Source organism: Oncorhynchus mykiss, chromosome 30 (assembly GCF_013265735.2).
Source record: "Oncorhynchus mykiss isolate Arlee chromosome 30, USDA_OmykA_1.1, whole genome shotgun sequence".
Classification (NCBI taxonomy): Eukaryota; Metazoa; Chordata; class Actinopteri; order Salmoniformes; family Salmonidae; genus Oncorhynchus; species Oncorhynchus mykiss.
This window is the reverse complement of record NC_050570.1, coordinates 32,309,361-32,381,449: the sequence shown is the minus strand read 5'-3', so window position 1 is coordinate 32,381,449 and position 72,089 is coordinate 32,309,361.

Here is a 72,089-nt window from a genome sequence, read left to right as displayed (position 1 = left end):
TTTGAGCCAGTGTCTATTTCTAACAGTGGTGTGCCATCATACTGAAAAGCCATTGCGCTCGAGGATTTTGTCACGCCAGCCTGCGCCAGCTGAAAAATCAGAGGCCCCACTGTCACTCACGGTGGAGTAGATCTCCTTCGCTTTCAGCCTGATCATCTTGCAGGACACCCAGACACATCAAAGATACAGTCATCCTTCTGAACGGAGCTGCGGGACCGGAATGAAACTGCTCAAGGATGTCACCATAAGGCCATTGGTGATGTTAAATTCAAGGGCTGTGATGGGAGAAAACTGAGGATGGATAAACACAACTGTGGTGATTCCACAATAAATGACATAGAAAAAAAAAGAATACAAATATACAGAATAACATTTTGCCAAAACATGCATCTGTATGCAACAAGACACTATAGTAATACTGCAAAAAAAGACAGCAAAGAAATACACTTATACACAGCCTCATGTTTGGGGCAAATCCAACACTACACTGTGTTGTAACTGCCTCCTTATTTTAAAGCATGGTGGTGGCTGCATCATGTTATGGGTATGATTGACATTGGCAAAGACTGGGAAGTTTTTATGATAAAAATAAATGGGATGGAGCTAAGCACAGCCAAAATCCTAGAGGAAAACCTGCTTCAGTCTGCTTTACATCAGAAACTGGGAGAGGAATTCACCTTTCAGAGGGACAATAACCTACAAAGCCTGACAGGCGGGAGGCTCCGGCAGCGCTGGACTGAGGGGCTCTGTAGGGATGAGACGGAGAGACAGCCTGGTGCGGGGGGCTGCCACTGGAGGGCTGGTGCGTGGAGGTGGTACTGGATAGGCCGGACTGTGCAGGCGCACTGGAGCTCTTGAGCACCGAGCCTGCCCAACCTTATCTGGTTGAATGCTCCCAGTCGCCCAGCCAGTGCGGCGAGGTGGAATAGCCCGCACTGGGCTGTGCTGGCGAACCAGGGACACCATGCGTAAGGCTGGTGCCATGTACGCCGGCCCAAGGAGACGCACTGGAGACCAGATGCGTAGAGCCGGCTTCATGGCACCTGGCTCGATGCCCACTCTAGCCCGGCCGATGCGAGGAGCTGGTATGTACCGCACCGGGCTATGCACCCGCACTGGGGACACCGTGCGCTCCACAGCATAACACGGTGCCTGCCTGGTCTCTCTCGCCCTCCGGTAAGCACAGTAAGTTGGCGCAGGTCTCCTACCTGGCTTCGCCACGCTTCCTGTGTGCCACCCCCCAATACATTTTTGGGGCTGCCTCTCGGGCTTCCTTGCCAGCCGTGTTCCCTCGTATCGCCAGTTCCTCTCTCCGGCTGCCTCTGCTCTCATAGCTGCCTCCACCTGTTCCCATGGGAGGCGATCTCTTCCCGCCAGGAGCTCCTCCCAAAACGTCCTCCCATGTCCAGTCCTCCTTGCGCTGCTCCTGCTGCCGCTGCCTGTCACCACACCGCTTGGTCCTGTTGTGGTGGGTGATTCTGTCACGATCGTCGTAAGGAGCGGACCAAAATGCAGCGTGGTATGTGTTCATGATGATTTATTAATTAAAGAAAGCACTGAACGACCATGACGCTATAATGAGAACTGTGCTGACACAAACAACTAACATAGACAATCACCCACAAACAAACAGTGAAACCCAGGCTACCTAAGTATGATTATCAATCAGAGACAACTAATGACACCTGCCTCTGATTGAGAACCATACTAGGCCGAAACATAGAAATCCCCAAATCATAGAAAAACAAACATAGACTGCCCACCCCAACTTACGCCCTGACCATACTAAATAACGACAAAACAAATGAAATAAAGGTCAGAGCGTGACAAAATTTGTATAATTTTATTTTCACTCTGACATTATGGAGTATTTTGTGTAGATCAATGACAAAAAAACATAACCTTTAAATCTATTTCAATCCCACTTTTTAATGCAACAACAGGTAAAAACAAATCAGATTGTGGTGAATACTTATGATACTGACTGTACATACAGGTCACCCAGAGATACAGAGAGATTGTGTTGAGAGGCCCCCTGCACTCTCCTCCTGTCTGTGTTATTGACAAGGAGAGGCCTCTGAGTGAAATACTGCTGCTACCTCGATTGTGCCCCAAATGGCACCCTATTCCATATGTAGCGCACTACTTTTGACCAAGCTCTCTGGTCAAAAGTAGTGCGCTATATAGGGAATAGGGTGCCATTTGGGACTCAACTCCTTGTTTCAGCAGATAACCAATTAACCAATCTGAGCATTATAGGATAGCTACAGTGGCAAGGCCTGCTCTATCCCCATCTCCTCCATTTAGATAATTGAAGGATTGGAAAAGCTATCCCACTTTAAACCTTAGGAATGGAGAGGAGCAAGCAATCCCATCACGCATGTCTTCGCCATGACCATCCCCAACTTTCTCTGAGTCTTCGTCCTAAATGTCACACTATTCCCTATAAAGTCCACTACTTTTGACCTAAAGTAGTGCACTACATAGGGAATAGAATGCCGTTCGGGATGCAGACTTTCTCTTTCTCCTGTCACATGATATTTGATTGACAGCTATTTATTTTTAACTATCCTCCCACGTCCCCACTGGGTTATATTTATGTTATTGTGATTTGAGTGGCTAGTTGGAGTGGAGGGGGCATGAGGGGGTTGAGAGGTACAAACTACCTGAGCCATGGGGGGCGGGGGGTAGAGAACAAGTGATGCGGAAGAGGGGCAATGAGAGATATTGAAGACAGGGAGGACAAGCAGAGGATGGAGAGAAAAAGAGAGCGAGAGAATGAAAGACAGAGATGATAGAGAGAAAGACAGTAAGAGAGGGCGAGAGAGAGGATGGATGGATGGAGAGAAACAGAGAGGAAGAGAGACAGCAGGACAGAGAGACAGAGAGGATGGAGAGAAAGACAGAGAGGGTGAGAAAGGAGAGCCTGTCACTTGGAATCAGCGTCATAGAGCAGGTGGAGAGAGATAAATGTCAAAGGACTCTCGGCAAAATAAAATACAACTCGTCCTGCTCTCTGCTCATCCAGCCCTTTACAGCGAGGCACCACGCAACCACAGCCTCTGAGTCCCCTGCCCTTTGGTTAAAATGGAGACACAGTCACAGTAACATGAAAACCCTTGACATGTTACACAATATATGATATTCAATCACAGTGTAAACAAGGATCAAGAGGAAACAGTCAATTGAAATGGGCCTGTAGTATCCAGTTAGGGAGAATGGGGAGACATGAGAACATGTGTGCACACTCTTAGGTGTTATATTGTGGAGTTGGCATGTCTCTGTGATTTTTTTCTAATATTCTTTTTTTAAATCTCAAGAAAGAACAGAGGTTTCGCGTGTCATATTTTCCTCAATACGCAAACAACACTAGCCTACCTGGAAAGGACTAGTAAAAGTGAAGTAAGAGATCCAGAAGTTTGTCCTGATGTCCATTTCTGTGTTTGAGTGTCACAGCTGCAGAGTGTTTGACTGTCACAGCTCTAGGCCCTTACATACCCAGAGCCACTCTCCATACCCACCCAAAATAACAGAGACGGATCCAGGAGGGTGCAGCCAAGTAGCTGTTGCAGGAGCTGGAGTAGCCAGCATTTTTCTGGTCTCATTTGCATTAATGAAGAGGCTGTTCCTTGTCGGAATGTGTTTTATCCGGCTCGCACAATCCCTGGGCGATCCCTCTCCTCGGACCGCCGGGAGAATCCGACTGTCAGAGCCGACAAGACAAATGAATCCCGGTGTCAGTGCCGAGTGGCTCCACGATGACAGATTGAGAAGAACTGTCCCTCCGTCGACAGGCATGCTTTATTTTCAAATTAATAAATCTGAATAAAATATTTTCTCCTTCGTTATAAGCGCTGCCTGTCTGACAGCTCTGCTGACTGGGGGAGGGGGAGGGAGTGGAGGAGGAGGAGGAGGGAGGGGAGGAGGAGGGGAAGGATGCTGGTGTAAACAGCTTGTTCCCCAATCCACCTGGGCTTCAGCTGTGTGTTTGTGATGTGCTGTAGAGGCCCGTGCGTTTGTGTGTGTGTGTGTGTGTGTGTGTGTGTGTGTGTGTGTGTGTGTGTGTGTGTGTGTGTGTGTGTGTGTGCGTGCGTGGCCTACACATTTGAAAATGGGCTTGCATAAACAGAATCTGCAATTTAGTGCTATACTAAAATAAAAAATGGTTAATATTGTAATGACTGCAGTTATGATTCTACGACTACTAAGATTACCACAATAAAAATGTACAATACACAGTGGCAGATATAAGCTATATTACATATTTATATAATCAAATCAAATTGTATTAGTCACATGCGCCGAATACGCCTTACAGTGAAATGCTTACAGTACTTACGAGCCCCTAACCAAAAATGCAGTTGAAAAAAAAATATGAATAAGAAATAAAAGTAGCAAGTAATTAAAGAGCAGCAGCAAAATAACAACAGCGATACTATACAGGGGGGTACACAGGGGGGTACTCTGTACCGGTACAGGGGGGTAGGGTGGGGTACTCTGTACAGTCTGGGTAGCCATTTGATTAGATGTTCAGGAGTCTTATGGCTTCGGGGTAGAAGCTGTTTAGAAGTCTTTTGGACCTAGACTTGGCGCTCCGGTAATGAGAGCTTATAAGAAAATGAATATACATTAATACCTTGTCAAATGTGTTGCATCACATTGTCATATACCTCGACGTCAATATAATCACCACTCAGATCTCATATCAGATTCTAACATGATCTATTGTATCTAAAATGCTAAACGGCATTGTATGAAATAAAAATGGATTGATTAAAAGTCAAGTGTTTAGCAATGGATCGATAGACAGTCTCCAAACAAACTCTTACCCACCGCAGACAGCTAATAAAAAACATGTCAATACATGTACACTGTTTCATTAGAATGTGTTGAAGGACAGATTGAAAATAAATGTGCAAGTTGGAAGCAAATAAGGTTATTGAGAGCGATGCCATAGGGGAACCCTTTGTGGGATGGTTCTTCAGGACTGGAATTGTACAGCCCTGTTGTAGGGTTTTAAGCCTTATTTGCATATTTCCCAGGGTCCTTTTCAAGTAAATGTCTTAGTTACCAGTACGAGCCATTACTGTGTTTTCTAGTGACAGAGAACAGAGACATGCTTGTGAAAATGTTGTCATTATATTATGTTCTTTACAACAATACTTACTCAATAAATTCTTTTTTTTTAAAGTTTTGTTTTATCCCTATACAGTTTTAAACTCATGATTTAAATTGCACATTCTGCTTGCTTGCAAAATGATGTGTATTTCTCAACCTGCATTAAGAATGACTACCAGTGTAAGAAGTCTATGATACAGTATGAGACCCACCTTAAGATGGTTAACTGGAACAACTATTTCAGTAACGTGTGCAAAATGTCCAAGTAACAGATTGGAATAGTTTAGAAAAATTGTATGTTATTTATATTTGAGTAGCATAAGATTAATGAATCAATCAATGTACATGCAAAAACATAGATATTGAAACAAACAATTCTAAAAATCAACCAGCAATAGAGCATGCTGGGAAATATGATAATGATGGGCATCGTTTCGGTTCAAATCAGGTTATTAATACTAATAATGGGGTTATTTTATACCACTGAGTGTTAATTTAAAGGGCACTTCATTAAATATAACAGGCTTTTAAAATATCTACAAAAAATATCAGCACTCATTTCGTGGAACAACCCAAATATCAGTAGTCATTATAAAAGTTTCCCTTATACACTGCATTCGGAAAGTAAACAGACTTTTTCCATACTTTGTTACGTTAAAGCCTTAGTCTAAAATTGAATAAATTGTTTCCCCCCCCTCATCAATCTACACACAATACCCCAAAATGACAAAGCAAAAACAGGTTTTTAGAATATTTTGCAAATGTATAAAATACAAAAAACTGAAATAGGACATTTACATAAGTATTCAGAACCTTTACTCAGTACTTTCTTAAAGCACCTTTGGCAGCGATGATGCTACAAGCTAGCCACATAGGTATTTGGGGAGTGTCTCACATTCTCCTCTGCAGATCCTCTCAAGCTCTGTCAGGTTGGATGGGAGGGTCAATGCACAGTTATTTTGAGGTCTATACAGAGATGTTAGATAGGATTCAAGTCTGGGCTTTGGCTGGGCCGCTCAATAACATTCAGAGACTTGTCCCGAAGCCACTCCTGTGTTATCCTGGCTGTGTGCTTAGGGTCATTGTCCTGTTGGAAGGTGAACCTTCACCCCAGTCTGAGGTCCTGAGCACTGGAACAGGTTTTCATCAAAGATCTCTCTTTACTTTTTTCCGTTCATCCCTCGATCCTAACCAGTCTCCCAGTCCATGACTCTGAAAAAGATCCCCACAGCATGATGATTTCCTCCCGATTTCCTCCAGATGTGACACTTGGTATTCACGCCAAAGAGTTCAGTCTTCGTTTCATCAAACAAGAGAATCTTGTTTCTCATGGTCCGAGAGTCTTTTAGATGCCATTTGGCAAACTCCAAGCGGGCTGTCATGTGCCTTTTACTGAGGAGTGGCTTTCGTCTGGCCACTCTACCATAAAGGCCTGATTGGTGCAGAGATGGTTGTCCTTCTGGAAGGTTCTCCCATCTCCACAGAGGAACTCTGGAGCTCTGTCAGAGTGACCATTGGGTTCTTGGTCACCTCCATGACCAAGGCCCTTCTTCCCCGATTGCTCAGTTTGGTCGTGTGGCCAGCTCTAGGAAGAGTCTTGGTGGTTCCAATCTTCTTCCATTTAAGAATGATGGAGGCCACTGTGTTCTTGTGTACCTTCAATGCTGCAGAAATGTTTTGGTACCCTTCCCCAGATCTGTGCCTCGACAGAATCCTTTCTCGGAGCTCTATGGACAATTTCTTCGACCTCATGGCTTGGCTTTTGCTCTGACATGCACTGTCAACTGTGGGACCTTATATTGACAGGTGAATGCCTTTCCAAATTAAGTCTAATCAGTTGAATTTACCACATGTGGACTCTAATCAAGTTGTAGAAACATCTCAAGGATGATCAATGCAAACAGGATGCACCTGAGTTCAATTTCAAGTTTTTAATTTTTTTTATAAATGTGAAAAGAGTTCTAAAAACCTATTTTTGCTTTGTCATTTTGGGGAATGGTGTGTAGATTGATGATTTTTTATTTTATTTAATCAATTTTAGAATAAGGCTGTAACGTAACAAAATGTGGAAAAAGAGAAGGGGTCTCAGTACTTTCCTGAATGCACTGTAAAGAGCACAAAAAAAGGGGTAGAAAGAGACAAGGAAAGATGGGAACATAGAATATATATATATACAGTATATATATATATAGAAATATAGCAAGCAGGATTAGCCCTCTGTCGTTTACATGCTATCATGTAGAAATTATCAAGAAAATGAGATTTCTCAGGATTTAAAAGGATTCTATCTTATACATTTTGGCCCCTCATAATCACCCCTCTGAGGCAGGAGTAAAGGCATGATGAGGGGGAGGGTGAAGTGTGTCCAGTCTGAATCATTGTAGATGCTCATACACTTTATGAGCTTTACTTAGACATACCTTTGTTCGATAGTAGTGCGTAATAGTATCCGGTTTTTGTCTTGTCATTCGTCAATACAATGGCTGTGCAGGTGCCTTAGGGAGCTCCCAACTCACTTTGTTCATGGTGCCGGCCAGACTTGTTTTATTTGCAAGCTACTTGTTCGCCAATGACCGTGGCCTCTGAGGTGTAGGTTCAGGCTGAGGCTCAGAATCAGAAGAATAAACATCAGCGATGTCATGATTCATTTCTTCCCCAACATCTGAGCCATTTTCATTCAGATCTTGTAGCATCTAGTGTGCATCCATAAGTCTTGGTCTTCTTGCCATTGTAAATGATGCACACTCTCACTGTGTCCTCCAAGGACGCCAGAGTAGACTGATTTGGTGGACTGATATAGGGTACATACCATTTTGACGTTATAATTAGAATATATCAATACAATAGAATGGCCTGCCCTGTTCTTCATTCATAATCGATGATTACATAATAATGCATCGTGTGCTTCCCCTCACTCATCAACTCATCAACCCATTCTCCCCCTTTCTCTTTCATCAGACTTTACTTCATGTATGTAACCTGTGGTTACAATATACGCTACCGTTCAAAAGTTTGGAGTCACTTAGAAATGTCCTTGATTTTGAAAGAAAAGCAAAACATTTAACCATTACAATAACATCAAATTGATCAGAAATACAGTGTAGACATTGTTAATGTTGTAAATGACTACTGAGCTGGAAACGGATGATTTTTTATGGAATATTTACATAGGCGTACAGAGGCCCATTATCAGCAACCATCACTCCTGTGTTCCAATGGCACGTTGTGTCAGCTAATCCAAGTTCATCATTTTAAAAGGATAATTTATAATTAGAAATCACTTTTGCAATTATGTAAGCACAGCTGAAAACAGTTGTTCTGATTAAAGAAGCAATAAAACTTAACAATGTCTACACTGTATTTGTGATCGATTTGATGTTATTTTAATGGACAAAAAAAATCATTTTCTTTCAAAAACAAGGACAGTTCTAAGTGACCCCAAACTTTTGAACGATAGTGCATGTGTGAAATTAGTTTCTGTACTGTTTAGGTTCCGTTTCGAGGCAATTATCACAGTGATTATCAACTGGGCACTGCACCTTCCAATGTTGTGAGAATGAGCGGAGCAGGCCCTACTGTCAGGAGAAGGGTGGCAGGCAGCTGCTGTGTGTGAGCGTGCGTGTGTGTGTGTGTGTGTGTGTGGGTGTGTGCAACTTGAAGCTGTCCCATTTTCCCCGAAGCAAGCTTATTTTAATAAAGTACATTTTAATATCAGATAAGATATTAACATGCACAGTATGTATGTGGTGTTACATGGAATTAAATCATAAATCAACGATTGTACTCTAGTGAACATTCGCCTACAGTATATGCATGTGTTTCTGATATTTGAAAATCTTATATTATTGTCAGCAGCACAGCCCTTAGGGAAAACACATGATTTCACATGTGGAAAATCACATGACTTTACATGTGACATTTCAACATGTTTTGCACCACGTGTTTTTGGTTCACTTCACATGTGATCAAATTTCACGTGAAGTTTCACACGGATTTTCATGTGATCACATAACCTTCCACATGTGAAATCATGTGGTTCTTGAACACTTCACATGTGATGATATTTCACATTTGGATTTTCACATGCAATCACATAACCTTTCACATGTGGATTCAAATGATATTAGAATATTTTTCACAGGTTTTAACTTGCAAACTAGGTAAGTTGTTAGGATGTCTCTGGAATGTCACAAAATAGTCTCAGAGGTTTTAACTTACATGTTTTACACACTTTGACATACATGACTACATTGTGTATGTTTATTTATACAGTAATTATTATTCAACATGTCCTCATCTGGAATTTGAACTCACAACCTCCTGGTTCATGGCATTCTGATCTTCCTGAAATGCCGCCATGCCTGTGATAATAACTGATTTCTCATGTATTCCTACACTTTGGACTCCAAAGTAAATCTCAGCTTTGTTAAAAATAGACCCAAGATAAAATATTATACTTATCATAGTGATTCAGGAGTAACAATAAAACAGAATAATACAGTTCCTTCAGAAAGTGTTCACACCCCTTGACTGTTTCTACATTTTGTTGTGTTACAGCCTGAATTTAAAATTCATTCAATTGAGATTTTGTGTCACTGGCCTTAACACAATACCCCATAATGTAAAGCCTAAATAGGTTCAGAAGTCGAAATCTGCTTAACAACTCACATAATAAGTTGCATGAACTCACTCTGTATAAAATAATAGTGTTTAACATCATTTTTGAAGGACTAACTTATCTCTGTACCCCACACATACAAGGAGGCCAAAGGTGACTTTAAAACAGTTACGGGAGAGGATGGGAGAACACTAACCTGAATGACAGAGTGAAACGGAGGAAGCCTTTACAGAATTAAAAATATTCCAAAACATGCATCCTGTTTGCAATAAGGCACTAATGTGACAAAGAAATTAACTTAATGTCCTGAATACAAAGCGTTATATTTGGGGCAAATCCAACACAACACATTAATGAATACCACTTTACATATTTTCAAGCATCATGTTAAGGGTATGCTTGTCATCGGCAAGGACTAGGGAGATTTTTAGGAAAAAATAAATGGAATAGAACTAAGCACAGAACCTGTTTTTACATGTGCTCAAATGTTTTCACGTGTCGTTTCATGTTGCTTTTACATGTTGTCATATGTGGCTGACCGGTTCGATTCGGTCTCATGTAGCAAAATTTGAAATTGTGTTTTTTACATTGGATAATGGTAGAGACTCAGGGCTAGAAAATAGTATATCATACACTACAGTTGAAGAACAATGGGAAAGTAATTCTGCTTTGAAAGTTGATCAACTTGTTACCTCACTTTTGAGAAAAGGTCCCTTGAATATTTTGGTACACCTACTGGAGAGCTCTTCCGTGTCTACACCCATTCAGCATCGTTCACACCCTCTTAAGCCTTAGCCCCACCCATCTCTTTAAGGATTCACATGTGGGGCCATGTACTAAACAACCAAAGATTTCAAGACTAAAGTCTGGTTTATAATATTTATATCGACAGTTGTCGCAGTGACATCAGGAACATTCTATTGTGGGGTATTAACACCAATAAATGCATCCGTTTAAATGTTGTTGTTTTTTTTTCACCTTTATTTAACCAGGTAGGCCAGTTGAGAACAAGTTCTCTTTTACAACTGCGACCTGGCCAAGATAAAGCAAAGCAGTGCGACACAAACAACACAGAGTTACACATGGGATAAACAAACGTACAGTCAATAACACAATAGAAAAATCTATCTACAGTGTGTGCAAATGTAGTAAGATTAGGGAGATTAGGCCATAGTGGTGAAATAATTACCAGTTCAAATAATGACCATATCATGTAGCTGAGAACGGCTTCACTTTAGCTCATTTGTCTTCATTATTATAGGAAAATAAACTCCCAGCAAGATCATTATTTACAAGTTAATGGTGAGCCAATTACAGAAAATAACTTAGGGTTGTGAGAGTGACGAAATAAAAGCAGGGCATTCTACAGGATAATTTTCAAACTTGTACACTTTCTCGTTGGCTTAAAGTCAAATCCTAGTCTGACTTTACCGTCTCTGGTAAATACATACTATATCAAATAAAATACAATTTTATTTGTCACATGCACAGGACACAGAAGGTGTAGTGAAATGGTTACTTGCATAGTGGAGTCTTTTGTTTAGACATGTAGCTAGCTAAACAATGAACCATATGACAACTCATAACGTTACCACCCTACATGGATCTGCAGGTACCTAACCAACCAGGTTCAATGTTAGCTAGCTAGCTAACATTAGGATATAACTAGTAATGCAAATGGCTCTGAGATACAAATAATATTACTACACAGATCATACATGTAACCTAAACTTGCGAGCCAGCCAGCTAACATTAGCTAGCTAACAGTACGCTTTAACTTGAAATGAAAATGACTTTCTGACCAAATTTGAAACGTATAATATCTGAAAATGTAGCTAGTTAGACTATCTTACCCATATACATTGATGGACCTCCATCTATGTCATGAATGCCATAGTTGCCCTTAGTTTGAAGATGTAATCCAGAGACGTGTTACAGTGGGGCAAAAAAGTATTTAGTCAGCCACCAATTGTGCAAGTTCTCCCACTTAAAAAGGTGTGTGTGTGTGTGTGTGTGTGTGTATTGAAAAACAACAAGGACCACAACACTAATATGTCTCGTATCTATCGGGGACATGTTTAGTATCTTTTTATTTTTGTTTGTTTCACATGTTTATCTATCTGACAATTTTACAGTTGTCCATTTCTAACTGTGCAATAGTTATTTTGTAGTGCTAGGGGCTATGGTTGGCATTTTAGCTACACTGTTAAATGGACCGTATAGCCAATCTTTTATCACCCTCTAACCCTTCATTTACAGCTGACAATATAAAACAAGCATCTGTTTTGTCAGACTTATTCTTGTCAATCGCTCAACACACTATAGTGAACACACACACGCATGCATGCTCACACACACACACACACACACACACACACACACACACACACACACACACACACACACACACACACACACACACACACACACACACACACACACACACACACACACACACACACACACACACACACACACACACACTGAGATGTCCCGATTAATGATCTCACACTGCTTTCACCTCTCAATCACTTTTAAAGGTTTTATTATTCCAGGCTACATAACAGTTAGCATTATTATGAGTGAGTGAGATTGTCAGTGCTCCTGCCCACCCATGTTAGAATCACAACTGCATCCCAATTTGCACCCTATTCCCTTTATGGTGCACTACTTCTGACCAGGGCCCATATGGCTCTGGTCAAGAAGTAGTGCACTATATAGGGAATAGGGTGCCATTTCGGTCACAACCACAGCGCTGGTTGTTTGCTGTCTGCATCTTGATCACATAGGACAGTCAAGCTCTATTCATCTCTATGGTGTTGAAAAGGGCTCTTATTGGCCCTGACCCCACATGAAATATTGTCTTATCAGCTGAACATGATTTGCCATGAGGCATTAGGGATGGCACATTTCTCCTGCTCTCCTTTCCTTCTCAGTTATCCTCCCTCCCTCCCTCCCTCCCACCCACCCTCCCTCTGTAGAGATCACAAACAGCGTACTGTCACTCTCTGTCTCCTAAATGTCTCCTCATGGACCAGCCATGTCTAATCACTTCTCACAAGATATCTACAGTATCTATCTATGTACAGTGCCTTCAGAAAGTATTCATACCCCTTGACTAATTTCACATTTTGTTATTACAGGCAGAATTCAAAATTGATTAAAACATTTATTTTATCTGCCATCTACACACGATACTCCATAATGACAAAGTGAAAACGTGTTTTTTGACATTTTTGCAAATATATTGAAAATTAAATACAGAAATATGTTATTTACACAAGTATTCACAACACTGAATCAATATATGTCAGAATAACATTTGGCAGTGTTTACAGCTGTGAGTCTTTCTGGGTAAGTCGCAAAGAGCTTTCCACACCTGGATTGTACATTGTTTGCAAATTATTCTTTTTTAAATTCTTCAAGATCTGTCAAGTTGGTTGTTGATATTTGCAAGAGACATTTTTAAATCTTGCCATAGATTATCAAGCCGATTTAAGTCAAAACTTTAACTAAGGCACCTCAGGAACATTCAATGTCGTCTTGGTAAGCAACTCCAGTGTATATTTGCCCTCGTCTTTAAGGTTATTGACCTGCTGAAAGTTGAATTTGTTCCCCTGTTTCTGTTGGAAAGCAGACTGAACCAGATTTTCCTGAAGGATTTTGCCTGTGCTTAGCTCTATTCTGTTTCTTTATATATATATATATATATATATATTATACAATTTAAAAAACTCCCTAACCCTTGCTGATGACAAGCATACCCATACATGATGCAGCCAACACCATGCTTGAAAATATATAGAGTGGTGCACATTGAGGTGTTGTGCTAGATTTGCCCTAAATATAACGCTTTGTATTTAGGACATAACGTTAATTTCTTAGCCACATTTTGGTCAGTTTTACTTTAGTGCTGATGATTAAGGTTATTGACTCCTGAACTTATTTAGGCTTGCCATAACAAAGTGGTTGAATACGTATTGACTCAAGACATTTCAGCCTTTAATTTGTAATGAATTTGTACACATTTCTAAAAATGTAATTCCACTTTGATATGATTGGCATTGTGTGTAAGCCAGTCACACAAAATCTACATTTTAACTATTTTAAATTCAGGCTGTAACACATAAAAATACAGTACGTTCAGAAATAGCTGTGCAGCGACACTCCCCATCCAACCTGACAGAGCTTGAGAGGATCTGCAGAGAAGAATGGGAGAAGCTTACCAAATACAGGTGTGCCACGCTTGTAGTGTCATACCCAAGAAGACTCGAGTCTGTAATCACTGCCAAAGGTGCTTCAACAAAGTACTGAGTAAAGAGTCTGAATACTGATGTAAATGTGACATAACGTGATATTTCTTTTTATTTATTTTTTTATTTGCTAAAATGTCTAAAACCCTGTTTGTGCTTTGTAATTATGGGGTACTGTGAGTTGTTTGATGAGATAGTTTAAAAAAAATACATTTTAGAATAAGTCTGTAACGTAACAAGATTTGGAAAGGTGAAAGGGTCTGAATATTTTCCGAATGCACTGTATATCTGCTGTTCTGTCATTCAATCTATCTATCAGTCTATTGTTTTATTACTCTATCGTTCTATAGCGCATCTCGCTCTATCGTTCTATCAATTGCATTTGTCTCACTGTCCATAGTGTCAATCTTTCTGTCTATCTAATGCAGTGGATCTCTTTTTGCAGGGATTGATCCCAAGTAATGGAAATAAAGCTAGGCCTTGGTTTAAAAAGTTCACATTGTTTTCTCTCTACTTTTGACAGACACAATGATAGACACAAATTATATAGTTCTTAGGATGTAATACAAGGTTCCAAATTAGCGTGTGACAGTTTTCCCTTAGATGTTGACACACAAGGTACATATGTTCAACTTGCTTGTTCTATTATTTATTGGCTTAAGTTTGATAAAGTGCCGTCTTTCCTTTGGGATGTTGTTTGTTATGCTCACATAGACAGAGCAGATCTGTAGTCTTAGAAGTTTATCTGACATGCTTTGCAGCACCCTTGCCCAAACACATGTTCGCTCTTTAAATATTTAAGGCCTTACAAGCAAGGAGGAACACCTCGTGCTTTGTGCTGTCTGTCTATCTTGTGTTGTTTGAAGGTGTAAATAAATTGGTTGGATCACACATTGTCTTTTGTAACCTGATTCAAAGGGAGTGAAATTATAGTTCAAGATAATGTCCCTTAAGTTCTGCTATGTGCTTTATTGTCGAAGCATTAAGAAGTGTGGAAATATTTTTGATAAATCTCATAAATCATATACATTATTAGAAAAGTACAATACGTAAGTTTGAAATTCATGGAGCACACCAACTAGAATTTCCTTTGAAGCATGTATTTTGTTTGAGGAAGTTACAGAAAGGTCACAAAACTGATATGGCTCGACATTGCAAGTCATGTCCCCAGTAATGCCCTTTACTGTCATTTACTATTAATCTTTATGTCGTTTATTTTACTGGACATGTCTCTACATTTTATTTGTTGCAAGTTTATTTTGCCATGTGTAATGAATACATTGGAAATCTGACCTACCAGACAACACAATAAACAGCAGGGAATATACAACAATTCAAACAACAACAACCAGCAAATTTGTTGTGTTGAATTTATGATGGCATTTCACCATACATGTCCTCCCTTACAGAAAAAACATGTGAATTTCACATGTGATCCTCTGCTCTTATTTGAAGTTAATGTTATAACATATGTGACTAGTTTCAGGAAAGTACTGTAAAGTACTGTCGCACGTCACTACTTCACAGGAGAGCCATTTGAACGTAAACTTTTTTTATTTTTTTATCAAAATGCGTTTTTGGGAATAACTGCCTTCTGGAACACGTGACCTTTAATGGGCCTTAAAAACAAATTTGAATGGATATGTAAAAACAAATACAATTGTTAAATTACGAGCCTAGTTGGTTTAGCCATGGAAAAGACAGGAACCTTCCAGCTAGCCATGATTGGCTGAGATAATGAATGGGCTGGATATGCCCGAGAGAAGAGTGCGGATTGGTCTGCCATGTAGCATGCTTCTGTATATAACATGAGCTGGTCAGTATGTGTAGGTAATCCTTTCTAACGTGTTTTTTAAAAAAGATATCAGGTAGTAGAACCAAATATTTTTCAATTGCTGTTCCACACTCAGCAAAAAAAAGAAACGTCCTCTGACTGTCAACTGCATTTATTTTCAGTAAACTTAACATGTGTAAATATTTGTATGAACATAACAAGAATCAACAACTGAGACATAAACCGAAAAAGTTCCACAGACATGTGACAAACAGAAATGGTATAATGTGTCCCTGAACAAACGGGGGGGTCAAAATCAAAAGCAACAGTCAGTATCTGGTGTGGCCAGCAGCTGCATTAAGTACTGCAGTGCATCTCCTCCTCGTGGACTGCACCAGATTTGCCAATTCTTGCTGTGAGATGTTACCCACTCTTCAACCAAGGCACCTGCAAGTTCCCGGACATTTCTGGGGGGAATGGACCTAGCCCTCACCCTTAGATCCAACAGGTCCCAGACGTGCTCATTGGGATTGAGATCCGGGCTCATTGCTGGCCATGGCAGAACACTGACATTCCTGTCTTGCAGGAAATCACGCACAGAACGAGCAGTATGGCTGGTTGCATTGTCATGCTGGAGAGTCATGGCAGGATGAGCCTGCAGGAAGGGTACCACATGAGGGAGGAGGATGTCTTTCCTGTAACGCACAGCATTGAGATTGCCTGCAATGACAACAAGCTCAGTCTGATGATGCTGTGACACACTGCCCCAGACAATAACAGACCCTCCACCTCCAAATCGATCGTGCTCCAGAGTACCTCGGTGAGGCCTCGGTGTAACACTCATTCCTTCGATGATAAATGCAAATCCGACTATCACCCCTGGTGAGACAAAACCGCGACTCATCAGAGAAGAGCACTTTTTGCCAGTCCTGTCTCGTCCAGTGACAGTGGGTTTGTGCCCATAAGAAACGTTGTTGCCGGTGATGTCTGGTGAGGACCTGCCTTACAACAGGCCTACAAGCCCTCAGTCCAGCCTCTCTTAGCCTATTGCGGACAGTCTGAGCACTGATGGAGGGATTATGCGTTCCTGGTGTAACTCGGGCAGTTGTTGTTGTCATCCTGTACCTGTCCCCCAGGTGTGATGTTCGAATGTACCAATCCTGTGCAGGTGTTGTTACATGTGGTCTGCCACTGTGAGGACGATCAGCTGTTCGTCCTGTCTCCCTGTAGCGCTGTCTTAGGGGTCTCACAGTATGGACATTGCAATGTATTGCCCTGCCACATCTGCAGTCCTCATGCCTCCTTGCAGTATGCCTAAGGCACGTTCGCGCAGATGAGCAGGGACACTGAGCATCTTTCTTTTGGTGTTTTTCAGAGTCAGTAGAAAGGCCTCTTTAGTGTCCTAAGTTTTCATAACTGTGACCTTAATTACCTGCTGTCTGTAAGTTGTTAGTGTCTTAACTACAGTTCCAGTGCATGTTCATTAATTGTTTATGGTTCATTGAACAAGCATGGGAAACAGTGTTTAAACCCTTTACAATGAAGATATGTGAAGTTATTTGATCTTTGAATGACAGGGTCCTGTAAAAGGGACATTTCTTTTTTTTGCTGAGTTTAGATCCTATTAAATTACTAGACGGGGCATGTAATAAACCCTCAAAGTTCCAGAATAAAATAAAAATGGCAGCCATATTGGTCAGGGAGAAATACAAACTAGTCTAATTGGAATTAAAGACAGTAGAGGTATAGTCCTGATTGTACTTATGCAGGAAAATAGAAGTAAACCATACGATACATCAGAAATTGTGAGTGTTATTACATTATACAATATCAGTACTTGTTGCATTTAAGTCTTATCATCAACTGATTTCAGCCAGTGTATGGCTTTGGATTGACTGCATTGTTTAAATGGAATGGAATGGGGTGGCAGGTAGCTTCGTGGGTAGAGTGTTGGGACAATGCCTGCAAGGTTGCTGGATCGAATCCCCAAGCTGACAAGGTAAAAATCTGTTGTTCTGCTCCTAAACTGTTCCCTGGAAGGCTGTAATTGTAAATAATACTTTTTTCTTAACTGACTTGCCTAGTTAAATAAAGTCAACATTTAAAGACATGGGGCTGGAGCTGGGGCCAAGAAACCCATAAGGAGACATACCTCAGCCCTGACCCCCTGCTCTCCAAGGTATCTCCCCTGTGCAGCATTCTTATTCAACTCCAAACTGACAGTGTTTTTAATCTTTTCTTTGCTTCTCTCCTGGAGATTGGGGGAACAAAAATCAATAGTGTGTGTCAGACGATCTAGCAGGCTGTGAATTACAGGCCCTGGACTCTGCGGCTGCTAAGTCAAAAATGGCACCCTATTCCCTATATAGTGCACTATACACTATATACACATTGGGCTCTGGTCAAAAGTACTGCACTATATAGGGAATAAAGTGCCATTTGGGATGAAGCCTACCTCACAACGGCGCCCCGACTTCCTGGACAGCCTTGAGCACAGAACCATGGGAGGATCATCAGAGAGAAGTGAGGGGAGAGGGAGGTCACGCTAGGGTTCAAGCCAGGACCACAGACGCCCAGGCATGGTATTTACTGAGAGAGCCACTAAAATGAGAAATAACTTCCGTCTGGCTCTGCACGAAAGGCATCAGGGGAGCCTATTTTTCTTGTTTTACAAAAAACAACAGTGGCCTCTTGGTCGGTTTCTCTCCCCCACACTTCTCTCTCTACCTCTCTCACTCTCCTGCTCTCTCTTCCGCTCTCTCTCTCTCTCTCTCTCTCTCTCTCTCCCTTCCCTAGGCTGACTCCCTCCCTTTATAGTGAGTGATATATTTGGCGAACCTGCCCACACTACAAATCTGAGTGGAGAACATATCGACACCCAGGTCTGTCATTATCCGTTAATCACGCTGCTGACGTACATTTAAATCCTGCCTCTCACTGGCGGTCAACCAAGCTACATAAATGACCTCACATAAATCTACTGGGACGGAACCAAGGCATCTAGTATTATTTATTTATATTTAAATATTTTGCTAACTCACACAAAATGACACAAAATTTAGGCTACATAGATTACCACATGCCTTAACTTTTTGATGGAGACTGTGAATTTAAAAAATTTAACCGCTGCATAAACTAACTTAATAACACATAATACGTCATTCAGTTTATTATGAGCAAACATATTAGTGAGAAACACTCTAAATAAGCTCTTAATAGTACTATGCTATCATTAGAAGATCCAATCCAAGATGGCGTAGCAGTCAGAAGTCTTTGTCTTTGTCTTGTCTCGTCCCATGTATATATATATATTTTTATATATTTTTCTTCACATTCTTTTTAATATTTTTCCTAAGCCTCAACTTCAAAATACTCTCCTGCAACCCGCCTCACCCAATGAGGTGTGGACCTGTTTTTTTCTAAAGTATTTCCATTTACCTCCGAATTGGAATACCTCAACTGCAGCTAGCTAGCTAACTAGCTACCAGCTATCAGTCAGCTAACCACTGCTAGCGGTCATCTAGCCCTGCTCAATATGCATTAACCAACCATGTTGTTCCACCTCCCCCATATGCGATAACATCACCTGGTTTAAACGTCTCTAGAGACTATATCTCTCTCATCATTACTCAATGCCTAGGTTTACATCCAATGTACTCCCGTCCTACCATACCTTTGTCTGTACATTATTCCTTGAATCTATGCTATCGTGCCCAGAGCCCTGCTCCCTTTACTTTCTGTTCCGAACGTGCTAGACGGCCAGTTCTGATAGCCTTCAGCCGTACCCTTATCCTACTTCTCCTCTGTTCCTCTGGTGATGTAGAGATTAATCCAGGACCTGCAGTGCCTTGCTCCACTCCTACTCCCCAGGTGCTCTCATTTGTTGACTTCTGTAACCGTAAAAGCCTTGGTTTCATGCATGTTAACATTAGAAGCCTACTCCCTAAGTTTGCGTGATTCACTGCTGTAGCACATTCTGCCAACCTGGATGTCTTAGCCGTGTCTGAATCGTGGTTTAGGAAAACCACCAAAAATCCTAAAACTTCCATCCCTAACTATAACATTTTCCGCCAAGATAGAACTGCCAAAGGGGGCGGTGTTGCAATCTACTACAGAGATAGCCTGCAGAGTTCTATCTTACTATCCAGGTCTGTACCAAAACAATTCGAGCTTCTACTCCTAAAAATTCACCTTTCCAGAAACAAGTCTCTCACCGTTTCCGCTTGCTATAGACCACCCTCTGCCCCAGCTGTGCGCTGGACACCATATATTAATTGATTGCCCTCCATCTATCTTCTGAGCTCCTGCTGCTAGGTGACCTAAACGGGGACATGCTTAACACCCCGGCCATCCTACAATCTAAGCTTGATGCCCTCAATCTCACACAAATTATCAATGAACCTACCAGGTACAACCCCAAATCCGTAAACACGGGCACCCTCATAGAAATCATCCGAACTAACTCGCCCTCCAAATACACCTCTGCTGTTTTCAACCAAGATCTCAGCGATCACTGCCTCATTGCCTGCATCCGTAATGGGTCTGCGGTCAAACGACCACCCCTCATCACTGTCAAACGCTCCCTAAAACACAGCGAACAGTTCTTTCTAATCGACTTGGCCAGGGTATCCTGGAATGACACTGACCTCATCCCGTCAGTAGAGGATGCCTGGTTATTCTTTAAAAGAGCCTTCCTCACCATCTTAAAGAAGCATGCACCATTCAAGAAATGTAGAACCAGGAATAGATATAGCCCTTGGTTCACACCAGACCTGTCTGCCCTTGACCAGCACAAAAATATCCTGTGTCGTTCTGCATTAGCATCGAATAGCCCCCGTGATATGAAACTTTTCAGGGAAGTTAGGAACCAATATACACAGGCAGTTAGGAAAGCTAAGGCTAGCTTTATCAAACAGAAATTTGTATCCTGTAGCACAAACTCAAAAAAGTTCTGGGACACCGTAAATTCTATGGAGAATAAGAGCACCTCCTCCCAGCTGCCCACTGCACTGAGGCTAGGAAACACTGTCACTACCAATACATCCACAATAATTGAGAATTTCAGCGTTTTTCTACGTCTGGCAATGCTTTCCACCTGGCTACCCCTACCCCGGTCAACAGCCCTGCGCTTTCCACAGCAACCAAACCTCCCCCACTTATCCTTCACCCAAATCCAGATAGCTGATGTTCTGAAAGAGCTGCAAAATCTGGACCCCTACAAATCAGCCGGGCTAGACAATCTGGACCCTCTCTAAAATGATCTGCTGAAATTGTTGCAACCCCTATTACTAGCCTCTTCAACCTCTCTTTCGTATCGTCTGAGATTCCCATAGATTGGAAAGCTGCCGCATTCATCACCCTTTTCAAAGGGGAGACACTCTAGACCCAAACTCCTACAGACCTATATCTATCCTACCCTGCCTTTCTAAGGTCTTTCTAAAGCCAAGTTAACAACAGATTACAGACAATTTCGATTCTCACCGTACCTTCTCCGCTATGCAATCTGGTTTCAGAGCTGGTCATGGGTGCACCTCAGCCATGCTCAAGGTCCTAAACGACATCATAACCACCATCGATAAGAGACATTACTGTGAGGCCGTATTCATCGACCTGGCTATGGCTTTCGACTCTGTCAATCACCACATTCTTAATGGCAGACTCAACAGCCTTGGTTTCTCAAATGATTGCCTCGCCTGGTTCACCAACTAATTCTTCAATAGAGTTCAGTATGTCAAATCGGAGGGCCTGTTGTCCGGACCTCTGGCAGTCTCTATGGGGGTGCCACAGGGTTCAATTCTCGGGCCGACTCACTTCTCTGTATACATCAATGATGTCGCTCTTGCTGCTGGTGATTCTTTGATCCACCTCTACGCAGTAGAGCTTTTAGTAGTCAGTTTTTCCTTATATACAGTATCATAATTAATAAAAGGGGGGACCTGATTCTAGATCAACATTAGTCATTGTGAATACGGGCCAATACTCCTTTATTCAGGATAGAATAATTCCGCTCAGTCTAACGTTATTTCTTGGAGAGCGTTGGTCACTGTCATCTCTAGGAGCAGTGCCATGTGGAGATAGCATCTCATAAAAACCCTTCTCTGCCTATAACCAACCTGTCAGCCAAGGCAGAGACTGAGATTATCATCTATGATAGCTCCTCTGTAGGCAACACTGGATTCTAGCCTGATTCCAGAACAGTTGTTGATGTTTGGGTATGGCAATGACCATAAGAGTTGACAAGACAGTACTGTACAAACAGACCAGGGATCCAGGCTAAACACATCAACTCCAGGCTGAACCACTGAATATTTCCTGTTCTTTCTTTTTCAACACGCCATGTCATTTTGAACCTGATCTCACTCTAACATTTCAATTGCTTGTCAAAACAACCGTCAGGTGTGGGGCTGGGCTAGAGTAATACGATTTAATATGTTTCTTTGGCCGCCAAAAATAATGCCTGATTCATTTGTGCTTGAGATTCAGAGCCTAAGCACCGAGATCGATATGTGTGCGGTCACATGCCAATACCAGGCTGAGTGAGTAATTAGCCAATGTGGTCCAGCGATCATTGGCAGACCTGATGGGAGCTCTGTGTGTGTGTGTGTGTGTGTGTGTGTGTGTGTGTGTGTGTGTGTGTGTGTGTGTGTGTGTGTGTGTGTGTGTGTGTGCCAATGAAGTTGCTGGGGCTAAAAGCTGTCAGGAAAATATCACTACCTCCCTCCAATCCAAATAAATGGAGAGGGTTTCCCTTTAAAGGCCTTGTGGTCATTCCCAAATGGTACCCTATTCCTTTTAAAGTGCACTACTTTTAGGGAATAGGGTGCCATTTGGGATTTAACCCTTATGTGGAGCGATAAAGCAATAGATCAGTGGGGAATTGGGTAACATGCTCAAATAAGTTTACCAACCAACAGCAAAACAATCACAAAGTCAACACACAGCCTCTCCAGATGTATTGACGGAATTATAAAACAGAGCTCATTCATTTGCAAGTGGAATATTAATTGCTGTGAAGATTGAGGTAGCTAGCTATAAATATCCCCTGACTGGCTGATTGCTCTGTGAGGATCACACAGAAACACACACAGAGAGAGAGAGAGAGCGTAGTTATTCTCTAACAGTTTGTTGTGACAGAGTTATGACAGTGTTTACTGGCAGTCTATGGGACTAATGTTCTCTAATGAACAGTAGCATCACGGGGATCAGAGGAGAGTTTCACATTTGAAAGTAATTCGAAAAATGATTAATCTATCAATTATACGTCCAGTTCCTTATTACTGAATTGTTGATTCCCTGATAGAGAGTGTAATTTAACAGAACAGGCTTTTGTTTGTTTGAGTGAAATAACTAAATTGTAACTACTCCACAACATCTGTCTCAGGCAGAGAAATACCTGAGATGATGATGATGATGATGATGATTATAAGATCAATTTAGCTGAGAATGATTAAGTGCAACAGTAATCATTTTAGCAGCACTTTCTTTCATTACAGTCAGGCTCCAGAAATATACTGCACTTGTGACATTGCTCAATAACAACGTCAAGGTTAGGACAGAGCCGGGGCACAACGCTAGCTTCATTAGAAAAAAGGTGAAGGACCTAAAGTAATCAAATCACTGTGTAGGTGACTTGAGAGAAAAAATGAAGCAAGAACCGGAGTTGCATGCTGTAAGAGCAGTTACGGCAATGACTTTTATCTACATTATACTGTATCATGTCCACATTATATCACTGCATTCTTTGTGTGCTTTTAAATATGAACGGTAATATAATGAGGTGAAAAGTATCCAGCATGCTGCCATTCAAAACAACAGCAGGTTGGTTTTCTGTACAAACAGCTTCAGGGTTTATATTTTACAGCTGCTGTAACATGCAGCAGCACACTTCTCTCCTCCAACCTCCTGCCACCAGACCATTACCTCTGCCCTTGCCAGAACAAACAGGCTGCCGTACCAAATGACACCCTATTCCTTATATGGGTGATTGTACAGAAGTGTTGTAAATTGCTGTCCCACCCCAAAACATGTATATAAATAAACAGTTGTTTCCAAATTTAGGAGATTAATTTACATTACGATATGTTCTTACTCAATCCAAGGCTATAACAAACATGTTATTAAATTAATATAGTACAAAGTTATTGTTTATACACCTACACTACACACCTACACTTCAAATGAGTGAATTTGGCTATTTCAGCCACACCCATTTCTGACAAGTTGTATAAAATTGAGCACACAGCCATGCAATCTCCATGGACACACATTGGCAGTAGAGCCCGTACTGACGAGCTTAGTTACTTTCAACGTGGCACCGTCATAGGATGCCACCTTTCCAACAAGTAAGTTCATCAAATTTCTGCCCTGCTAGTGCTACCCCAGTCAACTGTAAGTGCTGTTATTGTGAAGTGGAAAGTTCTAGGAGCAACAACGGCTCAGCCGTGAAGTGGTAGGCCACACAAGCTCACCGAATGGGAGCGCCGAGTGCTGAAGCGCATAGCGTGTAAGCGAGGTCCATACAGAAATGGTTTGTTGAGATTGGCATGGAAGAACTTGAATGGCCTGCACTGAGCCCTGACTTCAACCTCATAGAACACCTTTAGGATGAAATGCCGACTGCAAGCTAGGCTTAATCACCCAACATCAGTGTTCGACCTCATCAATGCTATTGTGGCTGAAAGGAAGCAAGTCCCCACAACAATGTTCCAACATCTGGTGGAAAGCCTTCCCAGAAGAGTGGAGGCTGTTATAGAATTATAGCAGCAAGGGGGGACCATCTCCATATTAATGCCTGTATGATTTTTGAATGAGATGTTTGACGAGCAGGTATCCACATAATTTTATTCATGTAGTGTATTTCTATTGAAAGGTGGCTGTCCAAACCCTGACCCCTAAACTTCATGTCTGAAAATAAAGCAATTAATTTTGATAGAAATCTTAACACTATTATTTCAAAATAATATTTTGTGTTGTTATATCATTACATTTTAAGATACTGATCTAATTACTTGTTTTGTTTATTTTTAAACAACTTACGCAGTGGTCTAAGACACTGCATCTCAGTGCAGTACCTGGTTCAAATCCAGGCTACATCACATCCGGCCATGATTGGGAGTCCCATAGGGCAGCGTCATCCGGATTTGGCCCGGGTAGGCCGTCATTGTAAATAGGAATTTGTTCTTACCTGACTTGCCTAGTTAAATTTTTAAAAATGCATTTAAAAATGCACAGTGTGGTAAGTGTTCATGTTATTTATTGGAACAGAAACACTGAAGAAAATAACAAAGAGAGTGAAATGAAAACGAAACAGTCCTGTAAGGTGCAGCAACACAAAACTACCCACAAACACAAGTGGGAACAGGCTACCTAAGTATGGTTCTCAATCAGAGACAACGATTGACAGCTACCTCTGATTGGGAACCATAACAGGCCAAACACATAGAAATACACCACACAGAACAAAACATAGAATGAACAACATAGAATGCCCAGCCCAACTCACGCCCTGACCAAACCAAAATAGAGACATAAAAAAGGAACTAAGGTCAGGACGTGACAGTACTCCCCCCCAAAGGTGCGGACTCCTGAACCTATAGGGGAGGGTCTGGGTGGGCATTTCACCACGGTGGTGGCTCTGGTGCGGAACATAGACCCCACTCCACCTTAGTTTTGGCCCACTTAGGTGGCACCTCTGGAGTGGCAACCCTCGCAGGCGGGAGACTCCGGCGGTGCCGGACAGGCGGGAGACTCCGGCGGCGCCGGACAGACGGGAGCGTGAAGGGCGACTCCGGCGGCACCGGAGTGAAGGGCGACTCCGGCGGCTCCGGAATGAAGGGCGGCTCCAGAAAGGAGGGCGGCTCTGGCGGCTCCGGACAGGAGGGCGGCTCTGGCGGATCCGGACTGGAGGGAGACTTGGTTCTGGGAGCAGGCACAGAACTCACCAGGCTGGGGAGACATATAGGCGGCCTCTTCCTTGGCCGAGGCACTGGATAAACAGGGCTGTGGAGGCGCACTGGTGGTCTCGACCGCATAGCTGCCCTCCCCGTTCTGGCTGGATGCCAGCTTCCACACGGCAAATGCGGGACGCTGGCACCGAGCACACCGGCCTGTAAATACTCGGCCGAGACACAGTGAGCATCACCCCATAGCACGGGGCCTGACCTGACCTGCTCGCCCTGGTAAGTATGGGGAGTGGGCTCAGGTCTCCAACCTGACTCCACCACACTCCCCGTGTAACCCCTCTCGGGCTTCCTTGCCAGTACCGCTGGTTCCCTTCTCCTGCTGCCTCCGCTCTCCTGGCTGCCTCCACCTGTTCCCATGGGAGGCGATCCCTTCCAGCCAGGATCTCCTTCCATGTGTAGGATCCCTTCCCCTCCAGAATGTCCTCCCATGTCCATTCCTCCTTTTTACCACGCTGCTTGGTCCGTTGGTGGTGGGTAGTTCTGTAACGGTTTTCTTCCTCTTCTGGCGAGGAGTATGAAGAATCGGACTAATGCGCAGCGTGGTAAGTGTTCATGTTATTTATTGGAACAGAAACACTAAACAAAATAACAAAGAGAGTGACACAAAAATGAAACAGTCCTGTAAGGTGCAGCAACACAAAACAGAAAACAACTACCCACAAACACAGGTGGGAACAGGCTACCTAAGTATGGTTCTCAATCAGAGACAACGATTGACAGCTGCCTCTGATTGTCAACCATACCAAGCCAAACACATAGAAATACACACACAGAACAAAACATAGAATGCCCGCACCAACTCACGCCCTGACCAAACCAAAATAGAGACATAAAAAAGGAACTAAGGTCAGGACGTGACAAAAGGGTAGGAAGCATGAGTTTTTACTCACCAATGTAAGAACACGGTGTCGTCAAAGACTTAATAACTTAGTTGTAGTCACTATCTAGTTACCTATAACAACAAACATAGTTACAGTGCCTTGTGAAAGTATTCGGCCCCCTTGAACTTTGCGACCTTTTGCCACATTTCAGGCTTCAAACATAAAGATTTAAAACTGTATTTTTTTGTGAAGAATCAACAACAAGTGGGACACAATCATGAAGTGGAACGACATTTATTGGATATTTCAAACTTTTTTAACAAATCAAAAACTGAAAAATTGGGCGTGCAAAATTATTCAGCCCCCTTAAGTTAATACTTTGTAGCGCCACCTTTTGCTGCGATTACAGCTGTAAGTCGCTTGGGGTATGTCTCTATCAGTTTTGCACATCGAGAGACTGACATTTTTTCCCATTCCTCCTTGCAAAACAGCTCGAGCTCAGTGAGGTTGGATGGAGAGCATTTGTGAACAGCAGTTTTCAGTTCTTTCCACAGATTCTTGATTGGATTCAGGTCTGGACTTTGACTTGGCCATTCTAACACCTGGATATGTTTATTTTTGAACCATTCCATTGTAGATTTTGCTTTATGTTTTGGATCATTGTCTTGTTGGAAGACAAATCTCCGTCCCAGTCTCAGGTCTTTTGCAGACTCCATCAGGTTTTCTTCCAGAATCGTCCTGTGTTTGGCTCCATCCATCTTCCCATCAATTTTAACCATCTTCCCTGTCCCTGCTGAAGAAAATCAGGCCCAAACCATGATGCTGCCACCACCATGTTTGACAGTGGGGATGGTGTGTTCAGCTGTGTTGCTTTTACGCCAAACATAACGTTTTGCATTGTTGCCAAAAAGTTCAATTTTGGTTTAATCTGACCTTCATCTGACCTTCTTCCACATGTTTGGTGTGTCTCCCAGGTGGCTTGTGGCAAACTTTAAACAACACTTTTTATGGATATCTTTAAGAAATGGCTTTCTTCTTGCCACTCTTCCATAAAGGCCAGATTTGTGCAATATACGACTGATTGTTGTCCTATGGACAGAGTCTCCCACCTCAGCTGTAGATCTCTGCAGTTCATCCAGAGTGATCATGGGCCTCTTGGCTGCATCTCTGATCAGTCTTCTCCTTGTATGAGCTGAAAGTTTAGAGGGACGGCCAGGTCTTGGTAGATTTGCAGTGGTCTGATACTCCTTCCATTTCAATATTATCGCTTGCACAGTGCTCCTTGTGATGTTTAAAGCTTGGGAAATCTTTTTGTATCCAAATCCGGCTTTAAACTTCTTCACAACAGTATCTCGGACCTGCCTGGTGTGTTCATTGTTCTTCATGATGCTCTCTGCGCTTTTAACGGACCTCTGAGACTATCACAGTGCAGGTGCATTTATACGGAGACTTGATTACACACAGGTGGATTGTATTTATCATCATTAGTCATTTAGGTCAACATTGGATCATTCAGAGATCCTCACTGAACTTCTGGAGAGAGTTTGCTGCACTGAAAGTAAAGGGGCTGAATAATTTTGCACGCCCAATTTTTCAGTTTTTGATTTGTTAAAAAAGTTTGAAATATCCAATAAATGTCGTTCCACTTCATGATTGTGTCCCACTTGTTGTTGATTCTTCACAAAAAAATACAGTTTTATATCTTTATGTTTGAAGCCTGAAATGTGGCAAAAGGTCGCAAAGTTCAAAGGGGCCGAATACTTTCGCAAGGCACTGTATATTTGAGCGTTTTTCCATATTTATTAACTTATTTCCAGATATTTTCGGAACCATTCACAATGTACTATTTCTCAACTTCATATGGAGAACTGCTGCTACCTAGCTAGTTCCAGCTGGCTAACATTAGCTACTGGCCATGCTAGCATGTAATTACATGCTAAGTGCTGTTACAGACCAAGTGCTGTTGCTGGTGAGCTGAGTGTTGTAATAAGTTTCCGTCGTTCGTAGCTAGTGCAGTAATAATGAATTTTTAATAAGTGTCACTACGGAACATCTAATATATCAAGAAATATGTAAAGTACTGTTTTGGGACTAAAATATTTGCTGGGATGTACTTCTGCCCAAATGTAAGATAAAAAAAACATATGTTAGCTGTGGGGATTCTTTAATGTCCAAAATACGTAAAAATTGTCCAACCGAAACTATTGACACCATAGAGATATATAGAGGTCTCATCTTTGCATCTGTGCCATTATGGAGTCTGTGATAGCACGGGCAGTGTCATTAAAGTTGCGCCATACACCAACTGAGCTACAGAGGACTACAATGTGGGTAGTGGCCAAGTGCACACTTCAGGAAAAAGTGTAGAGTATTAAGATGTATAGCCAGCTTCATATGGAGAACCCTCCAAGAACCCAAACATTGACATCTATTTGGCCAAAACTTAGTACTGTGCTCTACTGTACTTTACTGTGCACTACTCTACTGTGCTCGCCACAGGAGTCACTAAAGCGCAATGAGACAAGGATATCCCTACCGACCAAACCCGGACGACGCTAGGCCAATTGTGCGTTGACCCATCGACCTCTCAGTCGCGGCCGGCTGCGACAGAGCCTGGGCTCGAATACAGAGTCTCTAGCCGGGTCCTCCTCGGTGGCGCAGTGGTCTAGGGCACTGCATCGCAGCGCTAGCTGTGCCACCCGGGAGGACCCGGCTGGAGTCTTTGACCATTTTTAGGGCCTTCCTCTGACACCGCCTGGTATAGAGGTCCTGGATGGCAGGAAGCTTGGCCCCAGTGATGTACCGGGACGTACGCACCACCCTCTGTAGTGCCTTGCGGACGGAGGCCGAGCAGTTGCCATACCAGGCAGTGATGCAACCAATCAGGATGCTCTCAATTATGTAGCTCTAGAACCTTTTGAGGATCTGAGGACTCACGCCAAATCTTTTCAGTCTCCTTAGGGGAATAGGTTTTGTCGTGCCCTCTTCACAACTGTCTTGGTGTGCTTGAACCATGTTAGTTTGTTGGTGATGTGGACACCAAGGAACTTGAAGCTGTCAACCTGCTCCACTGCAGCCCCTTCGATGAGAACGAGGGAGTGCTCGGTCCTCTTTTTCCTGTGGTCCACAATCATCTCCTTTGTCTTGATCACATTGAGGGAGAGGTAGTTGTCCTGGCACCACATGGCCAGGTCTCTGACCTCCTCCCTATAGGCTGTCTCATCTTTATCGGTGTTGTGTCATCGGAAAACTTAATGACGGTGTTGGAGTCCTGCCTGGCCATGCAGTCATAAGTGAACAGCGAGTGAGACTGAGCACGCACCCCTGAGTGGCAGGCCCCTGTTTCGAGGGTTAGCGTGGCGGATGTGTTGTTACCTACCCTTACCACCTGGGGCCGGCCCGTCAGGAAGTCCAGGATCCAGTTGCAGAGGGAGGTGTTCAGTCCCAGGGTCTTTAGCTTATTGATGAGCTTTGAGGGCACTATGGTGTTGAACTCTGAGCTGTAGTCAATGAATAGCATTCTCACATAGGTGTTCCTTTTGTCCAGGTGGGAAAGGGCTGTGTGGTGTGCAATAGAGATTGCATCATCTGTGGATCTGTTGGGGCGTTTTGCAAATTGGAGTAGGTCTAGGGTTTCTGGGATAATGGTGTTGATGTGAGCCATGACCAGCCTTTTAAAATACTTCATGGCTACAGACGTGAGTGCTACAGGTCGGTAGTCATTTAGGCAGGTTACCTAAGTGTTCTTGGTGTTGCTATTACAGACTTGGACAGGGAGAGGTTGAAAATGTCAGTGACTATACTTGCCAGTTGCTCAGCACATGCTCGCAGTACACGTCTTGGTAATCCGTCTGGCCCTGCAGCCTTGTGAATGTTGATCTGTTTAACTCTTTTGGGATAGGGGGCAGCATTTTCACTTTTGAATAGCGTGCCCAGAGTGAACTACCTCCTACTCTGTCCCAGATGCTATTATATGCATATTGTTATTAGTATTGGATAGAAAACACTTTGAAATTTCTAAAACTGTTTGAATGATGTATGTGAGTATAACAGAACTCATTTGGCAGACGAATACCTGAGAAAAATCCAACCAGGAAGTGGGACATCTGAGGTTTGCAGTTTTTCAAAGCTTGGCCTACCGAATACACAATGGGATATGGATAAAGATGCACTTCCTACAGCTTCCACTAGATGTCAACCGTCTTTCGAAACTTGAATGAGGATTCTACTATAAAGGAGGGGCTCATGAGACCTCTTTGAGTCAGTGTTCTGGCAGAGTGCCTTGGTCTCATGACGCGAGCTCCCGACAGAGTTACGTCTCGTTCCACTGCTTTTCATCAGACAAAGGAATTCTTCGGTTGGAACATTATTGATGTTTTATGTTAAAAACATCCTAACGATTGATTCTATACATCGTTTGACATGTTTCTAAAGGACTGTAACAGAACTTTTCGAGTTTTATCTGGACGAAGTGTCTGTGCCTCATGAAGTTGGATTACTGGGCTGAACACGATAACAACAAGTGGCTATTTGGACATAAATGATGGACTTTATGGAACTTTATGGAACAAATCAGTCATTTATTGTCGAACTGGGATTCCTGGGAGTGCCTTCTGATGAAGATCATCAAAGGTAAGTGAATATTTATGGTGTTATTTTTAACTTCTGTTGACTCCAAAATGGCGGATAATCCTCTGGCTGTTTTGGGTTCTGAGCGCTGTTCTCAGATTATGATTTTTCCGTAAAGTTTTTTAAAAATCTGACACAGCGGTCGGATTAAGAAGAAGTCTATCTTTAATTCTGTGAATAACACTTGTATCTTTTGTCAATGTTTATTATGAGTATTTCTGAAAAATCACAGGATGTTTTGGAATCAAAACATGACTGCACGTAAGGCGCCAATGTAAACTGAGGTTTTTGGATATAAATATGCACATTATCGAACAAAACATACATGTATTGTGTAACATGATGTCCTATGAGTGTCATCTGATGAAGATCATCAAAGGTTAGTGATTCATTTTATCTATATTTCTGCTTTTTGTGACTCCTATCTTTGGCTGGAAAAATGGCTGTGTGTTTTTTAAACTTGGCAACGACCTAACATAATCATATGTTGTGCTTTCGCTGTAAAGCATTTTTGAAATCGGACACGAGGATAGGTTAACAAGATGTTTATCTTTCATTTGCTGTATTGGACTTGTTAATGTGTGAAAGTTACATATTTCCCATAAATATTTTTGAATTTTGCGCACTGCCTTTTCAAGCGGAATGTTGTCGAGGTGTTCCGCTAGCCTGCCCTAGAAAGGTTAAAGATCTTACTCACATTGGTTGGGAGAGCGTGATCACAGTCTTCCAGAACAGCTGGTGCTCTCAAGCATGTTTCAGTTTTATTTGCCTCGAAGCGAGCATAGAAGTAGTTTAGCTCGTCTGGTAGCTGCGTGTCACTGGGCAGCTCTCGGCTGTGCCTCCCTTTGTAGTCTGTAATTCTTTGCAAGCCCTGACCCATCCGACAAGCGTCAGAGCCGGTATAGTACTATTCGATCTTAATCCTGTATTGACGCTTTGCCCATTTGATGGTTCGTCAGAGGGAATAGCGGGATTTCTTATAAGCTTCTGGGTTAGAGCTCCTTGAAAGCGACAGCTCTATCCTTTAGATCAGTGCGGATGTTGCCTGTAATCCATGCCGTCTGGTTGGGATATGTACATATGGTCACTGTGGAGACAACATCATCCATGCACTTATTGATGAAGCCAATGACTGATGTGGTGTACTCCTCAATGCCATCAGAGGAATCCAGGAACAAATTCCAGTCTGTGCTAGCAAAATAGTCCTGTAGCTTAGCAACTGCTTAACCTGACCACTTTTTTATTGATCTAGTCACTGGTGCTTCCTGCTTTAATTTTTACTTGTAAGCAGGAATCAGGAGGATGGAATTATGGTCAGATTTGCCAAATGGAGGGCTTTGTATGCTTCTCTGTGTGTGGAGTAAAGGTGGCCCAGAGTTTTTTCCCCTTTGTTTGTACATTTAACATGCTGATAGAAATTTGGTGATTTAAGTTTCCCTGCATTAAAGTCCCCAACTACTAGGAGCACCGCCTCTGGGTGATTATTTTCTTGTTTGCTTGTTACAAAAAATACAGATGAAAACTCTCTAGGTAGATAGTGTGGTCTACAGTTTATCATGAGATACTCTACCTCAGGCGAGCAATAGCTCGAGACTAGATATCGCGCACCAGCTGTTGTTTACAAAATACGTAGTCCGCCACCCCTTGTCTTTCCAGATGCCACTGTTCTATCCTGCCGGTGCAGTATACAGTGGGGAGAACAAGTATTTGATAACCTGCAAAATAGGCAGTGTTTCCTACTTACAAAGCATGTAGAGGTCTGTAATGTTTATCATAGGTACACTTCAACTGTGAGAGACTGAATCTAAAACAAAAATCCAGAAAATCACATTGCATGATTTTTAAGTAATGACTTTGCATTTTATTGCATGACATAAGTATTTGATACATCAGAAAAGCAGAACTTAATATTTGGTACAGAAACCTTTGTTTGCAATTACAGAGATTGTAGTTCTTGACCAGGTTTGCACACACTGCGGCAGGGATTTTGGCCCACTCCTCCATACAGACCTTCTCCAGATCCTTCAGGTTTCGGGCTGTCGCTGGGCAATACGGACTTTCAGCTCCCTCCAAAGATGTTCTATTGGGTTCAGGTCTGGAGACTGGCTAGGCCACTCCAGGACCTGGAGATGCTTCTTACGGAGCCACTCCTTAGTTGCCCTGGCTGTGTGTTTCGGGTCGTTGTCATGCTGGAAGACCCAGCCACAACCCTTCTTCAATGCTCTTACTGAGTGAAGGAGGTTGTTGGCCAGGGTCTCGCGATACATGGCCCCATCCATCCTCCCCTCAATACGGTGCAGTCGTCCTGTCCCCTTTGCAGAAAAGCATCCCCAAAGAAGGATGTTTCCACATCCATGCTTCACGGTTGGGATGGTGTTCTTGGGGTTGTACTCACCCTTCTTCTTCCTCCAAAGACGGCGAGTGGAGTTTAGACCAAAAAGCTATATTTTTGTCTCATCAGACCTCATGACCTTCTCCCATTCCTCCTCTGGATCATCCAGATGGTCATTGGCAAATTTCAGACGGGCCTGGACATGCGCTGGCTTGAGCAGGGGGACCTTGCGTGAGCTGAAGGATTTTAATCCATGACGGCGTAGTGTGTTACTAATGGTTTTCTTTGAGACTGTGGTCCCAGCTCTCTTCAGGTCATTGACCAGGTCCTGCCGTGTAGTTCTGGGCTGATCTCTCACCTTTCTCATGATCATTGATGCCCCACGAGGTGAGATCTTGCATGGAGCCCCAGACCGAAGGTGATTGACCGTCATCTTGAACTTCTTCCATTTTCTAATAATTGCGCCAACAGTTGTTGCCTTCTCACCAAGCTGCTTGCATATTGTCCTGTAGCCCATCCCAGCCTTGTGGAGGTCTACAATTTTATCCCTGATGTCCTTACACAGCTTTCTGGTCTTGGCCATTGTGGAGAGGTTGGAGTCTGTTTGATTGAGTGTATGGACAGGTGTCTTTTATACAGGTAACGAGTTCAAACAGGTGCAGTTAATACAGGTAATGAGTGGAGAACAGGAGGGCTTCTTAAAGAAAAACTAACAGGTCTGTGAGAGCCGGAATTCTTACTGGTTGGTAGGTGATCAAAAACTTATGTCATGCAATAAAATGCAAATGAATTACTTAAAAATCATACAATGTGATTTTCTGGATTTAGTTTTAGATTCAGTCTCTCACAGTTGAAGTGTACCTATGATAAAAATTACAGACCACTACATGCTTTGTAAGTAGGAAAACCTGCAAAATCTGCAGTGTATCAAATACTTGTTCTCCCCACTGTATAACCAGCCAGCTGTATGTTGATAGTGTTGTCGTTCAGCCACGACTCTGTGAAGCATAAGATATTACAGTTTTGCATGTCCCGTTGGATGTTTAATCTTTCGCTTAAGTCATCTATTTTATTATCCAAAGATTAAACGTTTTCTAGCAGAATGGAAGAAAGTGGGGGTTTATTCAATCGCCTCCGAATTCTCAGAAGGCAGCCTGTCCTCTGGCCCCTTTTTCTCTGCCTCCTCTTCACGCAAATCAGAGGGATCTGGGACTGTTCCAGAGAAAATAGGCCTCGTCAGACTCGTTTGCGTAGGCCTCATCAGACTCAATTAAGGGAAAAAAGGATTCTGTCAGTCTGTGGTGAGTAATCGCAGTCCTGATGTCCAAAAGTTATTTTCTGTCATAAGAGACGGTAGCGGCAACATTATGTACATTACGCACAAAATAAGTAAAGAAATAAGTTCCAAACAACGCATATAAACAACAACAAAAACGCAATCGGTTGGGGGCACCACGAGGTCTGCCGTATTTTCCAGCGCCATCTTACCTATGTCTACCTGACATATGTTGGAAGATGTGTGCGGAAGGTTTGGGAGAAATAGGATACAAATGTGTGTTTTTTTCAGACCCCCAATTTACAGCACTTCTGTAGAATGTGGCCAGGGCCCATAGTAGTGCACTATATTGGAAATAGCGTACTATTTGGGACACATTCACAGAGAATAGAGAGAGAGGGGTGAATCCATTGTGGCCTTTAATTTCAGCCACAAAAGCGTAATTGAAACTTTCTCGCAGTGTTTTGCTGCTTGATTTGACACCGGACCTTCCCATTGTCACAAAATCGATAGAGGGAAGACAGGCGGGCAGGGACTAACTGGAAGAGGCTTTTGGTTTGTCGTGTGGAGGGAGCAGGGAGGGAGCAGAGGCGAGTGAATAGTGTTGAGGTTAAGTGATGTGTTTCTGACACTGAGTGGGCCTGGGATGCGCCACACACACTCTATCACACACACACAAAGCAGCCCTCTAGCTCTCTCAAGCCTAATGGCTGGGGAAATTGCCTAGGGAGGAAAAAGATGTGGGCTGTGTGTGTGTGCTTGTACATGAGCATGTGCGTGTATTCGTGAGTGTGTGCCTGCTTGAGTGCGTGTGTATTCTCTTGGACATTTGACTGTCCATAAAACACAGCACAGCATCTATACATCATAATGACCTTCCAAAACTTCCCAAAATGAAAGTCAAACAAACACAATGGACATACCCCTGTTGTTACTGTGATTTGAGCCTGGCAATCAACTCTCTCTCTCTCTCTCTCTCTCTCTCTCTCTCTCTCTCTCTCTCTCTCTCTCTCTCTCTCTCTCTCTCTCTCTCTCTCTCTCTCTCTCTCTCTCTCTCTCGTTACGGACACTGATCTACGTCTTACCAACAAATGATCCTCTTTTGTGATTTGATGTGGTTTTGGTGATTACTTGTTAATCATCTCTGAATATTACATTTAGTATGAAGACTCCCATGTAGAACGTGCAATAAAAAAGCACAGCATGTGATTTTATCATGTCATGGAGGTTTATCTAGAAACATGAATTCTGAAATCAACGCTTCCTCTCACTGACCTACCGAAAGCACGAGACACTACCAGAACTTAATGCACTTAGGCAAATAGAGGCAGACCAGAACCATTTGGATAAGTAGGGTGCAATTACACTTGAGGATGATTTAAGGGGACCCTGTCAGAATGCAGGGGAACTCAGACCTCTATTGAGGGAATGAAAATGGTCCCCGTAATGACAGAGGAAACTAGAGTGACCATTCAGGATTGACTGAGGCTCCGTCCCAAATGGCACCCTATTCCCTATATAGTGTACTACTTTTGATCAGGGTTCATGCGTGCCCATATGGCACTTGTTAGAAGTAGGTCACTATGCAGGGATTAGGCTGTCATTTGGAACGCAGACCGACTATTAAGGTATGTCAACATGGCACAGAAAAAGAGGAAAACCATGAGCATGGCAATTAGAGAACATGATAGAAAATGGATGGGGGTGATGGAGGGGGATAGAGTGGTGGAGGGGTGGCATCGTAGTATTATGTCCTGAGGAGAGTGTTACAGCAGAGGACTTCTCAATCAGGAGCTAATGTCTTGAATTTATGAGTTTTGGTGATCATAGACCTGTGTGGGATAAATCTGTATACACACTGTAGTAATAACTTTAATGGGGTCACAACCAGAGTCATATCAGCATTTCTCAGTTCATGCTTAGCCTTAGTGCAGTGTGTGGCGGGAGAGGGAGAGTGGTTTGTTAGTTAGCAGGGTAGTGGTAGGATCCTGAATCAATTGACAAAGGCAGCATAAGTCACATAGCATTATCTTATTGTAAATGTCAGGCTCTCTGAGACTTAACACAGCATATTGCCAAAAGTTGATTTTTTTCAGTGTTACATTTCTAGTGTTGATTCAGGAGGCAGACCAGAATTAACACCCAGTGGTGTAAAATAACCCCCAGTGTTTGTGTTAATAACCAGTCGTTTTTTTTACACTGTGGAGAGTAAAACAGTCAAATCAAAACCATGCCCATCATTATCATGTTTCCCAGCATGCTCTACTGCTGGTAGATGTTTTTGATTGTTTTTAATATCTGTGTTTTTGCATTGATTGATTGATTCATGTTAAGTTCACAAATATAAATAACATACAGTTTTCTAACTAATCCAATAAGCTAGTTAGATTTATTGCACCTTTTACTGAAATGGTTGTTTGGGTTAAGATGGTTTAGGTAGTCTACTTGACCAATTTCCATTATCCTGACTGTGGGTGAATTCAAATTCCAACAATTGGATATTGTAAGTCTGTCTGGATTCCAATAGGAATTACACATAACATTGCAAATGTCCCGCCCTGACTTTAGTTATCTTTGTTTTCTTTATTATTTGGTTAGTTCAGGGTGTGACAAGGGTGGTTTGTTTAGTTTTTGTATTGTCTAGTGGTTTTTCTAGTCTAGGTGTTTATATGTCTATGGTTGCCTAAATTGTTTCTCAATCAGAGGCAGCTGTTTATCGTTGTCTCTGATTGGGAACCATATTTAGGTAGCCATATTCCTTGGATATTTTGTGGGTTGTTATTCTATATTTAGTTGCCTGGTTGCACTAGTCATATAGCTTCACGGTTTGTTGTTTTGTATAGTTTTGTTTAGTGTTCTCTCTTTCATAAAAGAGTTATGTACGCTTACCACGCTACGCCTTCGTCTCCTCTTTATGACGACCGTGACAGCAAGCCAGTATTTCATTTTCATTTAATTTATTTCACCTTTATTTAACCAGGTAGGCCAGTTGAGAACAAGTTCTCATTTACAACTGTGACCTGGCCAAGATAAAGCAAAGCAGTGCTACACAAACAACACAGAGTTTCACATGGGATAAACAAACGTACAGTCAATAACACAATAGAAAAAAATCTGTATACAGTGTATGCAAATGTAATAAGATTAGGGCGGTAAAGCAATAAATAGGCCATAGTGGCGAAATAATTACAATTTAGCAATTAAACACGGGAGTGATAGATGTGCAGATGAATGTGCAAGTAGAGATACTGGAATGCAAAGGAGCAAAAAATAAATAACAATATGGGGATGAGGGAGTAGGGTGGGCTATTTACAGATTGGCTTTGTACAGGTGAAATGATCGGTAAGCAGCTCTGACAGCTGATGCTTAAAGTTAGTGAGGGAGATATAAGACCAGCTTCAGTGATTTTTGCAATTCGTTCCAGTCACTGGCAGCAGAGAACTGGAAGGAAAGGCAGCCAAAGAAGGAGGGCTTTGGGGATGACCAGTGAAATATACCTGCTGGAGCACGTGCTATGGGTGGGTGCTGCTATGGTGACCAGTGAGCTGAGATAAGGCAGGGTTTACCTAGCAAAGACTTATAGGTGACCTAAACCAGTGGGTTTTGCAACGAATATGAAGTGAGGGCCAGCCAACGAGAGCATACAGGTCGCAGTGGTGGGTAGTATAAAGGATGCTTTGTTGCGAAATAGGAAGCTGATTCTAGATTTAATTTTGGATTGGAGATGCTTAATGTGAGTCTGGAAGGAGAGTTTACAGTCTACACCTAGGTATTTGTAGTTGTTCACATACTCTAAGTCAGAACCGTCCAGAGTAGTGATGATAAATGGGCGGGTGGGTGCGGCAGTGATCGGTTGAAGACAATGCATTTAGTTTTACTTGCATTTAACAGCAGTTGGAGTTCACGGAAGGAGTGTTGTATGGCATTGAAGCTCGTCTGGAGGTTTGGTAACACAGTGTTTAAAGAAGAGCCAGAGGTATACAGAATGGTATCGTGATCAGAGAATCACCAGCAGCAAGAGCGACATCATTGACGTGTACAGAGAAAAGAGTCAGCCCGAGAAGACTGACAGAGGTCCGGACAACAGGCCCTCCGATTTGACACACTGAACTCTATCTGAGAAGTAGTTGATGAACCATGCGAGGCAGTAATTTGAGAAACCAAGGCTGTTGAGTCTGCCGATAAGAATGTGGTTATTGACAGAGACGAAAGCCTTGGTCAGGTCGATGAAGATGGCTGAACAGTATTGTCTTTTGTCAATGGCGGTTATGATATATTTTAGGACCTTGAGCGTGGCTGAGGTGCACCCATGACCAGCTCGGAAACCAGATTGCATAGCTTAGAATGTACGGTGAGATTCGAAATGGTCGGTGATCTGTTTGTTAACTTGGCTTTCGAAGACTTTAGAAAGGCATGGTAGAATAGATTGGTCTGTAACAGTTTGGGTCTAGAGTGTCTTCCCCTTTGAAGAGGGGGTCCAGATTTTGCAGCTCTTTCAGAACATTAGCTATCTGGATTTGGGTGAAAGAGAAATGGGGAAGCTTGGGCAAGTTACTGTGGGGGGGGGGGGGGGGTGCAGAGCTGTTGACCAGGGTAGGGTTAGCCAGGTGGAAAGCATGGCCAGCCGTAGAAAAATGCTTCTTGAAATTCTCGATTATCGTGGATGTATTGGTACTGACAGTGTTTCCTAGCCTCAGTGCAGTGGGCAGCTGGGAGGAGGCTCTTATTCTCCATGGACATTACAGTGTTCCAGAACTTTTTGAAGTTTGTGCTACAGCATGCAAATTTCTGTTTGAAAAAGCTAGCCTTAGCTTTCCTTTCCTAACTGCCTGTGTATATTGGATCCTAACTTCCCTGAAAAGTTGCATATCGTGGTGGCTATTTGATTTTAATACAGTATGCCACAGGATGTTTTTGTACTGGTCAAGGGCAGTCAAGTCTGAAGTGAACCAAGGGCTATATCTGTTCTTAGTTCTACATTTTTTGAATGGGGCATGCTTATTTAAGATGGTGAGGAAAGCACTTTTAAAGAATAACCAGGCATCCTCTACTAACGGAATGAGGTCAATATCCTTCCAGGATACCTGGGCCAGGTCGATTAGAGAGGCCTGCTAGCTGAAGTGTTTTAGGGAGCGTTTGACAGTGATGAGGGGTGGTCGTTTGACATGCTTCATTGTGGGAACCACACATGCGGAGATCATCTGTTCACCTACTCACAAAGACACGGCTGTTGGATCCAAAAACCCTCAAATTTGGACTCCTCAGCCAAAGGACAGATTTCCACCGGTCTGATGTCCATTGCTCATGTTTCTTGGCCCAAGCAAGTCTCTTCTTCTTATTGGTGTCCTTTATTAGTGGTTTCTTTGCAGCAATTCAACCATGAAGGCCTGATTCACACAGTCTCCTCTGAACAGTTGATGTTGAGATGTGTCTGCTACTTGAACTCTGTGAACCATTTATTTGGGCTGCAATCTGAGGTGCAGTAAACTCAGCAGAGGTAACTCTGGGTCTTCCTTTCCTGTGGTGGTCCTCATGAGAGCCAGTTTCATCATAGCACTTGATGGTGTTTGCAACTGCACTTGAAGAAATGTTTAATTTTAATGTATTCACTATTATTCCACATATGATGTAGAACATAGTAAAAACATTTTTTTTAAAACCCTGGAATGATAAGTATGTAATGTATACTGTCATAGAGGTTGATTTAAAAGGTAACATTCATGTAGGAACGCACTTTGTGAAAATCCATAGGTATTTTTAAATGAACCAATGCAATAACCATGTCCATCACTAACAAATACATTCATGGGTTGTAACTCAACAATTCACTCAAAAAGAAAAGGTACCCTGGGAAATATGCAAATGAGGCTTTATCATACACCATTTTATTATATTTAACTCCACTGTTGAGTGAAATTGTGTGATATTTCACCCTATAATAGTGAGGCATTTTAAATTGCACTCCAGACTAGAAAAAAATATGAATTTGTTCACTCCATAGTATAGTGAAATCCTTAATATTTCTTACAGCCAGTGTTAATTGTAGTGCTAGGGTTACAGAAATACTATCTAAATGTTAACCTTTTAAGACTTTTGAAACGTTGAGAGTGGATGCATATACACACTCCAAAAGCAATAGAATTAACACTACAGCAAGTTAGGAACCACTCACTCGGATCTGATGACTTATCCTATGGAGCAGAATCTATAGGGGTGAAATGGTGTGTCAATGCTTGAGATACTGGAATTTTTTGATTACTGGAATTGTTAAATTACTTGCACACAAATTTCGCTACATTCACATTAACATCTGCCAACCATGTGTATGTGACCAATACAATGTGATTTGATTTGACAGAGATGATGATACAGTACAACTAATATTGATTCTAATTATTGTTTTTATAAGTGTAGCACATGGGGATGTGTGAAACAGGGCCATTTTAGTCTGGGTACCAGTCTCCTTAGCTAACACAGTCCATGTCATGTGCCAAAGAGACTTAGTTGGTGGACTGTAGCAAGCTATCAGCTTAAGTTTTCGAGATGATCGATCTCTTTCAAGGGAGGAGCTGGTTTTTACATATTGTTTATATTTATTTCTACTGAACACATTTCCGTTTGTTAGCAAACGGGGGGGGGGGGGGGGGGTGCTCCCTCTGCTGTTTCCTGAAGTCCACGATTAGCTCCTTTGTTCTGTTGAAGTTGAGTGAGAGGTTGTTTTCCTGACACCACACTCCGAGTGCCCTCACCTCCTCCCTGTAGCCTGTCTCGTCATTGTTGGTGATCAAGCCCACTACTGTTGCATCGTCTTCAAACTTGATGATTGAGTTGGAAGCGTGCATGGCCACGTAGTCGTGAATGAATAGGGAGTACAGGAGAGGGCTGAGCACACACCCTTGTGGTGCACCAGTGTTGAGGGTCAGCAAAGTGGAGATGTTGATTCCTACCTTCACCACCTGGGGGAGGCCCGTCAGAAAGTCCAAAACCCAGTTGCACAGGGATGGGTTGAGACCCAGGGCCTCCAGCTTGATGATGAGCTTGGAGGGTACTTTGGTGTTGAATGCTGAGCTGTAGTCAATGAACAGTATTCTTACATAGACATTATTTTTGTGTCCAGGTGGGATAGGGCAGTGTGCAGTGTGATGGTGATTGCGTCATCTGTGGACATGTTGGGGTGGTATGCAAACTGAAGTGGGTCTAAGGTGGCCGGTAAGGTGGCGGTGATATGATCCTTGACTAGCCTCTCAAAGCACTTCATGATGACAGAAGTGAGTGCTACGGGGCGGTAGTCATTTAGTTCAGTTATCTTTGCCTTCTTGGGTACAGGAACAATGGTAGCCATCTTGAAGCATGTGGAGACAACAGACTGGGATAGGTAGCGAATAAATATGTCTGTAAACACACCAGTCTGCTGGTCTGCGCATGCTTTGAGGACGCGGCTATGGATGCCGTCTGGGCCAGCAGCCTTACGAGGGTTAACAAGTTTAAATGTTTTAGTCACATCAGGCACTGGGATGGAGGGGGGGCGCAGTCTTTGTTAGCGACCCGCGACGGTGGCACTGTATTATCCTCAAAGGGTAATACTGTTTAGTGCAATTTATACACTGTTTATATTCAGCCATATCTCCAGTCTTGGCCATTATTAAAGTGTCCAGTGACAGGCAGCAGCCTCTATGAGTTAGTGATGGATATCAGATCGCTCTTCAAGATATTCAAATGTTCATAGATGACCAGCAGGTTTAAGTAATAATCACAGTGGTTGTAGAGCAAGGGGAGGGGGGCAAAGTACGGCCCACTGGGCACTTCAATCCGGCCAGCGAGACATAACCCTTTTTTCTCACGAATTTAATGGTATCCAATTGGTAGTTACAGGCTTGTCCTATCGCTGCAACTCCTGTACGGCCTCGGGAGAGGCGAAGGTCGAGAGTCGTGCGTCCTCCGAAACACGACCCAGCCAAGCCGCACTGCTTCTTGACACAATGCCCACTTAACCCGAAAGCCAGCCGCACCAATGTGTCGGAGGAAACACCATACACCTGGCAACCGTGTCAGCGTGCATGCGTACAGCCTGGCACAAGAGTCGCTAGAGCGCAATGGGACAAGGAAATCTTGGCCTGCCAAACCCTCTCCTAACCCGGACGATGCTGGGCCAATTGTGCGCTGCCTCATGGGTCTCCCAGTCATGGCCAGCTGTGACACATCCTGGGATCGAACCCGACGGGTCTGTAGTGACACCTCAAGCACTAGATGCAATGTCTTAGACCGCTGCGCAACTCGGGAGGCCCCCACAAATTGATTTTAACAAACAATTGGGTCCCCCCAAGAAATGCGTTCCTGCATTGAATTTCAAAATCCCGATGTGGCCCTTAAGCCAAAAAGTTTGCCCACCCCTGTTTTAGAGGGTGCAACAGGTCAGCACCTAAGGAGTAAATGTCAGTTAGCATTTCATAGCCGAGCATTCAGAGGTCCAGACAGCAGGTGCGTTAGAGAGATAGAGAGAGAGATTAAACAGCTCCTCCAATACATACTGTATGCACTAAACTGCACTAAATGCACGCACACACACACACACACCTATTGTACTAATAGTTTACTTGTTCAATGAATAGGAATATAACAGAACAAATGTTTGATGTTATCCTGTTTATCTCACTCTTAACAACTTAGTAGTTAGTAATTACTGTATTTCTGACTGTGCTATTCTTTCTTTTTGCAACATGAAATCACTATCCGTTAGCATGTGGAACATTCAGATCCTAAACTTATCAAGCTTTGGACTGAAGAGTTTAGCACTGGAGTTTAAAAACATAAATTAAGGCAGACATTGTCCCACAGGCTACAAAGAGGTAATTGTGCCATCACAGAAACACAGCTCTGTCAATAGATACTCTGGAGGATTGATCATTTGGTTTAAATCCGAACAACAAAATCTAATTGAGCCCCACAAAATTGGTAAAAAACACATTTGGTTAAACCTGAAAAGAGATCTTATACTGACAAAATAAGATGTGTTCCTTTGCACAATATGCATCCCCCCCTCAGAATCCTCATATTACTCTGAGGAGATATCCCCCACCCTTGAGGAAGCGACGTGCCATTTCCAGGCCCAGGGAAATGTCTGTTGGGACACAAATGCACGCACAGGAACACTACCTGTTCTAACAACCACACGAGGGGATAGCTTTATTTACAGGCCATACTGTTTCTAACTGTCTTAGCTTCCCCATAGAAACAGTGACAGCACCATCAACAAAAACTGTACTTCGTCAATGGAAGGTTACGGGGAACTCTTTGGGGAGATTCAGCTATTGTTCACCTCTTGGCCACAGCACAGTAGACTATGTCAGTGGTACTCATCGTGCGGCTCGCAAGCTCTTAATTTGTATCTCGCTGTGATTTTCCTATTTTCCATTCATAATACATAACAACGATACAATTTCAATTCAATGCGTTTAATGCAGGCCTGAATCACTTCATTGAATATATCTATTGTTAGATGGCAGTAGAGAGCAGCTGTTGAACAGAAAGGCCAAAATAGAACGCAACTGCTCAGCTACAGCAACCAACACATATCAGTTTGCTACTAGCTAATTTTGCAGTCTGGTCGACATGAATCGATTTATTGTAAAAAATAATGAATTGACAATTATTGACAATGAAAATGAGGGGGAAGAGCTGGAGAATAACGTGACAGCTATGAACGAACAACAACCAGAGAACCAGGAAAATCAGGGAGATGGTAGCGGAGAATTGCAGCTAGCTAATGTAGCTAGCATTGCTAACGTGGCTAACTTGGCTTCAGTGGCTAAGAGAAGGATACTGTCGATTAAAGAAGAACACACAAAGAGAAATTTACAGTCTTTTTTTGTACTGCATGATGGGACTAGCTCACATTGTCATGTTTGCCAGAAGGCAGTCAATTGTTTAAACTAGCAAATTTAGAGCGACATTTCCAGGCACACCATGCCCACTTTGATAAAACATATCCTCCACAAAGCAACCTCAGAAACAACAAAATAGCGCAACTTAAAGGACAGCTCAAAGGACAACAACAAATGATGGACAGATCTAGCAATGTTGCAGAGATACCGACAGAGGCAACATATGAGATTGCTTGGATACTCACAAGAAACAAGAAGGCCTTCACAGACGTGGAGATTGTCAAATAATGTTTTTTGGCCTCAGCCAACATAATGTATGCTGATTTCACAAACAAGGAAGCTATTTTAAAGAAAATTAAGTGACTGCATCTCGCATAAAAGACATCAGTGAGGACATCATTACGCACACCTGTTCCCTATTCCCATTTGATTAGTAATTGTATAAGTGTGACTTTAGTTCACCATTGTCCTGACGATTATTGTTCCAATGTCGGTTGGTTCGTGTGAGTACCTATGCTATGTTGTTATGGCTTTCGTGCCACGTATATTGTGCAGATGATTACGGGTCTAGTCCTGTGTGATAATCATTGTGGGATTGTGTATTTATTTGAGGTACTCCTTGCTTTTTTGTTTGGGTTTCTACCATGTATTTTGCATACGTGTTTATATCATGCATTCCTGCGCCTGTCTCCCGATCCCTTATACCAACATGACAGAATAATCAACCATTAAGGGAGACAGTGGGAATGGCCCGTCCGATGACCCAGCGACTGGTCCGTCTGGTGCTGTCGCAACTTCGGCAGCTGCAATTGGGCCGTCCGACGTTGCCACAACGAGTCCGTCCGACGACACAAGTTCAGCAGCTGCAACTGGTCCGTCCGACGCCGCCACAACCGGTCCGTCCGACGCCACTGCAACTGGTCCATCCGACGCCGCACTCTGCAGCTACAACTTGTCCGTCGACGCCGCCACAACCGGTCCGTCCGACGCCACTGCAACTGGTCCATCCGACGCCGCCGCACTCTGCAGCTACAATTGGTCCGTCCGACGCCACTGCAACTGGCCAGCTGCAACTTCGGCAGCTGCATCGGGTCCTGATCGACCCTCACTGCATTATTGTGATTTCCCTCGAGGCCGGTGTCGTTGCGCTGCTGGTGCAGCGTGTCAGGGGGGGTACTGTCACGGATCCCTCCGGAACTGTCATTACTCATACCTGGTCCATATTCCCATTTCATTAGTAATTGTATAAGTGTGCCCTTTGTTCACCATTGTCCTGTCGATTATTGTTCCAATGTCCGTTGGTTGTGTGAGTACCTGTGCTGTGTTGTTTTGGCTTTCGTGCCACGTATATTGTGCAGATGATTACGGGTCTCGTCCCGTGTGATAATCATTGTGCACGTGTGTTATTTATTTTAGGTACTCCTCGCTCTTTTGTTTTGGGTTTCTACCCAGTGTTTTGTTACGTGTTTGTTTGGTCTTCATCCCCATGCCTTTACACGGCAAGCTGTAATTTGGGAAATAAAAACCCCTATTACGCATTCCTGCGCCTGTCTCTCGATCCCTTATACCAACGTGAAAAACTGATTACTGACATAAAAGTGCCGCTGTGTTTTAGTGTTGCGCTTGACGAAAGCACTGATGTAAGTGACATTGCCCAATTATGTGTTTGGGTCCGTTTCTCTCAAAAGTTCCTCTCTGAGCGAATCGTTTTATGTTTACTGCCCCTTCAGGGACAAACACGAGGAGAGGATATTCTGAAAATCCTTGTAATATTTTTGATGACAATAATATTGACTGGTCAAATCTGGCATCTGTGTGCACTGACGGCGCCCCAAACATGCGAGGGAAGGAGAAGGGACTCATAGGCCTGATGAGAAAGAGAGAGGATATTCCCGAGTTTGTTACGTTTCATTGTATCATTCATCAGGGAGCACTTGTTGAAACGGTATTCGTCATCTGAAGAAGAGGAATCATCAGACCAAAGGGCAGCATGGTAAGAGACAACGATAGACAGCTGTCCCTGATTGGGAACCATACCCGGCCAAAACAAAGAAATACAAAAACATAGAAAAAAGAACATAGAATGCCCACCCTGACCAAACCAAAATAGAGACATAAAAAGCTCTAAGGTCAGGGCGTGACAGTACCCCCCCCCCCCCCCAAAAAAAGGTGCGGACTCCGGCTGCAAAACCTGAACCTATAGGGGAGGGTCTGGGTGGGCATTTCTCCGCGGTGGCGGCTCTGGTGAGGGAAGTAGACCCCGCTCCACCTCTGGCTTGGCCCACTTAGGGGGCGCCTCTAGATCGGGGACCCTCGCCACCAACCACGGACTGAGGACCCTCGTAGTGGGCCCCGGACTGGGCACCCTCGTTGCGGGCCCCGGACTGGGCACCCTCGTTGTGGGCCTCGGACTGAAGGGCGACACTGGAGGCCCCGGACTGGAGAGCTTCGCTGGAAGCTCCTGACTGGAGGGCGACACTGGAGGCTCCGGACTGGAGGGCGTCGCTGTAGGGTCCGGACTGGAGGGCGCCTCTGGAGGGAGGAGACGCAGAGACAGCCTGGTGCGTGGGGCTACCACAGGGTCCACCAGGCTGGGGAGACCTACAGGAGGCCTGGTGCGTGGAGGAGGCACCGGATGAACCGGGCTGTGGGGGAGCACTGGAGCCCTGGTGCGCAGCCTTGGCACCACTCCTCCAGGCTGAATGCCCACTTTAACCCGGCCCCTCCAGAGTGCAGGCACAGGTCGAACCGGGCTGTGGGGGAGCACTGGTGCTTAACACTCGCACCTCTCAATTAGGCTCAATGCCCACTTTCGCCCGGCACGGGCGGAGCGCAGGCATAGGACGAACTGAACCGTCCCAGCGCCCCGGAGACACAGTACGCAGAGCCGGCGCAGGATACCCTGGGCTGAAACGGCGCACTGGAGACACCAGTGCGTTCTGTAACGGTATTCGTCATCTGAAGAAGAGGAATCATCGGACCAAAGCGCAGCGTGGTAAGTGTTCATGCTTTCATTATTAAAACTGAACACTATGACAAAATAACAAAGGGAATAACCGAAACAGTCCTGAAAGGTGCAAAACACTAAACAGAAATGAATTATCCACAAAAACCCGGTGGGAAAAAGCTACCTAAGTATGGTTCCCAATCAGAGATAACGATAGACAGCTGTCCCTGATTGAGAACCATACCCGGCCAAAACAAAGAAATACAAAAACATAGAAAAAAGAACATAGAATGCCCACCCAAATCACACCCTGACCAAACCAAAATAGAGGCATAAAAAACTCTAAGGTCAGGGAGTGACACTTGTGGCTAAACTCAAGGACTGTGACTTACAGAATGTGATGCAGCAAGTTGAGCACGTGGTGAACATTCCTATTGCGAGGGCACTGAATCACTGGCAATTCCACGAGTTGCTGGAGGAATACCAGACAGAATACTGTGACTTGATATTTCACAATGAGGTGAGATGGCTGTCTCGTGGCAGAGTTTTGGAAAGATTTCTCTCTTTCCTCCCTCAAATCCATGAATTTGTTGCACGCAAGGGGAGAGAGGAGCCCGAGCTGGATGATCCACAGTGGATATTAAAGATAGCTTTTTTAACTGGCATCACCTGCCACCAGAACATGGTGAATCTCCAGCTCCAAGGGAAAGCTAAAACTTCAAAATAAAATCACCACACTGTTCATACATGACAGACAGTTTGTTAATTTCCCAAAACTGAGAGCAGTCACCACATCCAACCCAGACATACTGCAGCATTTTAGCTATGATGCATTTGTGCATGTGTTGGTAGAAGTTGGAGTTTGAGTCAAGATTTAAGGATATCATAGAGTACATGGTGTTTTTCAACTTCATTGAGAACCCCTTTCATGTGCCAGTGTCATCTCTGACCCCAGTCATCACAGCCCTCTGTCCTGACAGTGCTGGAATAGAGAGTGAGATAGTGGAGCTGCAGGCAAATGACACATTGCAAGGTGAACTAAGATCAGGTGTTACCCATTCCTGGAGCCTTGTGTCAGACACAGAGTATCCACTTCTGAAGCAGTATGTGCAAAAGGTGACATCATTTTTTTGTCAGCACTTATTCATGTGAAGGAACATTTTCAACAATGAACATTGTGTAACAAAAACAGGAAAAAAAGACTGACAAATGCACACCTGGTAACCCTTAATATGGGTCTTATACATGTGATGTAGTCTATTTGTTGTGTGTATGTATATATTTGTGATGTACTGTACATCAAATCCATTGAATGTGCTTTATTGCTCTGAATTTGCTCTCAATTGATCATTGATAATATTGAAGGAAAAGTACAACAAATTAAAGATCTGTGCGTCCCTCTGAATGATTGTCTCAACCCAAAATGGCCACCTTACAAAACATAGTAACATATGATTACAGACATTGACCCTTTCTCTCTCAGCTCATTCACCGTCAAGCCACTAACACCTCTGTCTGATCACAGCCATATTACGTTGTTCCTCAAAGGAACAGACATGGAAACAATCACACATTCACAGCCCAGTAAGCTGTACAACATCAGAAATGCATACAGATGGGCCCAAAACAGCAGAGAAGAATACCAGAAAGTAGCCAGTAACCAAAATATCAAAACACTCTTAGATAACTTCCTGGTTAGCACATCCACTCACAGTAAAGAAGTCATTAATCTAGCAGTAAAAAACATCAACAATATATTCAGGCAAACAGCAATTGAAGCACAACTGAAACTTATTTTAAAAAAGACCACAGCTGACAACTGGTTTGATGCAGATTGAAAAATTATAAGGAAAAAACTTAGACCACTATCAAACCAAAAGCACAGAGACCCAAATAATGGTGAATTACGCCTTCATTACAATGCGACTACTATATAAACATACACTCAGAACCAAAAAAGCACAGTACAACACCAAGCAGCTGACACTAATTGAGGAGTCCATAAACACAAACAACTTCTGGCAAAAAAAAAAAAAAAAAAGAATTAGTGATACAAAATGGTGACATATGGACAACCCATTTTATTAGGACAACTCACTCTACAACACTGTTCAAATGGATACAAACACAGAACAATGCCAAATTAATAGGAAGTTGAATGGATTAGAAAAAGCTACAAAGGACCATCAAAATCCATTGGACTCCTCAATTACTGACCAGGAGATCTATAAGAAACTTCAGGCCCTTACATTTAAAAAAGCATGCAGACCTGACGGGATCCTAAATGAAATTCTCAAATTCACTTGTGCAAAATGTCAACTGGCTATATTAAAACTGTTTAATTTGATTCTGAGTGTAGGTTATTTCCCTGACATCTGGAATCTTGGACTCATTACACCAATCTTTAAGAACGGAGACAAAATTGACCCTAACAATTACAGAGGCATTTGTGTGAACAGTAACCTGGGGAAGGTTTTCTGTAGTATTATAAATGTAAGAGTTCTAAACTTCCTTAATAGGCACAATGTCTTGAGTAAAAGCCAGATTGGATTTATACCAAAACATTGCATGACTGATCATATTTACACCCTACACACCCTGATGTCCACCAAAATAATACCAAAATGTACTCTTGCTTTATTCACTTCCAAAAAGCATTTGATTCTATTTGGGATACAGGACTGTTCTACAAAGTAATTGAAAGTGGTGTAGGGGGTAAAACATGACATAATTCAATCAATGGATACTGGCAATACGTGCAGCATCAAAATTGTCAAGAAAATAACAGAATTCTTTAACCAGGGTGGGGCCTTTGCCATGGTTGCAATCTGAGCCCTGCACTCTTCAATATATACATCTGCAAATTGGCATCTATTCTAGAAAATTCCTCAGCCCCTGGTGTTAGTCTCCTCAATTCAGAGGTTAAATGCCTGCTCTTCGCAGATGACCTACACATGCTGTCACATGCACATGGCCTACAGCAGAGTCTGGACCTGCTAGAGCAGTACTGCCAGACCTGGGCCCTGGCCATAAACCCCCAAAATACTAAAATAATGATTTTCCAGAGAATATCCAGATCTCAGGGAATTAGACCAAAGTTCTCAATTGTTACAAACTATATAGAGTACTGCACCCACTACAATTACTTAGGTCTAAAAATAAGCTCAACTGGACACTTCTCACCAGGGAAAACATCAGGAACAGACTGATATTCTGCAAAAGGAACAGAGATTGGACTGCTGAGGACTTGGGTAAAGACATTTTCTCTGATGAATCCCCTTTCCGATTGTTTGGGGAATCCGGAAAAAAGCTTGTCCGGAGAAGACAAAGTGAGCGCTACCATCAGTCCTGTGTCATGCCAACAGTAAAGCATCCTGAGACAATTCATGTGTGTGGTTGCTTCTCAGCCAAGGGAGTGGGCACACTCACAATTTTGCCTAAGAACACAGCCATGAATAAAGAATGGTACCAACACATCCCCTGAGAGCAACTTCTCCCAACCATCCAGGAACAGTTTGGTGAGAAACAATGCCTTTTCCAGCATGATGGAGCACCTTGCCATAAGGCAAAAGTGATAACTAAGTGGCTCAGGGAACAAAACATAGATATTTTGGGTCCATGGTCAGGAAACTCCCCAGACCTTAATCCCATTGAGAACTTGTGGTCAATCCTCAAGAGGCGGGTGGACAAACAAAAATGCACAAATTCTGACAAACTCCAAGCATTGATTATGCAAGAATGGGCTGTCATCAGTCAGGATGTGGCCCAGAAGTTAATTGACAGCATGCCAGGGCCCCCCTGTCAGCCACCCTGATAGTGACAACCCCACCACACCCACTGAGGACATACACAAGCCACCGATTGTACTCCTTATGGACTCAATGGCAAATATTACAAGAAAATACACTTTTTCCCAAACACAGAGTGTCTAAACTCTGGTGTCCAAACACCCAGCATGCCCTAACCTTCTGTCTGAGGACCAAACTAGGGTCATCCAGCCACATAATAATACTCACAGGAACAAACGACCTGAGAGCACAGCAGGAACGGGTGGCCATAGCACTCAAGGGAATGATTGAAAAAGCTTCTTCTACTTTCCCCAACGCACAAGTGGTTATCTCCACCTTGCTACCATGAACATTTTCCACCCTGCTACCATAAGGTGAGTAAACACAAGTATTTATCGTGACTGTGTCTCAAAATCAAATGTTTACCTGGCCCACCACTCCACCCTGGACTTGAACAGCCTTTATGACCAGGTCCACCTGTACAAGGCAGCAGTGCCCACCTTCGCCCGGACCCTAAAGGACATTGCCCTCAAACGCAACCCCAACACTTCACACAGGAGTAACAGATCAATAGACACCCGACCACAGCAGCAAGACACTCTCCCAGACTTGCGGGACCCTGTGGCTGCAGACCACAGCACCACCAGCCACATCCACATCCCCGCCCTAACCAATCAACACCCCCCCTCCCCCCAAGTCAACCAGGCCCCCACCTCATTTAGGCCAAACCACACGACCAACACCATTGGACACTTTATGGAACACAAAGACTTCACTAACTCATCCTGGAATCTCCAAGGCCTGACGTCATCTACATTTGGCATAAAGAGCAAGAACCTGGACTTCACCAAATAAATTGGAAATACAGACATTGTCATCCTACAAGAAACATGGTATAGAGGAGACGGACCCACTGGTTGCCCTCTAGGTTACAGAGAGTTGGTTGTCCCATCAACCGAACTACCAGGTGTGAAACAGGGAAGGGACTCAGGGGATATGCTAATTTGGTATAGAGGAGACCTAAATCACTCTATTAAATTAATCAAAACAGGAACATTTTACATTTGGCTAGAAATTCAAAAGGAATTTATCTTCACAGAAAAAAAAATCATCCTGCTACCTATATCCACCCTCTAAAATCCCCATACTTTAATGAAGACAACTTCTCCATCCTGGAGGGGGAAATCAATCATTTCCAGACCCAGGGACTAGTCTGTGGCGACCTAAATGCCAGAACTGGACAAGAACCTGACACCGTCAGCACACAGGGGGACAAACACCTGCCTGGAGGGGACAGCATTCCCTCCCCCATATGCCCCCCTAGGCACAACTATGACAACATAACCAACAAAAACAGCTCCTGCACTCCTGCAGCTCTGTCTCATGCTGGGTATGTACATAGTCAATGGTAGGCTTCGAGGGGACTCCTATGGTAGGTACACCTATAGCTCATCTCATGGGAGTAGTACTGTAGACTACTTTATCACTGACCTCAACCCAGAGTCTCTCAGAGAGTTCACAGTCAGCCCACTGACACCCCTATCAGATCACAGCAAAATCACAGTCTACTTGAACGGAGAAAAACTCAATCATAAAGCGTCAAAGCCAAATTAACTGAATAATATTAAGAAATGCTATGGATGGATGGATGGAAGGAATGTAGTGTGGAAACCTACCAAAAAAAAACAATTAAGCAACAATCAATCCATTTTAGACAACTTCCTGGACTAAACATTCCACTGTAATAGTGAAGGTGTAAACTTGGCAGTAGAAAACCTAAACCGTATATTTGACCTCTAAGCTTCCTTATCAAATCTAAAAATGTCAAACAGAAAACCGAAGAAAATTAACAACTATGACAAATGGCTTGATGAAGAATGCAAAAACCTAAGAAAGAAATTGATAAACCTATCCAACCAAAAACGTTGAGACCCAGAAGACATGAGTCTATGACTTCACTATGGTGAATCACTAAACAATACAGAAATACACTACGGAACAAGAAGGAACAGCAGGTCAGAAATCAGCTCAATGTAATTGAAGAATCCACAGACTGTAACCACTTCTGTGAAAATTGGAAAACACTAAACAAACAACAACACGAAGAGTTATCTATCCAAAATGGAGATGTATGGGTAAACCCCTTCTCCAATCTTTTTGGCCATATAAAAAAGAACAAACAGCAAAAACATACACCACCATTCAAAGGTTTGTCCTAGAAATGTCCTTGTTTTTGAAAGAAAAGCACATTTTTTGTCCTTTAAAATAACATCAAATTGATCCGAAATACAGTGTAGAAATTGTTAATGTTGTAAATGACTATTATAGCTGGAAACGGCTGATTTTTTTTATTTTCTAGCTGTACAGATGCCCATTATCAGCAACCATCACTCCTGTGTTCCAATGGCATGTTGTGTTAGTTAATCCAAGTATAATTGTAAAAGGCTAACTGATCATTAGAAAACCCTTTTGCAATTATGTTAGCACAGCTGAAAACTTGTTCTGATTGGCATTTTATTTAGACCAGTTGAGTATATGGAGCATCAGCATTTGTGTTCTATAACAGGCTCAAAATGGCAAGAAACAAAAGACTTTCTTCTGAAACTCTGTCTGTCTATTCTTGTTCTGAGAAATGAAGGCTAGTCCATGCGAGAAATTGCCAAGAAACTGAAAATCCCGTACAACGCTGTGGACTACTCCTTCCCAGAACAGCTCAAACTGGCTCTAACCAGAATAGAAAGAGGAGTGGGAAGACCCTGTGCACAACTGAGCAAGAGGACAAGTACATTAGTGTCTAGTTTGAGAAACTGATGCCTCACAAGTCCTCAACTGGCAGCTTCATCAAATAGTATCCGCAAAACACCAGTCTCAACGTTAATAGTGAAGAGGTGACTCCGGGATGCTGACACACCAATTAGGATCTGGCAAAAAATACTTTAATCAGTTATAGAACTAATTTCCCTCTATGGAGATCTAGGGTCCGCTCAACAACCACAAATTCACAAAATGGGACAAACACCAAATTGAGATTCTGCATGCAGAACTCTGCAAAAATATCCTCAGTGTACAACGTAAAACACCAAATAATGCATGCAGAGCAGAATTAGGCCGATACCCGCTAATTATCAAAATCCAGAAAAGAGCAATTAAATTCTACAACCACCTAAGAGGAACCGATTCCCAAACCTTCCATAACAAAGCCATCCCCTACAGAGAGATGAACCTGGAGAAGAGTCCCCTAAGCAAGCTGGTCAGACCCCACAGAGCCCCAGGGCAGGAACACAATTAGACCCAATCAAATCATGAGAAAGTAAAAAAAATAATTACTAGACACATTGGAAATAATTAATTAAAAAAACTGAGCAAATTGGAATGCTATTTGGCCCTAAACAGAGAGTACACAGTGGCAGAATACCTGACCACTGTGACTGACCCAAACTTAAGGAAAGATTTAACTATGTACAGACTCAGTGAACATAGCCTTGCTATTGAGAAAGGCAGCCGTAGGCAGACCTGGCTCTCAAGAGAAGACAGGCTATGCGCACACTGGCCCCAAAATGAGGTGGAAACTGAGCTGCACTTCCTAACCTCCTGTGAAATGTATGACCATATTAAAGACACATTTTTCCCTCAGATTACACAGATCCACAAAGAATTTGAAAACAAACCCAATTTTGATAAACTCCCGTATCTACTGGGTGAAATACCACAATGTGCCATCACAGCAGCAAGATTTGTGACCTGTTGCCACAAGAAAAGGGCAACCAGTGAAGAACAAACACCATTGTATTTCCAACACATATTTATGTTTATTTCTTTTCCCTTTTGTACTTTAACTGTTTGCACATCGTTACAACACTGTATTTGGAAATAATATGACATTTGAAATGTCTTTATTGTTTTGGGACTTCTGTGAGTGTAATGTTTACTGTTCATTTGTATTGTTTATTTCGCTTTGGTTTATGATCTACTTCACTTGCTTTGGCAATGTCAACATATGTTTCACATGCCAATAAAGCCCATGAATTGAATTGCGAGAGAGAGAATCGAAAACAGCAGGTCCGGGAAAGGTATTTATTTAATTTTTATTTAAGTCAGTTAAGAACAAATTCTTATTGACAATTACGGCCTACACCAGTCAAACCCAGACGACGCTGGGCCAATTGTGCACCACCCTATGGGACTCCCAATCACAGCCAGTTGTGATACAGCCTGGATTTCAAACCAGTGTTTCTGTAGTGACACCTATAGCACTGAGATGCAGTGCCTTAGACCGCTGCGCCACTCGGGAGCCCTGGTTCAAATAGGTAGGAAGTATGTCCGGTGAACAGGACAGGGCCAACCAGGCAGGATATAACCCCACCCACTTTGCCAAAGCATAGCCCCCACACCACTAGAGGGATATCAACAAACTACTTACTATCCTGAGATAAGGCTGAGTATAGCCCACAAAGATCTCCTCCACCGCATGACCCTGAGGGGGCGCAAAATCGGACAGGAAGATCACGTCAGTGACTCAACCCACTCAAGTGATGCATCCCTCCTAGGGATGGCATGGAAGAGCACTAGTAAGCCAGTGACTCAGCACCTGTAATAGGGTCAGAGGCAGAGAATTCCAGTGGAGAGAGGGGAGCCTGCCAGGCAGAGACAGCAAGGGCAGTTCGTCACTTCAGTGCCTTGCTGTTCACCTTCGCACCCCTGGGCCAGACTACACTCAATCATAGGACCTACAGAGGAGATGAGTCTTCAGTAAAGACTTAAAGGTTGAGATCTCGTTTCTGACATGGATAGGCAGACCATTCCATAAAAATTGAGCTCTATATGAGAAAACACTGCCTTCAGCTGTTTGTTTAGAAATTCTAGGGACAATAAGGAGGCATGCCTCTTGTGACTGTCGCATATGTGTAGGTATGTATGCTATTGGGCTGAAAAATTTAGAGTTCAGAAATACAAATTATACCTACAGAAAGCTGAGACCCTCCTCTCTTCGACAGGGACAAGGGGACGTAGCTTCCAAAGCTGTGTTTATCCTGAAATTGCATTTTGAAATGTTATATGATCAGAATGTATTTTTCTCTCTGTCACGTGGCGAGAGAAGAGAGGCTTGCTCATCACAGCAGCAGGCCCCAAGGAGGGCACAGGAACAGAGGCAGGGCAGACACTTTCATTACAGGCACACTTTCCATGTTTTACAATTTACCTAACTGATGACAAAGTCGGAGTAGGTCTTTTTGCTGATGCCGTGTTTGACTTTGAATGTCAGTTTGCGTGACTACAGCTCAGCCTATCAGAAAACCGGCTGGCCCATCTTGGCAGGGGGGGCCGGCCGCTGGCCACTGATCAGCTGCAGATGAGGGAAACAGAGGAATTGCAGGTGGGGAAAAATATAAAAAAAAGAACAGGCCCATGGGCTGCCGGCCATGTCACCTTTTTCATTGTTTGATTTTTATATGAAAAATATATTTTTGAGTGTGTAAATTTTGACCAGCACACCAACAAAGTAATGGTCATTTGCCAGAATTATCAGTTGGCCAATCCGCCCCTGGCTGGACTTCTATCTACAGCACAGCAGCAGGACCTAGTCATTCATTTGCATGTGCTAAATATTTGAGTGTTTTCTGAAAACGAGCCACAGCAATTAACATAGGATTAATTGGCATCTTTATCTCATTAGGGCCAATCTGATCAGAGTATGATGAGATTTCACAGGGCTCCCGTTTGTTTAAACCCATTGCCGTAATTGCCATCATTATTATGGGCTCTTTAGCGACATTCTGCAGGCCCCCTCACACACACACCCCCCTCTCTCCCCAACTGCATCAGGCCCCATACACACACACACACACACACACACACGTTATCATACACACTCTCACTCACTATACACACACTGACAAACAGATATACACACACAAACCCCTCTTGCCCCAATAAGAGCATCACTCACACACATACACACATGCACACCTCGCCCCATAAAGTGCAACCGTGTGTCACAGCTCAGTGTTTAGTTAACCCCTGGAACGAGCCCAGTGGTGGTTAACAGCTACGTGGTGATTAGCTAGCCTCTCTCTCTCATCAACCCATTAACACAAACACACACACACACACAAACCCATTAAAATGTCCCCTCTCCCATAGCCGTGGAAAGACATTTGGGGGTGCTGCGGAAAAAAATGTATATATACATTTTTTTATCCGATTTTTCAGGGGGTGCTGCAGCACCCTCAGCACCCCTACTTCCAGCGACTATGCCCTCTCCTCCTCTCCAAACTGCCTTTGTGTTTCTGGTCACCTCTTAATTACAGTACCCACGTCCCTACCTAAAAAACAATACCACTTTACAGGACCTGGCAGCATCCCAAATGACATCTTCTTTATTTAGTGCACTACTTTTGACCAATGCTCATAGGGCTATGGTCAAAGTAGTGCACTATATTGTGAATAAGGTGCCATTTGGGAGGCATCCAGAAAATAGAGGGAATCCACCAGTCTTATATTACATTACTATTTTACCAGCCCCTGAGCTGAAATCAATACATATGTGTTTTACCCAATGATGTATATAAACCCTGGATTGCTGGCGCTATGTATTTGCCATTGAAAGGATTTGAAGCCACCAGTCGGCCATATTTAAACTCCACAGTTGGATCAGTCTTCCATAGGAATGAATGGAATTCCACAGTATTCCACGGTACAAAATAACATGTACAGTATTTAAGTATTTGTTTGTTGTAGTAGAGACAGTACCGTTAGCAGTCTCGAAATGATTTGTATACATATGAAACTACGTGAGCTGAGAGTCGGGAAGCAAGTTCAGGGAGTGAGTGTTCTAATAAAATAAAATGGAACATAATAAAAAACATGAAACAGAAACAATGACGCCTGGGGAAGGAACCAAAGGGAGTGACATATATAGGGCAGGTAATCAAGGAGGTGATGGAGTCCAGGTGAGTGTCATAATGCGCGTAACACTGGTGACAGGTGTGCACCATAACGAGCAGCCTGGTGACAGAGAGGGAGCACGCGTGACAGTACCCCCTCCCTGACGCGCGGCGCCGACCAAGATGACGATGACGGGGATCAGGAGCGGACTCTGCTAAGGCGCGGGAACCTGTCGATCCAGCTGAGGCGCGATAGCATGGCGACCTAGAGCACCGTAGAGGGAGCATAGGTTACAGTACCCCCTCCCCGATGTGATCGGCTCCAGCCGCAGGACGCCAACCACAGGGACGATCAAGGGGATCAGGAGCGTACCGGTCGCCTCTGCTGAGGCGCAGAAACCTGACAAACCGGCTGAGGCGTGAGAGAGCCTGATGAGCCGGCTGAGACCTCCCAGGTTGCCTCGGAGAGGCACAGAAACCTGTTCACCCAGCTGAGGCATGGGAGCCTATCGAACCCACACAGCCGGTCGAGCCAGCTGAGGCAGGGGAACCCGACAAACCGGCTGAGGCCTCCCAGGTAGCTCCGGTTCTGACACCCGGACCCGACATCACCTCCAAAACAACAACAAAAAACACTCCCTGATGCTTGCCTTTGTTGAGGCGTCATTCTGTAACGATGTGCGCTGAGAGTCAGGAAGCAAGTTCAGGGGGTGACTGTTTTAATAAAATAAGCAGAACATAATATAAAACATGAAACACTAACAGCACACAGCCATGAAACAGAGACAATGACGCCTGGGGAAGGAACCAAAGGGAGTGACATATATAGGGCAGGTAATCAAGGAGGTGATGGAGTCCAGGTGAGTGTTATAATGCACTGGTGCGCGTAACGATGGTGACAGGTGTGCTCCATAATGAGCAGCCTGGTGATCTAGAGGCCGGAGAGGGAGCACATTTGACTATATGTTAAATACACACACATACACATATATATATATATATATATATATATATATACATACATACATACATACATACATATATATATATATATATATATATATATATATGTATATATATACATACATACATACATACATACATACATGAACTCAGCAAAAAAATAAACAGTCCTCACTGTCATCTGCGTTTATTTTCAGCAAACCTAACAAGTGTAAATATTTGTATGAACATAAAAAGATTCAAAAACTGAGACATAAACTGAACAAGTTCCAAAGACATGTGACTAACAGAAATGGAATAATGTGTTCCTGAACAAAGGGGGGGGTCAAAATCAAAAGTAACAGTCAGTATCTGGTGTGGCCACCAGCTGCATTAAGTACTGCAGTGCATCACCTCCTCATGGACTGCACCAGATTTGCCAGTTCTTGCTGTGAGATGTTACCCCACTCTTCAACCAAGGCACCTGCAAGTTCCCGGACATTTCTGGGGGGAAAGGCCCTAGCCCTTACGCTCCGATCCAACAGGTCCCAGACGTGCTCAATGGGATTGAGACCCAGGCTCTTTGCTGGCAATGGCAGAACACTGACATTCCTGTCTTGCAGGAAATCACTCACAGAACGAGCAATATGCCTGTTGGCATTGTCATGCTGGAGGGTCACGGCAGGATGAGCCTGCGGGAAGGGTACCACATGAGGGAGGAGGATGTCTTCGCTGTAAAACACAGCGTTGAGTTTGTCTGCAATGACAACAAGCTCAGTCCAATGATGCTGTGACACACCGCCCCAGACCACGATGGACCCTCCACCTCCAAATCGATCCCGCTCCAGACTACAGGCCTCGATGTGACGCTCATTCCTTCGACAATAAACACGAATCCGACCATCACCCCTGATGAGACAAAACCGCGACTCATCAGTGAAGAGCACTTTTTGCCAGTCCTGTCAAGTCCAGCGATGGTGGGTTTGTGCCAATAGGTTGTTGCCGGTGGTGTCTGCTGAGGACCTGCCTTACAACAGGCCTACAAGTCCTCAGTCCAGCCTCTTTCAGCCTATTGTGGACAGTCTGAGTACTGATGAAGGGATTGTGCATCCCTGGTGTACCCGGGTAGTTTTTGTTGGCATCCTGTACCTGTCCCGCAGGTGTGATTTTCAGATGTACCGATCCTGTGCAGCTGTTGTTACACATGGTCTGCCACTGCGAGGACGATCAGCTGTCCGTCCTGTCTCCCTGTAGTGCTGTCTTAGGCATCTCACAGTACGGACATTGCAATGTATTGCCCTGGCCACATCTGCAGTCCTTATGCCTCCTTCCAGCATGCCTAAGGCATGTTCACGCAAATGAGTAGGGACCCTGGGCATCTTTCTTTTGGTCTTTTTCAGAGTCAGTAGAAAGGCCTATTTAGTGTCCTAAGTTTTCATAACTGTGACCTTAATTGCATGTTCGTCCGGGGGCGTCCTCGGATGGGGCCACAGTGTCTCCTGACCTCTCCTGTCTCAGCCTCCAGTATTTATGCTGCAGTAGTTTGTGTTAGGGTCAGGGTCCGTTTGTTATATCTGGAGTACTGGAGTACTTCTCCTGTCCTATTCGGTGTCCTGTGTGAATTTAAGTGTGCTCTCTCAAATTCTCTCTTTCTCTCTTTCTTTCTCTCTCTCGGAGGACCTGAGCCCTAGGACCATGCCCAAGGACTACCTGATGACTCTTTGCTGTCCCCAGTCCACCTGGCCGTGCTGCTGCTCCAGTTTCAACTGTTCTGCCTTATTGTTATTCGACCATGCTGGTCATTTATGAACATTTGAACATCTTGGCCATGTTCTGTTATAATCTCCACCCGGCACAGCCAGAAGAGGACTGGCCACCCCACATAGCCTGGTTCCTCTCTAGGTGTCTTCCTATGTTTTAGCCTTTCTAGGGAGTTTTTCCTAGCCACCGTGCTTCTACACCTGCATTGCTTGCTGTTTGGGGTTTTAGGCTGTGTTTCTGTACAGCACTTTGAGATATCTGCTGATGTACGAAGGGCTATATAAATACATTTGATTTGATTTTCATTAATTGTTTATGGTTCATTGAACAAGCATGGGAAACAGTGTTTAAACCCTTTACAATGAAGATCTTTGAAGTTATTTGGATTTTTTCGGATTTTCTTTGAAAGACAGGGTCCTGAAAAAAAAAAATAATAATAATAATATATATATATATATACACACAGTAGCAGTCAAACGTTTGGACTCACCTACTCATTCAAGGGTTTTTCTGTATTTTCACTATTTTCTTAATTATAGAATCACAGTAAAGACATCAAAACTATGAAATAACACATATGGAATCATGTAGTAACCAAAAATGTTTTAAACTAAACAAAATATATTTTAGATTCTTCAAAGTAGACACCCTTTGCCTTGATGACAGCTTTGCACACTCTTGGCATTCTCTCAACCAGCTTCATGAGGAATGCTTTTCCAGAATTCTTGAAGGAGTTCCCACATATGCTGAGCACTTGCTGGCTGCTTTTCCTTCACTCTGCGGTCCAACTCATCCCAAACCACCTCAATCAGGTGATCGTGGAGGCCAGGTCATCTGATGCAGCACTCCATCACTCTCCTTCTTGGTCAAATAGCCCTTACACAGCCTGGAGGTGTGTTTTGGGTCATTGTCCTGTTGAAAAACAAATGATAGTCCCACTTAGCGTAAACCAGAAAGAATGGCATATCACTGCAGAATGCTGTGGTAGCAATTCTGGTTAAGTGTGCCTTGAATTCAAAATAAATCACAGACAGTGTCACCAGCAAAGCACCCCCACACCATCACACCTCCTCCTCCATGCTTCATGGTGGGAATGAAGGATCACCTGCTCTGTGTCCCACAGAGATTAACCAAAAATCTCAAATTGGGATTAATCAGATCAAAGGACAGATTTTCACCAGTCTAATGTCCATTGCTCGTGTTCCTTGGCCCCAAGCAAGTCTCTTCTTACTATTGGTGTCCTTTAGTATTGGTTTCTTCGCAGCAATTCCTCCATGAAGGCCGGATTAACACAGTCTCCTCTGAATAGTTGATGTTGAGATGAGTCTGTTACTTGAACTCTGTGAATAATTTATTTGGGCTGCAATCTCAGGTGCAGTTGACTCTAATTAACTTATCCTCTGCAGCAGAGGTAACTCTGGGTCTTCCTTTCCTGTGGCAGTCCTAATGTGAGCCAGTTTCATCATAGAGCTTGATGGCTTTTGAGACAGCACTTCAAGAAACTTTCAAAGTTCTTGAAATTTTCCAGATTGACTGACCTTCATGTCTTAAAGTAATGATAGACTGTCGTTTCTCTTTGCTTATTTCAGCTGTTCTTGCAATAATATGGACTTGGTCTTTTACCAAATAGGGCTATCTTCTGTATACCACCCCTACCCTGTCACAACACAACTGATTGGTTCAAACGCATTAAGAAGGAAAAAATTCCAAAAATGTACTTTTAACAAGGCACACCTGTTAATTGAAAAGCATTCCAGGTGACGACCTCATGAAGCTGATTGAGAGAATGCCAAGAGTGTGCAAAGCTGTCATCAAGTCAAATTTTGGCTACTTTGAAGAATCTCAAATATAAAATATTTGTTTAACACTTTTTTGGTTACTACATGATTCCATATGTATTATTTCATAGTTTTGAAGTCTTCACTATAGAAAATAGTAAAATATTTAGAAAAACCTTGGAATGAGTAGGTGTGTCCAAACTTTTGACTGGTTCTGTATATATATTTTATGTTTAGCCCCACATAATATAATTTAAAAGTAGGCATAAAGGTGTCTATAACAGAATGCACTCAAAAATGAATGTAGATATTAATAAATACATTTCTACAGCTTCCAAAATATTTTTTACACTGGAGGAGGAGTACCAAGATGGCTGCGTGATGGTAACATTACAGCGCCCCCTGTCAGTCATCCAGGGTTTACACACAACTGGTTTTACCAAATGTATTCCACCATTAAACAGCCTTTGTCTCTGGTCTAATACATGCAACATGCAGCGTTTCTGAGGGGAAGGGAACGAGAATGAGCTACATCTCCCCTGTGGCCTTAAGATCTACGAGCCACGCGAGGAGGGATATGGAGAAATACAGACAGAGAAATAGAAACAGTGAGCCCATTGATTCAGCATCGCTGTGAAACAACTTTACTCCAGCTAGTAACTTCTCTAAGGGGGGGGGGGGGGGAATCACGTTTTATGTTCCCATAACTCCTTCACCCCTTCTAAATGTTAACAACTGAACACTCACACTATATGGCCCGTCTCTTTGTTGCTGTGTTTTAGTGGTGTGGAAAGCCCATATCCATGGATTTGCAATGTCATAATCTAATCCTCCAGGTGAGTCTGGCAAACCGAGTCTCTGGCTGTTATTGGGTGCCATTTGGGACATGAGACGCTCACCATTTACACGGTTTCTCTGACAGCCAAGGACCGCCCTCTAAGCCCTATTCATGGTGCTGATGCTTTAGTCCTCACAAGTCAATACAGCCCTGGAGGGGCCATGATAACATATGGGTAGACTGGTCTGTCCTGCCCTACACAAGCTAGGCAAGAATGTGTCCATACAGAGACACTCAGAGGATTTCTGAAATCTCCTCTGTTCACCTGCTGTGTAATTGTAAAAAAAAAAATGGAGGAAAACTGCAGCCTATAGTTTGGGAAAATGTTATCAGTGTAGCACCTTCATTCGATTACATTTTGGACCATTCGACAAGTCCCATTAAATGTCATAGGAGATTGGCCTAACGCTCCACCGATGGAAATACGTCATCACTCTTTGGGGTATATGAGGACATTTTTGACTGCATTGTTTCAATGTTTTTAAGACGTACAGAAAATAAAAGCAAACTTCGAGACAAAGAGCAGCTCGTATAGTCAGAATGCAACAACCATGAGCTGTCGTCAGAAACCCTGACAGCCTGAATACCCCTTTGACAGTCTGCAGGCACCTGACGTATACTGTACCCAGTCACCTATGCCTCTGAGCACAAGTACAGCTTTGATTCCCTCAGATTCACACAAAGTAAACGCCTCCCCCCCCCCCCAAAACACAATCTGGAGATTGAAGACACGTAGACCTACAAACCATCTGTAACTACTGGAAGCTTTTCTCTTCTTCTTCAAAAGCTGTTGTAGAACCAACATGTTCAGCATTGTGGCATAACTGGCATCTTAAAGTCTCTCACCGGGGCTGGGGAGATAGAGAGCAAGAGAGACCGTGTCACTGTGTCACAGTTCCATAGGTAGAGTACAGGCTGACACACAGAGCAGTGATGTCACAGCACACAGGGGAAGCATTTTTGAATGGGGGAAAAAGGAGGCAAAGGGGGGAAACAGAATGCAAAGGCGAATTGCTGCCACACATGCACACACACACACACACACACGCAGCCAAATGTCTCTGCAGTAGAAATATTCATGTCAGTGCTCTACAGAACCAATGGGCCTGCTTGCTTGCCTGCCTTTAAAGAGAGACCGATAAAGAGGTAGTGAGAGGGGGGAGTATCAAAGAGAGAGAGGGGGGGGGGGATCAGAGAGGGGGGAGAGAATAATTTCCTAACCTCCTGCCAAATGTATGACCATACTAGACACGCATATTTCCCACAGATTCCACAGATCCACAAAGAATTAGAAAACAACCCCAATTTTGATAAACTCACATATCTATTGGGTGAAATACCACAGTGTGCCATCACAGCGGCAGTATTTGTGACCTGTTGCCACGAGAAAGGGGCAACCAGTGAAGAACATACACCATTGTAAATACGTCCTATTTTTCTGTTTGTTTATTTTCCCTTTTGGACTTACTATTTGCACATCATTACAATTCTGGATTTGTACATAATATGACATTTGAAATGTCTTTATTCTTTTGGATCTTTTGTAAGTGTAATGTTTACTGTTAATGTTTTATTATTTATTTCACTTTTGTTTATTATCTATTTCACTTGCTTTGGTAATGTAAACATATGTTTCCCATGCCAATAAAGCCATTACATTAATTTGAATTGAATCAAAGAGTGAGAGAGAGGGAGGAGAGAGAATCAGAGAGAGAAGGGGGGGAATAAGAGAGAGAGAGAGAGAGAGAGAGAGAGAGAGAGAGAGAATCAGAGAGAGGGGGAGAATCAGAGAGAGAGAAAGGGGAGAAAGAATCAGAGAGGGGGAGGGGGGAAGAGAGAATCAGAGAGAGGGGAGATAGAAAATCAGAGGGAGAGGGGGAGAGAGAATCAGAGAGGGGGAGAGAGAATCAGAGAGAGAGGGGAGAGAGAATCAGAAAGAGAGAAAGGGGGAGAGAGAATCAGAGAGAGGGGAGGGGGAGAGAGAATCAGAGAGGGGAGAATCAGAGAGAAGGGGAGAGAGAATCAGAGCGAGAGAGAGGGAGAGAGAGAATCAGAGAGAGAGAGAGGGAGAGAGAATCAGAGAGAGAGAGAGAGGAGGGAGAGAGAATCAGAGAGAGAGGGAGGGGGAGAGAGTCAGAGAGAGAGAGAGAGAGAGAGAGAGAGAATCAGAGAGAGAGAGAGGGGGAGACAGAATCAGAGAGAGAGAGCGAGAGAGGAGAGAGAATCAGAGAGAGAGAGAGAGAGAGAGAGAGAGGGAGAGAGAATCAGAGAGACAGAGGCGGGGTAGAGAGAATCAGAGAGAGAGTAAGGGGGAGAGAGAATCAGAGAGAGAGAGAGGGGGAGAGAGTCAGAGAGAGAGAATCCGAGAGAGAGAATCAGAGAGAGAAAGAGAGAGGCAAGGGAGAGAGAATCTGAGAGATAGAAAGATCAAAAAACGGAGAAGAGCTCCATTTTTTTTAAAGCAAAGCAGCCTCTGCTCTGTTGGACCTTTGAAGTACTCTCTCTCAGGGTCAGACAGGCGAGCACACACACACACACACACACACACACACACACACACACACACACACACACACACACACACACACACACACACACACACACACACACACACACACACACACACACACACTTTCATCTGCTGTGCATCCCTTCATCTTTAGCTTCTGTTTGCTCCAGGGATAACCCCTCTCTCCCCCTATATTCCCTACTCTTTCGCTGTCCATGCTTTGATATCTGCTCAGAGGAAGATCAACAGTGAGCTCTGGATCATTCCTTCTTTCTAGCCACCACTGCTTTTATGCTTTTATACCAGCAGCAGCACAGCCAAGCCTTGTTAACTGCACCAATTCACAGTCACATAGTATATCTCTTTGTTATTCATAACCACTACCATTTCCCTGATGCACGTAAAACATATGCAGAGTTAACTTCATGAATTTGCCTAAACATGAAAGGAGAGCATTCAGAAAGTGTCTCTTGATATGTAAATTGGATATAACTATGAAGACAAGTTCAGAATAAAACGAGCTAGAAGACTTGTATTGCATTGTATTGCATTTTAGACTTGCATTGTCGACTTGTATTGCAGACTTTTCTTGCATCGGACTTAAACAAACATTCTACATATCTGAGTAAGGGACCATATTTAACTAAATCCAAGAGGCGCATAAAAATGATGACATTTAGGGCAACAAAATAAGTGTAACATTTTAAATGGACAGGGCAGCACTTATTCAAAGTGCCCTTAAAGTCTGGGGCTCAAATTATAAACGCTTGAACAAATGTTGCAGTCTCAGAGCTGCTCTCATTAATACCTTGAAGGGGTGGAGGGTGTAGTGAACCAAAGAAACACTATGCACGGTCTAGCTCATGTTGCTCTCTGCCCATGCACACGCACAAGCGGCCTGGTTGACTGTGTTCTGCCCACAGTCCCATGGCCCCACAGCCTCACACTAAAGGTTCTGAGAGCCTTGAGGCCAGTCATCACACCAGGCATGAATCATGGGAAATGTCAAGTGCAAAGTCTGCCACAACAGAGCAGAGTGGAGACTGGGGCACCACAAAGCAGCAGACAGAGGCGCCACAGAACGAACGAACGAAACAGACAGACAGACAGACAGACAGACAGACAGACAGACAGACAGACAGCCGACAGACAGACAGAGGTCCCAGAGCACAGCAGACAGACAGAAGCAAAGTCTGCCACAGCAGAGCAGGCCGAGGCACCAACATCCGCCATGGTGCCTGGGGCACAACGAAAGACGACCGACTGGGGGGATATAACAAGAGGGCTTTAACAATACAGTCTCATGACAGACTTAACATAGCTGGCCAGCGCATGCTAGATTAGGTTCTGCTTTCTGAGATTAATACTGATATCATGTTAATAAAGGGTAATGGGATCAAGTACATGTCTAATGGCTGTTGTAATGGAAGGGCCTGGTATCATAAGCTAATGCTCCACATGGATATTCTCACTGAGCACCTAGGGTAGCATCCCAAATGGCACCCTATTCCCCTATACAGTGCACTACTTTTGACCAGAGCCCTGGTCAAAAGTAGTGCACTGTATAGGGAATAGGGTGCCATTAGGGACTGGCACAAATATATTTCTCAGTGAGCACCTATACTGCTTAACCTCGGTGCCATAGCCCCTAGAGGAGATGGGATACGATTATGGATGTGTTAGTGGGATGCTATTTTTACACACTGGTGAAGTGGTACACTTAAACTCACTCCCCTGACTCTCCCCTCAGAGCTTCATGCAAGTGTAGAGCAGTGTGGATTCAGGTAAGGGAAGCCAGACCACGGCTTCACAGCCAAACTACGTATGTAGAAAAATGTATCAGCTATCAGACAAGTGAAAAATAGTTGTCCTTGCTTGACATGAACAGTCTGGTCAAAAGTAAAACTTATCAGAGAATAGTAACAAGCTCAGTGAGATAAAACGGAATCAGATAGCTCAGGTCGGTACAGCAGGAAGTCAAACCTCTCGATCACGATAATAAGTATCTCCACCAACCACCAAACTTTGACTCGCGACAGATTGCCAGCAGCAGCAAAAGTACACTTCGCATCTCTGACTGGCTCTGGAACAGATGGAGGGAGGGAGCTCTTAATAGTTCCCCAACTTCTTGTGTGACATTGACTGCAGTTCAGCTTCCCTCTAAAACTGGGCCAGATGGAAAGTCAGACACTCAGCTAGACACTCCTCTCACAGCCAGTTACAGCTAGACTAACCGGAGAAATCCCAGAAGAGAGAAGGGGAAGGAGGGAAAAGAAGAGAGGAAGAGAACGAGGGAAATAGGTAAGGACTGACAGAATGCTGCTGAACTCCCCTGAGGAACAACGCTGTGTGTGTGTGTGTGTGTGTGTGTATGTGTGTGTGTCACTGCTAACAGCTTGAGTTTGTACACCACATGCTGCTGTGAAGATACCCTCCTGTTCACTACTTTAATTTGTGCTGAAATTAGTGGGCAGCCCAGATTCTGCCAGATCTCGAATGATTGACTGGATCTGAAGCAGTAAAGTTAAACTAATAAGTTAAAATATTCCAAATGAAAGACGTTGTGTTGTTCTTGTTATACTTCCTTAAAAGCAGCATTCCCCAAGAGAGGATGACTTTCACTTTAGCAGTGATAAATTCATGAACTTCTTTGAGGAAAAGATTATGATTATTAGAAAGCAAATTACGGACTCCTCCTTAAATCTGCGTATTCCTTCAAAGCTCAGTTGTCCTGAGTCTGCACAACTGCACAAAACTATCGGCCTATATCGAATCTTCCATTCCTCTCAAAAATTTTAGAAAAGGCTGTTGCGCAACAACTCACTGCCTTCCTGAAGACAAACAATGTATACGAAATGCTTCAGTCTGGTTTTAGACCCCATCATAGGACTGAGACGGCACTTGTGAAGGTGGTAAATTACATTTTAATGGCATCGGACCGAGGCTCTGCATCTGTCCTCGTGCTCCTAGACCTTAGTGCTGCTTTTGATACCATCGATCACCACATTCTTTTGGAGAGATTGGAAACCCAAATTGGTCTACACGGACAAGTTCTGGCCTGGTTTAGATCTTATCTGTCGGAAAGATATCAGTTTGTCTCTGTGAATGGTTTGTCCTCTGACAAATCAACTGTAAATTTCGGTGTTCCTCAAGGTTCCGTTTTAGGACCACTATTGTTTTCACTATATATTTTACCTCTTGGGGATGTTATTCGAAACATATGTCCCACATATGCTCTCTCTAATTCTCTCTTTCTTTCTCTCTCTCGGAGGACCTGAGCCCTAGGACCATGCCCCAGGAATACATGACATGATGACTCCTTGCTATCCCCAGTCCACCTGACCGTGCTGCTGCTCCAGTTTAAACTGTTCTGCCTTATTATTATTCGACCATGCTGGTCATTTATGAACATTTGAACATCTTGGCCATGTTCTGTTATAATCTCCACCCGGCACAGCCAGAAGAGGACTGGCCATCCCACATATGCTCTCTCTAATTCTCTCTTTCTTTCTCTCTCTCGGAGGACCTGAGCCCTAGGACCATGCCCCAGGAATACCTGACATGATGACTCCTTGCTGTCCCCAGTCCACCTGACTGTGCTGCTGCTCCAGTTTAAACTGTTCTGCCTTATTATTATTGGACCATGCTGGTCATTTATGAACATTTGAACATCTTGGCCATGTTCTGTTATAATCTCCACCCGGCACAGCCAGAAGAGGACTGGCCACCCCACATAGCCTGGTTCCTCTCTAGGTTTCTTCCTAGGTTTTGGCCTTTCTAGGGAGTTTTTCCTAGCCACCGTGCTTCTACACCTGCATTGCTTGCTGTTTGGGGTTTTAGGCTGGGTTTCTGTACAGCACTTTGAGTTATCAGCTGATGTACGAAGGGCTATATAAATAAATTTGATTTGATTTGAATATATGAATCACTATATAAAAATCATGCTTTTGGTCATGCCCTGACCATAGAGAGACCATAGAAATACTTTTTATTCTCTATTTTGGTTAGGTCAGGGTGTGACTAGGGTGGGTAATCTAGGTTGTTTTATTTCTATGTTGGCCTGGTATGGTTCCCAATCAGAAACAGCTGTTTATCGTTGTCTCTGATTGGGGATCATATTTAGGCAGCCATTTGCACACTGCGCTTTGGCCCGAGTATGCTTACGACGATCGTGACAGTACTACACATGGATTCTCATAAAACGGGATCATTTTTACTAGTTACAGTATATTAGTCCTACAAGAGTTTAGTCATATTCCGGGATTATACACCATCGTTGCGATTGTACGTGCATGCTTACAACCCTCTTCCGGTGTTCATACTTCCATGATTGATGTAACCTAGAGGTGGGTAAGGCTTGTTTCCCAACAATTCCACTTGAATACGCATGCAGGATGTCCTGAACAGTACAGTAGAGTATGTTTAGTAAATCATGATCTTACGTAAGAGCTGTCCGGAAACCTCTATGTAGATGAAGAGATGTCAAATCATATAGGTACAGTAGTGTAGTAGTGGATTCAAAGGCTGATTCTTCACATTCAATCTATTGAATCCTATTATTTATTTTTCGAAACGAAGCACTTTACAGTGGTAAATGAAAAATATGCACCTTTGCTGGATTTTTGTTGCATGCAGATACCCCAAATGTATCTTTTCCACTCATGGAAAATCACCACAGATTTTGATTTCTTTGTGATGGAGAAACTCTTCAAATCCAGTCTTTTGATTGACACTATAGATCCACCCACTGGGGGTTGTTAATGAGAGAAGCCCTGAGGACACAGGAATCCAACAGGCATTACTCCCTCCCCTGACATGTCAGTGTCTCTCTTGTCTGTCGGGGGTGCTCTGCACTGCTTCACCCCAGTGATGGTCCACGTCACGCAGCCACAGTGTTGGAGGAGCGTGGGTCAGAGAACCCAGGGGCTCACCCTCTCTTGGGGACAAACGGGGATCCGGAGTGGGCCTAACACTAGGAGCCTCGTTATGTACGCAACATCGAAATGAATCAGGCTCTGTCCCATCCAACACCCACATACCCACCCAGCCTACATCTCGAGCCCCCTTCCCCCTGAGGCTGCAGCGTGACGTGTGGAGGTAATGAGACCATGGTGCCTCACCCTCCTCTCCTCCCTCAACTACCACCCACCACCTCCACTACGAGACACTAACAACTACTGGTGCCCCAGGCACATTCATGACACAGGCAGGGAGACAGACATGGAGAGGGAGAGAGAGACGGAGACATACAGAGAGAGAGAGATGGAGAGAGACAGAGAGCAAAACAGAGAGAGAGACGGAGAGAGAGAAACAGAGAGAGATACAACGAGAGAGAGAGACAATGCCATGCAGCCCACCTACAGTAACCAGCTGAAGTGGAAGTTATCCTTATGAAGTGCGTGAGTGACTCATGCACTGCCAGGGGTTTGGAGTGAGAGGACTATAAGGAAAGGAGAGAGAGAGAGATGGAGTGAGAGAGCGAGCGAGAGAGAGGAAAAGCGATAGAGGCCTTGAGGAAGCCGTGCCAAGCGGTGTGGAAGTCCCCCGGGTTGCCAACAGGCTCTGTGCAGTGAACCACGCGCTCAAAATTCACAGAGGAAACACGCATGTGCTCACTTCCTCTGGTAAAAAAATAAAAATGTTTTATCTCATAGGATGAATAGATAGTACACTACTACCCCCAACCCACACATCACACATACCCCTGGCTTAATTTTCACATATGCCTCAGCCTCCAGGCTGGCTGACAGATCCGTTTTCTAGGGTAGCTATCTGTTTTCCCATTATTGTGTCTGGGATGATGGGCTCAGAGTTTGTTCCTGTGTACAGCTAATACCCTGCGCTGTCTGCATCCCTGATGCCTCTCACTGGTAGGACCTAACACCTCCTGATTGCTAACACACCACATGATCTCCCTCCACAGCCTGGCACTATCCCTCTCCTCTGCCTCCTCCTCTCCCCTGCCCTCTCCTCTCCC